The following is a 71,600-nucleotide window of genomic DNA, read 5'->3' on the forward strand; positions in this document are numbered from 1 at the left end:
TTGTGGTCCGTCCCTTCTCCAGACCCCACACACAGCGGGAGCTTAGTGCACCGGACCTTTAGTGTTTGGTATGAAACTGAAATTCCAAATTTTCAGAGAACTCAATTACGGCATATCAGACACTGGAAAGTACACGGAGTAACGAAACAAGTGATACCACTCACTTTATGGTTCAGGGGTAGAACTATGAAACCCCAGAAATTATTCTTCAATGCTTAATGAAGAGCATGTAAATTTGAGATGTCCATTTGGAGTAGGAAGAGTCACCAAGGACAGAACGAGTGACATCTTTTCCCTTTATATCCATCATTTTCAGCTTTTTATTTTTTATTGGAACTTGGTGAAGGACCTATTCTGAGCTGATTATTAGAATTTTTCAAAAAAGAAATAACGCTAATAATTTCTATTTAGCGTTTTATGGGTCATTTCATCAATTGTGTTATGTTTATTTTTTCTTTATGTTTTGGGATAGATGGATACTACCACGTTATGCCTTTTATTGATCACAACTTTATGACCATCTAGGCTTTATTTACAGAAGAAATGATCTATGGCACTTACAGGTCATGCTTAACAGTTGAATGAAATCCTTTCAGGTAATTGCTATGTTGGATAGGATAAAGGACGAGAGTGAAAGAGAGTCAGGATCTGGAGCTAATGTGATGATGATGACTGGGGGACATAGATGAGCTTTTTGATGAGGATATTGTTTACACGGAGTAATTCTATGGAGTATCTAACCAACAGTGACTTGGATTACAATAAAATACATTTTACTGATGGTAAATCTCTCAGTCACTGAAATTCCATGGCCTTTAAGCTACTTCAATTTTGCCTCTGTATTCTTATTGAGTAATATCAGTTTAGCAGTAATAGATTTTTTTTTTTAATCAAGTAAAGTTCTTCTATAACTAGATTTTAAGCTATTATCAAGTGTATCATACCAATATAGCAGCTCATATTGCACCTTCTTCCTACTTTTTTATACGGATAAAATCAGAAAAGTTGTTCTTTTGAGAGTTTTCACTCACTATTACTTGATGTGGCACAAAGAAAATACTTCCATCATTTAGCATATCTCTCGATAATAATGACTGTCTATCTTCTGAATAGTGGAGATCCGGAAGGAGATACCTTGCTGGCTTTGAAAAATTCGAAATTTCTTGTCAAATAAAAAGGTTTCTTAAGCTTAAGCTCAAAGATTCTTTCAAGAATAAAGAATCCTGGCATCCACTTGCTATCAACAATACTAGAATTCGAAAAGTTTTTGATGTTATACATTGATGATATGGTGCAGTTTTTTGTAGGTTTTGAAGACAAAGTAGTCTAATATTGGGTGAAAACAAAGTAGTCTAATATTGGGGAAATCGAAACACGTTGTAGGTATGTGAATCATCAGAGGTGAAAATATGTTGTTCGCACTAATATTTAGGTAAATCTTATCTCTCGCTGATGATAAGCTCTCTCATCGAGTATGAAGAGCTTCAAGTATCATGACAATTATATATCACCTAATTATGGTTAAGTGATAGTTTTAACTATAATTAATTGATACGTAAGTATTACTTAATTATATGTCACTGTTGTTGGTGGGAGGTGGCAGGTATCGCGTGGAGTTAGTTGAGATGTGTGCAGCTGGCCCGAACACCACGTTTATAGAAAGAAAAAATTATAGTTAAGTCATAATTCTTATTTAAAAACGCATGATCTGCACCTATTTCTCTACACTAATAATAATCTTGCTTGAATCCGTAGCCATCAAGTTACATTTATTGTTTCACCCCACTGCCACAAAACTCATATATTTTTTTGTGTGTCAAACAATCAAGCACATCAAATTATTGGCTGAACCAAAATTTTTACTAAGAAATTTAAAATATAAAGAAGTAAATATATGAAGAAATTAAAAAATTATACACACACGTGTGTATCTTTGCAAGCTGGAAGTGTGATGCCACCTATGGTATTTGAGTACTTGTTTTCAAGAATTCAAAAGGTACGGATATTGCATTAGTATTGAGTGATTATTAAGCATAGAAGACATTTGGTATATGTTGACATTGTGGATTTAAAACTAAACAGGTTTGTTTTGATATAATATTGAGAGAAAACTTCCATCTTATCTGGATGACTCAAATAAATTACCGATGTACTTTTCATATGGAAGAGATTTTAAATGTTATTGATCTGCTTCCTTGTCACAGTGTTGGGTATAAGTATTGTAAAGGGGTATACGTGGAACGGACAAGTCCATTTTCTAGCTGTTTGTTTCTTTGGTTTTTCTTCCTTTATTTTGTGGCTATATATATATATATATAAAGATGTGATTTAGATTACTTCTTGCCATCAACTTCGGTGTATAATTTTTTCTTGATTGGAATGAAAAGGTGATCATACTTTCACTTATTTTTTAATTTCAGGTTTGGTGATTCATTTATTTTGGTATTTCACATGTTATTTGTGCAGGTTTTGATAGGTGTAATTGAAGTCATATCCAGAAAGAATAAAAAAGCTATTGGTGCAACATTAGTTGATGCTGCCTAAAAGATTTGCAGAAGCATGAAACATTCAGTTTTCCTTAGCTAATCAATAAATTATATACTAACTCTGTAAATAGTTGATGTCAGTTGTGTTTAAATCTATGGAAGTGGCTACTCCCTTATTAAGTGATTTTTTTTTTTTTTTGTATGAATCTGTGTTCTATTATAAAATTCTAATCGTAGCGGATTGATTTGTAATGCACTAACTTTCGATGAACGCTATATTGTTTAATTTATTCTACTTTAAGACCAACAATATCAGGCATACGCCCGTGGTGTATATATATGTTGATGATTATGGGACCAATAAAAGTGACATGTGTAATTTGAGTCAAATTTAGGTAGCTGGCCTAGTCATCGACTTTCTTTTGATAAGTATAGCTTAGACTAGATAGACCTTTGCGATATGTCTTTTCAAGCTTTGAGTAAATGGATCTGCTCTTCAATTAAACCCCTCCATTGATAAGGACATACTTGTCCTATTTTCTTTGACAACTAAGTTTAAAGATTATTTTTTGTTCCACTTCCATGTAATTTAAACCTCTCCATAGATAATCTATGATGAAAACTGGTTTACGTTTTCCTGTAAATTCTTAAAGGATATATGATTAGGTTTTAGGAGTTATTTTCATTTTTGTAATTACTACGTCCCGTAATCCATCAAATACCAAATGGAACAAAAGAGTATTCCTTAATTCCACACATTCTTTGGATTTTCCTTTTCTCTAACAATTATATGACATTACAACAATAATTATAAATATGCATCAGTCTTAAACAAATAATCGGCTATATGAATCCTTATTATTTCATTTAAGTTTCACTTATGTCATCACATAACTAATTAAAGCATATTCAAGTAGTATGTATGTATGTGTGTGTGAGTGTATATAGTATCTTATTTCTGCATTGTACCTATCTTTAGTTAAGCCTGTATTGATTCTATGAATTTTTTGTCTTTCGAGACAACTCTCTTCCATGTGATTTTAGGCCTACCTCTTCCTTTTTTAATTATACAACTTCAACCATCATATTTTCGCACCTATGAACGGCTGCATATGTAGGTCGACACAAGACATGATCAAACAATCTCATGTGATCTTCTCCCATTTTATCCTAAATGTTGCTGTCATTTTGATCTAATCTTAGATGACCTCACATCTATCTTAGCATTTGTATCTCTGCAACACTTATATTATGGATATACTGGACTTTAACGCCCCAAAATTTACTGCCATATACCATTACTGGTCTTCTAATTGCTCTGTAAAACTTACATTTGACTTTCGTAGGCATAATTCTATCACATAATACCCTGGTAGTACTTCTACATTTCAAGTATCTGATTTTAATTCATCGACGATTAACATTTTCATTTATAATTTCAACATTCCTTTAAATGACGAGCTTATAATATTTAAATTGCTTACATTGTAGGATTCCAATCCGGTCTAGTCTTATTTCAACTTCGCTCTTCTTATGCCGACAAAATTTACAGTGCATGTATTTAAGTCTTGCTTATCTTAAAATCCTTACTAGATCTCTAAACTTCATTTTGTGTGAGCTTACTCATTTATATTGCCGGACCCAAACTTGAATAAAGGAGATGATTGCAATAGGATTAGCAGCCAACATAAAACATTTCAATTCATCATGAATCATCATAATTCATGACATTAGATATTTCAATTCACATATTTTACTATTCTCCTTTCATCATGTGAACTCAATAAAAATGTAACATCTCATATAACTTTAACTCTCATATAGAAAAAGATCGAATCGTGGAAAGAATCTAGAAGCTAACTTGTATTACTCTTTATTCAATCACTGTTCAAAATACCATCACCTTGTCATACCTCTTAGTTGAATAGTTAAGAATTAAGATAATTTACTATTTGTCAATGAACAAATGGAAAACAAATATGATCTCTAAGGGGTCGTTTGGTAGAAGGTATAAGCTGGGATATTTCAGCACTAATTTTTATATTATGTTTGGTATATGGTATAAAATAATCCCAATAGATGCGATAAACTAGTCCCGAAATTATAATTTCGGAATAATTTTGACTATCTACCAAACGACTCCTAACTTTATGGATTTCATATTAGTGCTAGGGTAATCATAGCTTCCTAGGTATCATCAGTAGGTTGGATTCATAAATTCAAGAATTACCAAATCAAATGTCAAATCGCAATATCATGTAGGAATACAGACAAAATATACAACTATTGAGATGCTGGTTTCAATTGAACTAAAGTAGCTATAACCATATATGGCTTAAAACAAAAAGGATCCTTCAAGTATGTGACCATTTCTCTGCCTATTTAATTTACATATATTGAGTACATTGTAACCTGTTAGTTGTCAGCACTTAATAATGAATCAACTGACCCCAAAAAATAAAAGGCTAATCAAAAAGAAAAAGAAAAGTTGTCCGAGTTGTATCCTTATACGTTGCTATGATGTCCTTCTCAGTTTATGTAATCTTCTTCTTCTTCTTCAATAATATTGAATTTAAAAGAGATTGTTAAGTAAGTCTCGTAACTTTATTTTTACCTACGTAGAAAGCACCTAATCTTCTTCTTCTTCTTCTTCTTGAGAAACTAATTTTAGTAATAATATTTAACTCATTATTATTAATTTAAAATTTTGATTTGACCATATAATTATATGTTCGTTTGTTTGGTGAGTGTCATGTCATATTTTCAGTACAAAATATAAGAATTCAAGTGAGGTTTGCTTTTTAGTTAATTTAGCCTAAGTTGGACAGGGGCGGACCCATGTGTAAAGTTTGGGTGCTCCGGCACCCATTAAACTTAATCACGGAGTGTATAGTTGTATAGAAAATATAAAGGAAACAGATATAAATAGTTAATAGAGCACCCCCGAACTCAAAATTCCTGGGTCCAGCACCCCCGAACTCAAAATTCCTGGGTCCAGCACTCCCGAACTCAAAATCCTGGGTCCGCCTCTGAAGTTGGATGACTTTTATGTAACAAAAAATTGAAAAGTGATTTTTATGTGATAAACTTTAATCTGGATGACTTTTACGTAACAAACAATAGAGAACCGTTTTTTAGTCATAAACTTTAAGTTGGATGACTTTTATGTTATAAATAACAGAAAAGTGACTTTTGTGGATAAACTCAAAATTGAATGACATTGGTTAGGATAGTTTTGTGTAATTAATACAAGTATACTTAAATAAACTAGGACGATGAGAAAAAAAAAAGAATAGCTAGCGTAAAATTTATTGATTATCTTTTGCAGGTCGGTGTGTATAAATTTTTTTATGTTGAAGGAAAATAAAATAGTTGAAACTGTTTCTTCGTATAAACATTTAATTGTGAAAATTACTATGAAATCAGAAAATTTTACGGCGACGGGGGACTTGATTTTTCAGATAAGTTTTATATTTTACTTTTGAGATCAACTTCAATTTATATAAAATAAATAACAAATATTCTTAAAACTAAAAGATCTTATTATGATATAATTTTGTTTATCAACTATTTTCAACACTTTTATATTTGTAAATGACAATAAATAAACTTAATCTTTAGTATTACATTATCTTAGTCGTAACATGTTTCGCCATATGAGAAAAGAAGAAAAATATATATGCCGATAACATAATTTTCAAAGAAGTTAAGTGATTGAGGTTGAAATGTAATTATAGACAATATTACCTAATATATTTTGTGATGATTGAGGTTGATAGGAAATAACGTGCAAAACACATTTACTATAATGCATTTCATAGTATCTGACGCAAGATATCTTCGTGTAAAGCACGAACATAAAGACTAGTATATATAAACATTCATTATTTCTTTATTTTACTTTTTAGCAATTATAAAACATACAAACTCTATGCGATCAAGATATATATCATCCAATGCGAAGTCAGAAGCTACACTAGGAATGTTCAAGATTTAATAAATATGTATTAAAAGTAATTTTTAATTTATACACATATTATGATTCATTCAACTAACCGCCTTTCACTCCGTGTGACTCTGGTTCCATCTACATAAATAAGCAAAGTTGAATTCCTCCTAAATATTTTTCTGCTTGTTATTTTTGTTAAGGGATACTCAAAAAAAAAAAAAAAAAAAAAAAGAGAACTTTTTTAAATGCATTGATTCTGTGAATGTCTTATCTTGTGAACATGTCACAATAATGATAAAGGAGACATGCTTAAAAAACAAGAAAGTCATCAGATGTATAAATCAACTCTATCTTGCCGATGCATTATCGTATATTTGAACTGTTGTCCTAATTAATTATCCTTCTATATTAAGAAACTACACTTTGCACAATTATTTATCGTAAAGCACGTGACTGGTTAGTATTAGTGAAAGCTTTTAATGTTAATTATTCATTTAGAACTTATTACATCTTGCTTTAGGATAAGAAAATGGACTAACCACGTGACCTGGATAAGATCTTGAAAAATTACAAGAAAAAAGGTCATTATCTCATATCTGAAGTGTTACTAACTTGCATTATAGTGTTGAGAATTGATTCAATTTTAAAGAAAGACGATCAAAGAGTTGTGGTTGACTAGAAAGTATTAATAGATCATTACTAAAAGATCTCGGTCTAAAGCTCTGAAAAATAGAATCGTCTTTAATATTTAAAGAGGGAGACTGGTATTTTTATTTATACAAAATAGCTTATAACTAGATTATACATTATGATTATACTTAATTAATTGTAGTTGGACATTTGTTTAGTAAATTTTCATTGTAATGAATATCTGAGTTATAAATAAGTCACTTCTTGAATCATCAAATATTCCCATCATTAGTTGAGTACTAGTAAATTAAAGGACAAACTTAATCTTCCTGATAATAGAAATATAAAATGAAAATTTTAAGGATTCTATTTGATTTAGCTTATTTTACTGAGATTGTACATTTGATCAAATCGCCTTGAGGTCGTAATATCTTTAGTTATTATCATGAAAGTTGTACTTCATAAAAAATTGACCAGTCATCGTGTAGTGCATTCCTATCAAAATTATCACAAAACATTAGATTATTGGAACCAGACAGATGTGTCCGAAATATGTTTTATAAAAATAAGTTTATGATACGTTCAGAAATCAGAATAGAATAATATTCTAATGATAGCAATCTGTTATGAAATATTTTTAAATTTAAACTTGTTCCTTTCTATTTGTCCTGATTCATTACAATAATCGTAATCTCGATAAGAAGGTTTGTGAATGGCTCTCAACCAGCGGCGGAGCCACAGCCCAACAAGCCTGTTCAACCGAATATCCTTACCTAAAAAATTATACCACATAGATATATCAATTATTACGTATTACAGATATATATTATATATTGAACACCTTTAATATATAGATTATATAAATTCGAACGCCCTTAATAAAATTTCTAGCCCCGCCACTGCTGTTAACCGAAATAATTTACAAATATTTGACCACATTTATTTTTCTTCAATAATATATTAATTAAAAAGAACGTGGCAAGAGACATACCTATAAATTTTGAAGGTAAATGAAAAAAGAGAATTTTTCGAGAATAAAAAAAGGAAAAACTGAAAGAGGTAGCAGCTCTTTAATTACGAAAAGTGTTGGCCATGCTAAAGTGGGAGTGGGCCCAGATTAGGTTTTGGCGGCACATTTTTGGATTAGTTAGAACCGTTAATTTGGGCTGGGCCTTAGAGTAATTAAATGGGCCTTCTATCTTCATTCCAACTTGTCGTTTGCCGCAAGCGATGCAGAGAATAGGCGAAGCAAGCATTGGATAAGGGCCTACTTGCCTACTACTATATAATATAATATTGGGGACCACAAACACTCACATGTTTCACCCTTCATATGTGCCCCCAATTTCAAAACGGAAAAGGGCCAAAATTATCTCTGAACTTTGAAAAATAGTTTATTCATACCCTTCGTTATATTTTAGGGTCAATTATACCCTTACAGTTATACTATGGGGTCAATTATACCCTTACAGTTATACTATGGGGTCAATTATACCCTTATGTCTAACTGCTGCCACGTGGCATCATCTCAGCCCTTCAAAATTATTTTACCCTCAAATAATTTTTTACCCACTAAAATAACTCAAAACGACCCGAAATTTTTTTTTCAGCAAAAATAATACGGATAATTTTTTCAGAAAAAAATATAAAAATAATTTCGTATTATTTTTGCTGAAAAAAAAAATTCGGGTCGTTTTGAGTTATTTTAGTGAGTAAAAAATTATTTGAGGGTAAAATAATTTTGAAGGGCTGAGATGATGCCACGTGGCAGCAGTTAGACATAAGAGTATAATTGACCCCATAGTATAACTGTAAGGGTATAATTGGCCCTAAAGTATAACGAAGGGTATGAATGAACTATTTTTCAAAGTTCAGGGGTAATTTTGGCCCTTTTCCGATTTCAAAATTGCCCACAAACTTTTTCTTGTTTTTAAGTATTTATTTATATTATAAAAAAGTAAAATTTAGAGTTGTAGTGGAATTATTCTTAATAAAGGAAGTTCAATCATTGTCTTCGATTGATTCCATTTACACTAGTATCACTCCGAAAAAATCACTAATTTTTGGAAAATGTTAGGTTGCTATTCTCACAGTATTTAGATTGAATTAGTGAAACAAGAAAAATAGTAATGTTTTTATACAAAAAAAATTAAGAGATTTCCCACCTTTTTAATGGAATTTTATCTCTCACCATGCGTTTTTCTAGTAAACTGGTTTGGTGGAAATGAGATGGAAAAATCATATTTTATAACACAAATTTTTCACTGATTCGCGATGGAAAGCCTATGTTTCTAGTGGTGTATCACTTCCCAATCAATGAGTATTGTGATTATCTCGAAGCATGGTTTTTGGCTAACAATAATTTTTTTTTTTTAATGTAGCCAAGTTATGACCTAGTGGACTACGAAGTAGGTTAAGAAGTATGCGATCTCAAATTCATTTCCCGACATAAATAAGAAATACATGGTTATCACTCTCAAAGATTTCTTACTACAATAATTTGTACCGACAAGTAAGAATGTAAGATAACTAATGGATAATACTCGTGTAACAATATTTACCTAAGTGCAACATACGTCTTTTTATTTGTTTTGAAGTTAATTATATTGATAAGGCATTCTAAACTCCGTACGTATTATTGGGTTCGCTCGAAGACCGAATCATTCTCTGTTATTAACTTGAAGTTGTCGATGTCGTAATCTTGACAAAAAAAAAATCAGAAAGAATAGGAATGAAGTTAATTTCAGTGTTATTAAATTTACAAGTCCTTTCGGATTTCGAAGTTGTCGATGTCGTAATCTTGACCAAAAAAAAAAATCAGAAAGAATAGGAATGAAGTTAATTTTAGTGTCATTAAATTTACAAGTCCTTTCGGATTTCGTATTTTTAATTTAATATCTTGGTAGGTGAATTTGTCAAACCCAAATTGATTAAGTTTGAAATGTTGTATATCAACATGGTAATTGATTAAGTACCTAACAGCGTTTATAATTTTTTTATTGTATTGTATGGCCGGGCCCATATGAGTATGTATGTGTTGACCTGCTTCTGTTGTTGCTGATGGTAGTAGCTTTTAATTATTAGCCAACATATTTTTACTTCATCAATTTATGAAAAAGATGTTGTTGAGAAAAAGAAACATTTTGGTGCCAGTTGCAATTGGATTAATTACTCTTGTTATATTTAGTATATCACGTTAAATGCTTTTGCTTTCTCCATGGATGATGTACTCAGAAGTGCATTAAAAGTATAAACAATAACGTATAGGCGTCAACCAAATGATCTTATCATTTTCTTTCGAGAAAAGATTGTTTTATTAGGTAAATTAATATAATACTTGTATATTTTTTTATCATGTATTACGTATAAGCCTCAACCAGGAGAAATCAAGGATTTGAAAATATTTGTGACCTTAAATAATAGTTGTTGACTTAGTGCAATTGATGAAAGGAATCTGTTACATGATTAGCATTTTCGTATTCTTATACGTCTTTTGCATATCGTCTCAAATATAAATGTGTCTCTATCTTGAAATTATATGTGGCTTTTCAAACAAAAATTCCGAATAAGAATATGATGTTTTGAAATAAGGATTTTGGTTGTATTAGTTTGGTGTAGTTAACATCAATTATATTTCCTCCTTCTCCCTATAACTGCATTCATCAAGTAATTGAATGATCCATTTTATTCTTGCTGTATTCTTGTATAAGAATAAATGGAAATTAGAATACCGTCAAAGCTTGTAGTGTGTAAGTATTCCTCAATCAAATGTTTTGAGCTCGTGCTTTGGGAAAGGAGTTTGTCTAATTTGGAAAGCGCTATACCTTTAAAGTGAGATTTTCCAACACAAATTTAAATTAATCGAGTCTCAAAACAGATGCTCGATCGGCACCGAATCAAAAACAAAAAAACAATAGGTGAAAAGTAACTGGTTCTCATACAGTAACATTGGAACTCAAAGCTACATAATAATATTATTATTATCAAGAATACCAATTAATCACTAACATCTTTCGAGACATGATACACTTAATATCTTTCTATTAATACCTTGCCTATAAGATAGCGAAATGTTTTCGTAATCTAATACAAGTGTTCTTTTAAGAGACAATACAATGGCCGAGATAAGATAATAATGACATAGTTGTAGAGTATACTCCCTCCGGATTAAAAAAAAAAAGAGTTCACTTAGCCATTTGCGCTCTTGAAGAAAATACTAACTTCTAGACAAAAATAAGTAATTTGACTAAACTACCCCTAATTAAATAGGCATTGGGATTTGATCATATAACACTTAATAGGGGCAAATATGAAAAAACAAAGTTAATTCTTGCTTGATTTGTTAAGTGAACTCTTTTTTTTATCTAAAAAAAAAAGGCTAAGTGAACTCTTTTTTTGATCCGGAGGGAATAATAATTAAGGAGCACAAGGCAGTAGCAAACATCAACTTAGGAGTCTAATTATTATTTTTTCAAACAGTGATATTCGAGTCAACTTGCGCGCACCTCAATTATTTCATCATGTATATGCTACTTCATACCAACACATCCATCGAATAACTTTGTGCACTAAAACTTATGCACATTGAACAAATCACCTAATGTCTTTTATGTCTACTGCGACTTGAACCCAAATCTCTAAGTTTACACTCACTTTATTAACCATTAGCTTAAGAATTTGTTGACATCAGGTAGTATAACATTATTGCCTAATTTGGATATCTTGAATAACTTAGGTGCCTATGCTAACATTTACCCAAACATTTTGGTCCAAGAAGAAATATTTGAGTTTGGATATGGCAAATTGGCAATGACCAAAGCCAAGCCCAATGGCCAAGTAGTAAATGTAAACACTTATGATTGTATAAAAATAAACCAATAATAATAAAATAATAAAAAAATCCCATTATCCAACCTTTTAAATTTGCTTCTGCTTTAACCCCACTTTGGGTCCTGTCTTCTGCCAAAAAACCAGACACCAATACAGTCATCTTTATAGACCGCCATCATCAAAACAAAAAAACTGCAAAAACACAACTATACAATCTCCGAACAGATCACAAATCTTGAAAAAAAGAAAAAATTGAACTTTTGAGTGGTAAAAAAAAAAAAAGTTCCATTTTTTTCTCTCTTATGTTAAATGCATCAGAAGAATCTTGAAGTTCAGATTGGTCATCAAGAACACAGTGACCTTTCTTCCAAATTCAATCAAAAACAATACCAAATCCAAAACCAAACAACCCCAAAAGAAAATTTTCCAAAATATAATCTTGAAATCAAGATCCCATCACCAGATTCTTCAACCAATCAGATTCACTTTAGAGATGAACCAATTTGCCAAAATCAATCACCTGGAAAAACCCTTTTGTCAACACCTCATAAAAGACCAATAATGTCTCAAAGTTCCAATCTTTATCACTCTAATAATAACCAACAACAAAATTCCCATTTTAAAGTTCCAATCTTGAAGTCAAACACTTCATCAAATCAGTCTTTTTTATGTCCTTGTTCTATACCTGTTTTGTTAGCTACAAAAAGAATCACTCTTAGGCTACTTCATCACTCTTGTCATGCTTCTTGGATTAGAGTCCATTTAAAGCTTTTTATATTACTTTCTTTACCTTCTCTTTACTTGTTAACTTCAACTAATTACTTGGGTTCTTTACTTTACTTTCTGTTTATTATTGCTCTAGTTTCTTTTCTTGTTATTTCACTTTGTGTTGCTCTTCCTTGTGTTCCTTCTATCCGTATATTTCTTGCTAGAACTTTGTCTATTAATCTTCATTCATCACCAACTGCTTCAAAATCTAGACCTTCAGTTGTTTGGTCAATAGGGTCAAAGCCTAAACCAGAAAGAAAGCCGATTTCGGGTTGTTGGGTGCAAGTTTACAGTAATGGTGATGTTTATGAGGGTGAATTTCATAAAGGGAAATGTTCAGGAAGTGGGGTTTATTACTATAGATTGAATGGGAGGTATGAAGGTGATTGGATAGATGGGAAATATGATGGATATGGGGTGGAAACGTGGTCCAAAGGGAGCCGATATCGGGGGCAATATAGGCAAGGATTAAGACATGGAGTTGGGATGTATAGGTCTTATACAGGGGATTTATATGGTGGAGAATGGTGTAATGGACAGTGTCATGGATATGGGGTTCATACTTGTGAAGATGGAAGCAGTTATACAGGGGAGTTTAAGTGGGGTGTTAAACATGGATTAGGCCATTATCATTTCAGGTAAACCACTTGGGCATTTGTAACTGTTTCTTTTTGGACTGCTAGTTATTAACTTGGACTGCTAGTTAGAGCTATGCAGGTTATAATACATAATTGACTCATAACTTATACATGTTTTAGTTATGTGGAATTGTAAAATGATAACTGAACATTATACTTGGTGTGCTGAATTTTATACAAAACAACTAAAAAGCTACCAAACATGGTATTAACTAAGCTAGTTTTAAGACATGCATAATTCCCTTTCTAACCAGCAACCAAGCAACCCCTTGATGTATATTTGAGTTTTAAGTTGAGCTTCTGTGTTTGTGTGAATTTTCAATGGCTGAGGCTTACCATTTTCACTTGTTTTTTCTCAAAATCTTCGTTATATGTGCCTGGACTTCATTTGCCTTGTCCTTTATCATGTTAGATTAGATGTCTTTTTGTTTTTTTCGTTGTTGCATCTAGAATTCATGTACGTTCCAAGAGCTACATGGTTGGCTCAATTGGTACAAGTTTTGTTGGGATAGTTCCATATTTTCTACATGCAAAACAGGAAACCATAAATTTGTATCAATTATGTCTTTGTCTTAGTGTCGGCCTACTTGCTTATCGGTGCTATAGGGTATATACCAACGATCCTAGGTATAATGAACGTTCAAGTTTGCACATACATTATGGACCATGAAGCATTAATTATTATACGTCTGAGAACAGGCAACGTTCAAGTTTAAGATATTCTCTAGGATTATCTTTCTGGGTTTTGAAATGGTTTGTCAGTGCATTCTTCCTTCATTTCAACTCCGAGATAAGAGTAAGTTCTCCATGGGATTAGCTAAATTTTAATACTTCTCTTTGAAGACTATATAGATATGATCTTGCATTGTTTAAGCTGAAAGGGACCGGACCAATCCCACCCGCTCTTGCTTTTGATTTTTTTTTTTTCTGTTTTCTATTGAGCTGAGTTGCTCCCTTTTTTTTGGGGGGGGGGGGGGGGGGGGTTGGGGAAGGAGTCTACTTTCAGGACCCTTTCGCGGAGTGCACATGAGGAGCATGGAATTCCATGTTTCTTCTGTTGTCATTTCATACCTTCTTTTCTCATGTATTATTCAAATGAATTAACACACACTATCACGCAATTGGATAGATGCTTGCTTAGATAGGTTGGGCTCTTCTCTATATATAACGAGCATAAACAAAGATGACCGAATGGCAGCCTGTGGCATTATATTATGAGGGGAAGCCAAGTTGTTGTCCCATGTTCATCTTTAAGGCTGACTTGGATACTTGAATTAGGACAGACATAAAAGGATATTATATTGTTGTATGTGTGTTCCTTCTGGATTCTAGACCCCACATTCAGAACAATGCCCAAAATCTGATTCCACATCGGTAAACTTCTGACATGCTATATACACTCTGCCTTCATATCCTTTATTTCAAACATGGAGTAAGACAGCTATTATTACTCTTGAATATAAAGCTTTTTTATCAGCTATATGAAAGATTGCTGATTGAGGGTTTAAAACTTTTATATTTTTATACTGGAAGGAGAAAGCTCGTTTTCTTATGCTGACCTACTGAATGCCACTGAATCAGTATCTGTAATTTCCTCTTGAGTACGAATTCTTACTGTGAGTGATAATTATCTTGATAAATGCAGAGAATGATACCAAAAATGATAAGCTATCAACTTTCTAGTGATCTGTCTTACTCTTCTATTTCTTTTCCTTTAGTTCTCTTTTCTTGGAAGAATATCGGTGCATGTGTATTGACTCATCAGTCTGTTGATTTGCATGACTATGCAGAAATGGGGATACATATGCTGGAGAGTATTTTGCGGATAAGATGCATGGTTTTGGAGTATACCGCTTTGGAAATGGACATTGCTATGAAGGAGCCTGGCATGAGGGAAAGAGGCAAGGATTTGGCATTTACACTTTCAGAAATGGGGAAACTCAGTCCGGTCACTGGCAGAATGGGATACTTAATGTTTCAACTAGTCTTGGCACCCTTCCGGGATCTCCTTCCGCAGTTGACCATTCTAAAGTGCTTCATGCAGTCCAGGTAATAGTCTTGTTTCCTCGTCATAGTAGAATGTTGTAGGGACATTGAAGAAAATGCGTAAGCGGCTTAAAGAAGTACTGATTTCGTCATTTGGTTGTTCACAATTGGAAATCTAGTTTTAACTTCTGTTGAAAGAGCTGTGGCAAACTGTCTTTAAAGATAGTTGACAGCTCTTACAAGGTGGTCTTTTCTCATTTCCCGGTTTTCAAGAAACCAGGCTGCAAATATAGTTCGAAAATCTGGCTCCTCCCATTGCTCTCTCGTTTCAACAGTTCCTGTATTTTCTTTTTGAGATAATTATAGTGCAATGCTTTCTGGTGATCTGATTTACAAAATAGCCGCCAAATGTATAGGTTGTGTATGTTAAATATAAATATACATATAATCAGTGTACATGTTATGTATATTTTGGCTAGCGCCTGTAATTAATTTAGGCTGATGGGCCAGAAATGATAAAAGCCCTTTCTTTTTTACCCGTGTTTCTGGAGAGGAACACCTGGTGGAAAATTCTGATCCTCTTTGAAGCTCACTAATGCATTTTCAGCAGTTAAAAAAGGAAAATTTAGCTATGTACCTAGTGTGAATTTTCTCAACCTCAATGTGCTCATAAATTTTCTTCCTTTTTCTTAGGAAGCAAGACAAACTGCTGAGAAAGCCATTAATGTGACGAAGGTGGACGATAGAGCAAAACGAGCTGTTGCTGCTGCCAACAGGTCCGCCACTGCAGCAAGAGTCGCAGCTGTGAAAGCCGTCCAAAACCAAATCCATCAGAACGAAGACAGTTGCCATTCACCATTATCAGTTGTGTAAACCCCTCGGTTATCAGAGGCTATGCTTTTGCACTCCCTCATCGGTCTTGTTTTTAGATACAGAGACCGAGACTACTGGGACCTACTTGGAACCACAACAGGCAACGAGCTGATTGAGGAGCAAGTTTATCGCGTCCCTTTTCATTAGGCCTTACTAATATGCATATATGATGCACCCTCGTATAGGAGTGCAAATACAACATGCAGATGTAAGTAGGTGTTTTTATCTTTTCTTTTTTTTGTTGCTCTCTCCAGTAAGTGTAGATAGTTTTTGCTATGTTTTGTGTTTTGCCATAAGAGAATGGCCAAGTTACTGCATGTTTACTAAGCTTGTATCCCAAAGAGGGATCACCTTTGTTATGTTGTATGAAGTAATAGTAACTAAAGATATGCTGTATCAACAGATGACTTTATAAATGTCACTTCAGAAGCGTATCCGTCATTTTAAGTCGACCTACTCCTTCAATAGGAGCTACATTCAGATAATCAACTAGCCAAAGTAGTGTTCAGTAGCTGGGAATATTCCCATCTTTTACTTTGGTTTTTGTTATGATCTTTCATGGTACACGTACTGGATAAACTAAGGCAAATGAGAAAAAGTCTGTGTGTTTTAAAAAAATTGACAGGGTAAGGGGAAAATAAGCTTCAGCGACTTAACCAAAATATCTCAAATATAATTAATTTATATTAGATTACAAGATTTAAAAATATACTCTCTTTGTTAACTTTTATTTGTTTATAATTTGCATTCCACCTAAGAAATAATAAATGAAATACATAATTTTACCATAATAACTATATTAATTGGTGTATAGCTTCGCTTGGAAAATGAGTAATCAATATTAGGTGTATAAGAAGGAAAAAAATATAGTACCCAGTTAAACATCATAACATAAATTGAAAGGGAGGAATACTATGATGAAAAAAAAATCTAAAATTCCTTGAAAATAATTATTCTTGCCACGCAGTTTATTTGATGTAAGAGAAGCACAACAACTGGATGGAAAACCCTCGTCTTGACTACTTCCATTTTGACTCCTAAACCGTCCTCTCAGAAACATTCACAAGTTGTGCGTGAGGATTTGTCTACGTTTGACAAATATAATTTGTGAAACCAAAATCTTTAACTTGTTAAACCAAAACAGCCCTCACACAAACAAATAAAGTGATTTGCAAAGTAAACTATAGTGCTACCGATTACGTCAAATTTCGAATCGCATCTAAGCCTTTCTGTAAGCTTCATATGTAAAATACGTAGTTGAAACTAATTCGAAAGCATAAAGTAAAGGCAACAAAATGCATCAGTGAATAATTGTCTGAATAAAACAGTATTCCCAAGTATACTAATGGTTAATTGAGCTGGTTCAAGACGTCATGTCTGATCTCAGAACATAAGTAGACACATAAGTACTCAAAATTGAAAAACATGTTGAATCTCAGAGAATAAGCGGACACATCATAAGCTGCCGCAGAAGGATGCGGTTGCTCTAACTCTCGGTTTGCTCCCTCAGTCTTCGGATTGTACTCCTAACTGTAACAGCACTTGCAGTGCTATTGAATAGAAAGTAGGGATTAGTTACTAACACAAAAAAAGGGAAAATAACAGAAGTTGAAAAGAGAGTAATTACTTCAATGTGTAAGCACCGCCAGCTTTGACTTTGCCACAATCTTTGCAACCCCAAATTCCCACTGCTTTCCTCTTTACTGCATACTGCTCAACAAGTACATATATGGTGAGAATCTTAAACTTGAGACCTCTTTACAGTGAGCAGAAATCCAAACTTGCAGCCAAGAAAACTATCATATCACAGAGCTTCTGGCTTATTAAATGTACCAGATCCATACCTTTCCACAAAACTCACAGAAGTACTTGCTATGCTGGCTAACCTCCATCTTCTTAATCTGCTTACGCAGACTGGCACCATAACGGGTACCTAAGGGTAGGAGGAAATAGTCAGGATAATAGATTTGTCAGACCAAAAAAAAAAAAAAACCTTTAATAGTTTTATGCACCTGTAACAGATGAAAAGGGCCAATTAAATAAGTAAATGCAAAAATCAAAGATATAGTTGCCTTGGATGAAAATTATGGTATATATTAACCAAAAACCCCATTAGAGTGATGACCTAGGGAGAGAATACAGCTACCTGAAATGACCTTAACAAAAAGAGCTGACTCAAGCCCATGAGTTAGTACAGTGTTATCGACAAGATGTAAGTTTCAAAAATTATAAAGGTATCAGGTGGCAAAACCATCAAAATCTCAATGAACATTCAGCCTGACCCACAATCCAACGTACCCATTCACTTTAAACACGTTTAATCCAGCATAAAGTAGAATATGCTTGATTTCTAGTAACAAACAAGCAGCTCCAACTTAGGGACTTAAACATCTATTGAATAAAAATACTAATCCATTTTGACAAGAAACATCTCAGCAAGACTTCAAAGGGATGCATGGATTTTGTGATCAAATTCTAAGCTAATATTTGACGCCCATATATACTATTACAAGCCTATAAACTGCAGAGTTCTCATGTCTATCCACTGCATTATCTCCTATTATTATCATTTTTTTTATTAAGCTTGAATAGATTTTTAAAATATCATTCCATTTTAATTTTCCTGTGATCCATACAGCTAAAAATTAAAGCAAAGAAAATAGCTTATTAACAGGGACCTACAGTGTGCAGGCAAAAACACCTTATAAGATATCATAATTATCTTTGATTTGATGGAATCCAGGCTGACTTGCCGATGTAGCAATAAACAAATTTAAGGAGCTATAGAATGAAACAAAGTCCTCAGTTCCTATCCAAGCAAAGAGTGATTGAGAAATTAAACCACTGTATCAAATTTAGTAGTTAAATTACCAGAAAGCACCTTGTGCCAAAAAAAAAAAAGTACCAAAGCATATCCTCATTACAACAAAATATGAGGTGTTAAAAATGAGCTATAATACTTACCATACTTGCCAACGATTCCAGCCTTCTTGGTCCTCTTAGTCTGCAGCAAAAATATAAATATTTCACATTAAAACTCGCCGCAACTTTTACTCAAGTTCAGATGCACATCGTAGCATCTACACCAACTCATCTCACTAGAACAGATTTCCCTATCCTAAAGTACACTAAACAACTCTACCTTTTCATAAACCTCCATACAAATATGAGAATTGTAACCTCGCCAACAAGAAGACTTACTACCTCTAAGGCACATATTATCTCCAAAACACCACCCACCCACCCCCCCCAAAAAAAAAAATCCTATACCAACAGCAACTATGAATAAGTCCCAATTAAGTGGGGGTCGGCTATATGAATCACTCGCTTCTTCATTTAAGCTCATCATCATACGTCTACCCTAATACTATGTGAGATAAAAATGTTACACCAAAATAAAACATGTCTGTTGTGCAAATTAGTGTTTGCAAGTACCACTATCTCAATACATTCTCCTGAGCATTCAATTTAGACATATAATTAGCATTTGCTTTTCCAGGTCAACAAAATATTATTTTTAATAGAGCATTTATAATACCCATTCAACTTAAAAAAAATGCAATCTTTGGCATTCTCCAATAACATTCAATAAACCTAATGAATGGCTATAACAAACTATAACCCAAAAAAGAATCACATAATACCATCAACCCTTTTCATCATCAATCAAAAGCAAAAAGAAAAAAGAAAAACATAAAGGAAACAGCTTCATTTAACCAAAAAAAAAGACAGCTTTTTTGACACTTGAAGAGATAAGTATCTGTAATTAAACTAACACTTAGATTTAACAAGTTATGCATAATGCACATGGAAAAAAAAAAGTGGGGGGGGGGGGGGGGTTACCATTTTGAGTGTTGATGGAGGATTTGGAGCGGCTACTTGTGAAAGGTGATAAAGCAAGAAAACTCTAGGGTTTTTTTGCTACTCTATTCTGTAGACTCTATAATTAGTTGCCTTGGACAAGATTCGGCCCATTGTTTGTCATGTTCGGGTTGACCCGAACCTTTATTCCAGGTTGGGCCTATCATCACTTTTTACACTTTTTTGTGCGGATTTGCACTGCTCTTTAATTTTTGGCCCTCAAAATGCTGCTTTTTAATTTTTACCTATATGAGGTTTGGGGATTGAACCAGCTCAGTTAAAAAAAAAAAAAATCACAAGGAGGAGTTTAGTAGCAAAATTAGGTCTATTTGAGAAAAAGTTAGGTTTTAAGGCAGAATTTTCCCAAATTTCAATTGAGTAAAAAAATAAAAATAAAATTGCCTTACTGCAAAACTCTAGCTTTTGCCTTATGCGTGGAGACAAAACTCTGCCTTAAGATAGAGTTTGTCTTATGCCAGAAGGCAAAACTCTGCCTTAAATAGAGCTTGTAGTCAAACTCTACCTGATAAGGCAGAGTAAACTCTGCCTTGCGAATCCAAACTCTACCTTGCGATATTTTTTTTAAAATTTTTTATTGAGCGGGGATTCGAACCCGGAACCAAGGGAAAAAATTAAAGACCACCCCCGAATAAGGGTAATCGTGCAAATTTCCCCACTTTTTACTGGTTCATGAGCAATTTGCACTATTGTCCTAGTTCGAGGGTGGTCTTTAATTTTTGGCCCTCAAATTGCTGATCGTTAATTTTTGTTCTTTGCCTAAAATATCTCGAGTTTCTGGGTTCGAACCCCAGTTCAGTCGAAAAAAAAATCGCAAGGCATAGTTTCGTTGCCAAATTATGCCTATTCGGTGTAGAATTCTAGCGGAGTAAAAAAAAAAAAAAAAATCCTAAGGCAAAAGAAAAAAAATTGCCTTAAGGCAGACTTTCCACGAAGCCTGGCCTTGCGATTTTTTTTTTTGGGACTGAATGGGTGTTTGAACCCAGAACCTAGGGGTATTTTTCGACCACTTTTTTAATCGAAAGGTAAACATTAAAGACCAGCAACTTGAGGGGGAAAATTAAAGGCCAGCGCCTTTGAAGGGAAATCTGTGCAAAAAAATGCAGGTTCATTCCCACAACTGTCCCCATTTCAGAGTGGTTTTTGACTTCTGTCCTTCAGCACTTTTCGCGCGGAATATGTTTAGATTTCGCTCGGCATATGTACCATAATATGGAAAAGGGTCAAATATACCCCTGTACTATGAGAAAAAGGTTTAAATATATCTCTTGTTATACCTTTAGTTCAAATATACCCCTGCCGTTATACTATTGGTTCAAATATACCCCTCCTCCTTTGAGGTTGTCTAAGGTGGACATCAATCTTATGTGGCATTGACATTTGATGAAGTGGATGTCACGTAACATGCTACCTCCGCGCTTCTAACCCATTTTACCCATCCCTTCTATTTATTATTCCACCACTAAAACCGGAAGTATATCGAGGGGTATATTTAAATCGGACACGGCAAAACTTTCAACACTCAACATAATCTAAAAAATATTACTCAACTTATATTGCATAACTTAATTCCTACGAAACTTGTGCCGAACGAGGCTAAAGTTCAGTTTTTGAAGATGAACGTTACAGAACTTATGCAGAACGAAATAGATTTGAATATTTTCATTAAATGAGAAGCAGAGACGAGTATTAAAGACAGTAGATATGAGGGGCCCAAATTAAAGACAAGTGCGTTTAAATGGAAATCCGTGCAAAAACTTCTAATTTGGAGTTAAAGTCTCGGGTGAACTAGGTGTTTTAGATCCTATATTCATAATAACATAAATTTGAGGTGAGAATGTTTATTAATTAACTATAGTTAAGTAATAAATCATTGATGTAAAAACACATACTAATAGACATTTATTGAGTTGGGGTAAACACAGCATGTGAATAAGATTTTTCCATAGCCATGAGCTTTATAACAGTATCAAAGCACATGATAGGCGACTCGACCGAAGCAAATTTTTGAAACTTATCTATTAAGAGTTTTGTTTATATTTTTTGTACATGTTTTTACTAGTTAAACTGTTAAACACAAACTCCTCTTAGAAATAAAAAGTTTTATATCAAATTTTTTACAAACTTCATTCTAGTCAAAATTTATTGCTCAATGGTCATATGATGTATATTTCTGCTCCATGCTCCATTTAGGTATTTTCTGGACAGAAGAGACAACAATTGAGTATAGTAATAACATACACTGGATATACACCTATGTTTACATAGTGATAACATACACTTGACATACACCTATCTAATGAAATTAGATAAAGATGGTGTCCGCACCAGCTTAGGTACACCTCTTATCTTTCATTTGCTACTTGCTATCTCCCACCGGCTCAACATATAAAAATATCAAATTGATTAGTAAATTCTAGCCATGTGGTGGAAACTGCATGTTTTATGACCATTATATAGGTTTATATCTGCCCAGGTTCAAAAGCAAAATAAAAAGGAAGGTGGTTTCATTGAATTTAATTCAGAAGTGAGGTTGTCAGTTATGGAGAAAGGAATTATACTAATCTTTTTTTTTATAACCGTGGTGTTCGGGCAGGCTTGCATGCACCTTGATTAATCTCATGAGGTACCTGCTACCTCCCATCAGCACACGGGCACCCGGTAATTCTGTCCATCAAGACTTGAACATATATAAAAAAATCACCTAGGACATTATACCATCTTCAAAAACACTTAGAGGAGCCCAGTAAGCCAAACTGTATATGCACCACAAAGTTGATATCAATAGTCACGTATACACGCCTAAGCATTACACAAAATATTCTGCATATTCAGTTGTCCTGCTTCTGCATTTGTTCTTAGGTAAAATAATGATTAACCACGTCGAAAACAAGGTTATTGTGGCCACCTAATGAGAAAAATGGTTCATTTGGACAGCACGGGCGGTCTAAAATCTTCCAACTGTGTGCTGGAGGCACTGCAGATATCTCGCAAGGCTGATTCTCCCTTCTCTAATCTTATAAGGTCAAATGTACTTTCAAGAACTTCATATCCCAATCCAGTTTGCAGAAGATGACCAGGCTCCTCACCACCATGTCGTATAAGGCCTCCTGTTTCTTTCAGAGAGATCACATTTTCACTAATTAATCTACCGAAAATGTGACCAAGAAATACAGCTGCTTTTGGAGCATCAGTAACTTCATCCTCCAGAGTCGCTAAAACTGATTCAAACCTGCTAAGAGAAAGACAATTATAAGAAAAGACTCGGAAGATAGTAGAAAAGAAATTGGTGGCTTACCCCTCAATGAGCTGTTTGGTATCCAGTACCACCTTGGACTTCGTAAGACTGATAAGAAGCCGAGTTAGAAGATCCCGGTCTCTTTCTTTCCTCTGAAATGAGTCATTTACCCAAATCGATAACATCATTGGAAGGAAGCTTGGTGAGTTCAACTCTCCAATGCGTAGAACAACTTCGTCCTCATCAACTGCACTGGAACCAGAAAATAACACGCATTATAGCTGTAAAACGAAAATCAAAAGTAGGAAATCCCCGAAAGGATCTTCTCTCACGTAGTCAAACAGAATGAAAGAATAATGCCACATATATTATGTAAACGTAGTTAATAGTTTCCTTTGCTATAAGTTTCCTTAACAAAGTCGGCACCCTGAATGTGAAGCTACAATCATAGAAGTACTTTCCTTACTAGAATAATTTTCACGTTACAGATATGTACAAACAAATACTCTATCACATTAATTACATTGGGGCAGATAGTCTATAGAAGTTTTCATATCTTAAGAACTTAAACTTCGTAATTAATTAACTGGTCATATCATTTCCTTCAGATGGTTCTATTACACTCTTGCTATGATGCAGATTCCCCAAAAAGTCCTCAAGTTATATTCTTTCTTTACATTTTATGATCAGTAATGCACTGGCAACTTGTCTCTTTTTCAACGCAGCTTCTTTTACGGATCCACCGTAAAGGAAAGAATTAGTAACTAGGGTATAGACAAATTAAACAATGGAAGAGAGAAATTTTACCTGTAAAATTCATGAATAGCTGCAATTAGGGGTGTTCATGGTTCGGTTTGGGTCGGTTATTGATTAAAACCATAACCAAACCAATTTAGTCGGTTTTTAAATGTCTAAAACCATAACCAAACCAAATAAAATAATAACCACCGGTTTGGTTATTGTCGGTTTGGTTGGATTTATCGATTTATGACTAGCAGCCATGAGACTTATCAGTAAAACATTAAAAAGTTGAAAAAGACATGTCTTTTTTTTTTGTTCAAACGATAACTTTTATTTATCATTTAAGGTGAAACATACATCATAGAAATATTTTCACTATTAGTGATAGTGTCATACTCAAGTTATCCAAAGTTGCTAAACTATTACATATAGAGCTAAAAACTAACTAAGTAGTGGCTGCACCATTTTTGTCATCTTAATACACATACCTGGAAATAAAGTAGAGCATAGGAGCTTTTAGTTGTTGTTACAAACATACATATTAATTAAACATAAAGACTACCTAAAATTAAAATGAAAAAATATATGAAATAAAAAAACTTTGTGTAATGATCCCAAACTTTGGGGCAATACTTGCATTTTGTCCTCAATTCTCCCATTTTATTAAAAACACTTTGTGTAATGATCCCAAACTTCAGATGTTTTTCTATCATTATCCCCAGGGCTAGGGTCTCGACTACAAAGAGTTGTTCTTTTCTGCCTTTTAGGAGGATTACCCACGGAAGAAGTATTAGGGCATGCCTTTTAGGAGGATTACCCACGGAAGAAGTATTAGGGCATTACCATGTGCTTGAGTTACAGCAAATGCTGATGTTACTGAAGTATCTTCTGTAGGAACCTCCAAATCTACAACCTTTGTCCTTTTCACATGAAAAATATTAGAAGTGTAGGACCCATTCAGACAAGAAAAAAGAAAGGTATAAATTCGGGAAAAAAAGAAGAAACTACCTAAAATCAAATGGCTGACAAAGAAAGGCTAAAAATTTAAGTTAAAGACATTAGACTCTAACGTGAGCTTCTGTTAGTAGGTTTACATTTAACACTTAAAGAGTTAAAAGACTTAAAGACATGGGCTTGGACATATTCTTAAAAACATGGGCCTTAAACAATCATGTGAAATAAGTAGACCAAAAATCAAATTAATGATTAAAAGGTATGAAATATTTATAATTATTTATGAAAAACTAATATTATACATATAAATAATTATAAAATTTATGTATATAATTTATCGGTTTGGTTCGGTTATTTATTCGGTTATTTTTTAATATAACCATAATCAAACCAAATATTATCGGTTTTTAAAATTTAAAACCAAACAAACCAAACCAAACCAAATTTCGGTTTTTTTATTCGGTTTGGTTTTGGTTTTAACCAAAACCGTGAATAGCCCTAGCTGTAATCGACATTTCATCAAGAGGTCGCTGTGGCGAGGCAGCTGATGATATCCTACTCTCATGGGGATGTTTAGCTTCCAACCTGCAATCCTGGCTTCCAGATCCACGATTTTGTGATGGCATTCCACGAAATGGAGTCATCTGAGGAGCTGGCGAAGAAAACATGGATGGCCGAAGACCTAAATCTGCAGGCTGCCCTTTTCTAGCAGAAGAAACAGTGCTTGAACCACGAGTGGACCGACTGACCTGAGCTCGACGTTCTTGAACAGCATCCCTTCGCACTTCCTCGATCTTTTTGGGGCCTTCTACTTTTCTTCTTTGCTGCCACATATTTTTTCTCAAATCAATAATATCCATTAACATAAACCTCACCCTAGTAGACAAATCTGTATTGTTAGCCATTGTCATCATCATATCAAAATAGGCGTCCATGTAATCCTTCGCCTTGGAATGGTCGATCATTTCTCCTATAGTGCTCATAAGCTTGCATAGAGACTCAATATCTTCCTCATCTGGAGTCCGGTACTGCCCCAGCAATTTCTGGATGCACTCATGCATTATCCTCTCTGTAAGCATCTTCTTCTTGTATAATTCCCCAATCAGTCTTATGTTACCTAACATCCTTCTTCGTGCTTGTAACCTCTTCTCCTCTCTCTTTCCCTCTGACAGCTTCACCTCTCCATCCTCTTCCATACTGTCAGCTTCTGCTTCTTCTCTTTCACCTCTCTCAAACTCCTCCTGGCATTTATCAAGGAGAAGTCTCTTGAAAGTTATTTTCTGATTGTCCTCCACAAAATCAGGAAGTTCCCCGGCTAGATGATGACAAAAATTTGCATACATCTCACAAAATGTTGGCTCCATTAGAGCTTTGTCAAATATCTGTGAAATGACACCAGCAAGAATGGTAGCACTGTCAATATTAACCTCCTTTACTTGCTCAAACAACTTCTCAAAATTTTGTGGAGTTAGCTTGTTGAGGATAGCTTTCAAGTGTCTACGTTTTGCCTCTTCTGCATCAGTCACTTTGCGTATCTCATATTTCTTGTCAGCTTTGTGCATAACTTGCAGTGGATGAGAAGGACTTGAACCTTTTCGAGAGCCAGAAACCCGCTGCCAGCGGTTGGCATCGGACAGAATATGTTGTACTCCTCCCTGAGAGGCTAATGGTAGCATTGTTCCTGCAGGAAACACAGATACATATTGGCTAGGTGGCTGTCCTTGTAGATTCCTCATATTTTTGTGGTTTCCTCTTCCTGGACGAGCACCGTTAGCGTTTCCCCCTTGGTTGATATCAGTATGTTGCTCATTGGTCCACCTGCCATCATCCACCATTCCAGTAGGACGGTTCTCAGACCAAGACGAGCTGCCTTGTCTGCTATTAGTTTGTCCAGGACAGGGGTTTGGACCATGCTTGTTAAAATCCACCCCTTTTGAATTAGGACTTAAAAGGGCCTCCACCATATGCCATGGAACTTCAAAATTAGCAGGGAGATCAGCGAAATGAGAAGAAAGGGTAAGAAGGAAATCTCTTGAGTATCTCTTTTTGCCTGTAGTGACACTTCCACCATTTGGATGCCTAAGATTATCATTAATGATCTTATTGTCACCAGAAGTTTCCAACTTTGGAGTTGACATAGCAGCATCTTCCCAGTTGTTTTGTTCACCTGTACTCTTTTTATCTTCATTTGCTGAAAAATCTTCATTAGAACTTGATGATATCTTCCTTGCTGTGAGACTGGAACAGCTCTCAACACTTTCTGAAGAAACAGAAGACTGTAGTTTCTCCTTGGGTCCCCCTTAAATGCCATATAAAGATCAGACGTATCCCCAGCTGCATCAGCTTTCTGAAGAATTTCTCCTCTTTTTCTTTCCCCGGGAGTTTGCATTTTTCACCTTATTCATAGGTTTATCCTTTGGACTTGATCCTTGAACGCGACGATATTCAGTTTTTGTTTCGTCAGACACTTTTCCACAAATTTTGGTATATGATGGAGATGATGGTGAAATATGAAAAAAATATCATTTTCAGATCTCTTATATGTTTTTTTCCGATCTCTGATGTAAAAAATAAAGATATCTCATAAAAAGATCATAAAACTAAAAAAAATAATATAAAAGGCCAAAAATCTATTTCTCACCTAAGTAAGAACATAACCTAAATAAGTGAGATCATCTAAGTGGAGTAGTGGATATAGCAAATCATACATGATGACTTCAAGAATTTACTAAAAATTAAGCGTATTGCACCCATACTAAAGAGAAACTAAAATGACTTGTCACAATTTTGAAAAGTCTAATTTTTGCAATGATTTTCTTATAATAGCCAACCAACCGAACCATTGACAAAGCCTAGTCAAACACAAGGGGACATATAATGAGGACATATAAAAACAAGAGAAAGAAACAAAACACATGAACAATAACATTGAGAACCAAAATCACATCACACTACCATCAAATATAAACAGTGTTGCACTAGTTTAAGAGTGTTTGAACAAAACCTCCTACAGAACTAACAAAAAAACATGAGCTTAAATTTTCTAGGCAGCAACCTTTTGCTTCTTTGGCACCCGATAGGCACCAACCACACAGGCGTGGTCCCTTTCAAAAGGTTCAAGAGTAACTTGTTCAATTGGTTTAAACTGCTCTGCTTGTAGCTTCTTCACTTCCTGAGCAAATACAGCCTCCGCTGGCACTGTTGAGTCAATACAGTTTGCCTATAAAAATAGAGGGAACTGTGTAAGCAAAGATAATGAATAAATAACAATCAACAGAGCAGAAATTCCGGTGCACTCAAATTCCCCATAAAAGGAAACATGTGGAACTTTCAACAATCTCTTTACATTGGCATAACATGATTAGAGCAGTGGCTACAAACCTTGATTGATATAACAAAGTGACCTCCAGCTTTCAAGAAGTAAGATGCATTTAGAGCTAAAATTCTTGCCTGTGAACAAAAGAGGTTATTTAAACATTCGAATAGAATTATACACCACATACTGCTGTGCTGCAGGACAAGAATGGAGACTCAAATAGGGTTGGCCACAGGCAAACATCTCCTTTTTAGGCCAAATCTCTGCAATGTGGCTTATGTAGAGCCATAAAGACGAGATATACAAAGTTACTCTTCATGATATGGAAAAGACAATAGGCTGAAGAAGAAAAAAGTCAAAACACATGAAAAGTAAACCATATTTTCATTAGAAGCAATACAGTTCACAAGATCAGAAGAGGTCCTTGTGTCAAAAGAAGTATTGACATATTGTACTGTTTCATCTTATTCAAAGAAGAAACATAGAATGAAAAACAAAATTGAAAGCAAATAAAGGTAGAGTAGGAAGTTAATAACTAAACTTAAAACCAATAAATAAGACAAGCATCAGAAACTCGGTTTTTGCATCACCCGTGAGTCTTGAAGGGGAATCCGAGTAACTCATCATCTGCTTTTCAGTTCAATATAGAACTGAAGGAAAAGAAAATTCATAGATAAAGCACTTTTGAAAAGTTTAAAGTCTAGTGAACAAAAAAATGAACATCTAAAGTTTGGGTAAGAAATTAAAAGACGTTAGACTATATATTTGGGTAAAGAAATCAGCCACAAAAGCAAAGGTTACTTGAAGAAAACAAAGGACAGAAAAAAAAAATCGAAAGTGCAAGAATGAACCAAACCATAAAATTCTTTTCCTTAAAAGAAAAGACAACAGTAATTCAATGTCAAGTCAATGAAATATAAATCTACAGCAAATGACCAACAAAATACTATTCCATATCTATGGCCATAAAAAGTCAGACCTGATCAGGCTGAGCAACATCAGAAAATATCACATCGACCATTCCAACCAGCATTCTGTATTTAGCTGGGTGTCTAGCATCCTCAATAATGGGAATAACATTAGTACGTTTCTTAGCCATGTTCACCAAGTCCCTCCCACTTCTATGAGAAAATTCAACAGCATATACCACCCCATCCTGCAAAAGAAATAAGTTCTAATAAAAAACCAGCACATCCCTCAACACAAAATAGGAATCAATTCATAGGCCATAGATCCTTACAGGACCAACAAGGTCTGAGACATGAGACACTGTTGTTCCCGAAGCAGCACCAAGGTAAAGGACACGAGCGCCTGGTTTCTGGAACAGATTACAAATGGAAAGAAGAATGTTATTATTGAAATAAAGGGACCCTTTTTCAAGCTAATTAGTTGACAAGAGACAAACTTACAATCCAGATATCATCAACTCCTCCAAGAATTGCAGCTGCTAACTTAGAACGGAAAGGATTCCACACTCTGTATTCAATCTTTGTTCCATCTTCATTCTAAGAATATAATAAGCAAACACAGAAATCAATATCTTGTACATAATGTAAATATTAAACTGGTAAGTTCTGGCATACACAGGTGGTTTTTATTTTACGGATATATTGAAGCTGATTAAATTCTGAAATGATTAAATAATCAGAACAGAAATATATGGTAGGTTATGCAGATTATGCATACAAGACTGGCCAAGTAGGAGACAAGTAACTACAATAACAATCAAATCATTATACTAATTTGCAAGTTCTTGTAAATTGAGAACAAGTAAGAACATAACGCACCATTCCGGAACTACATACTTCAATTTGATAGCATAAACGGCAATTGACTAACATTTAAATAGATTGAGACAAATCACAACTTATGGTCATAATCCACTTCATAATCAATTTTCTAGCACTAAGCTATGCACATCCCAAAAAAAATCAACTTTCCAAGCATTTACTAATAGTCACACAAAGTTATGTACATCACACCAAAGTAAAAAAAATAATTACTCAACATCCAAATTTCTAAGCACCAAGTTATGCACATTCCAGAAAGATTCAACGTTGCAAACATTTGCTAAGAGTCATATAAAGCTATGTACACACAACATACAGCACAACAAAAAAAAAACAGTTACTTAAAGGAAAGGAAAGGGTTATAACCTGAACAGAGATTCTCTTCTCATTGTAAACAGCTTCACCAGGTACCAAATTCTTAGTACAAAGAGCATCCTCCTTACCCTTAGCAATAAACACACCTCCATGTCTATGAGGCTCCACCACAACCCTACTACCACCCTTCATTCCTCCACGTCCTCTTCCTCCGCCTCTTCCACCTCTGTCTCCTCTGCCTCCTCTTCCACCACCACGCTTCATCCCACTTCCTCCACTGCCGAATCCCCCTCTGCCACCGCTGAAACCACCTCGACCGCCACGTCCTCCTCTTCCTCCTCCATCTCCTCTACCACCCCTGAATCCACCACCACCACCACCACCACGACCTGCAAAACCAGTGAACCAAACCACATATTAGAACATAAACAACAACAACACCACCAACTACTACAACATACCCAGTGTGATTCCACAAGTGGGGTTTGGGGCGGGTGGGGTGCAGTGGCGGGGACAGGATTGTTTATTAAGGGGTTCAAAAAAATAAAGAATTAAACACACAAGGGGTTCAACATGTATATATTTATAATTTTAACCTTGTATATACAGTGTAATTTTTCGCCTTGACCCTTACTGGCTACACAGATAAACACACAGCTCAAGAAAAGCGTTTTCAAGAATAGGTTTAACAAATACACTACTATTACTACTTAGGGAACTTATATACACTCTGCTTTATTGAACCCATTTCATACAATCAGGCAGTAGAAGTAATTACGGTGAACAAAGTCATAAACCATGTATTACAACAGACAGAAACGACTACTACTACTAGTAAGCAAACTTATATCCGATAAGTAATTGCATACAACAAGAAATGCATACCTCTAGTTGGTGCAACCATGGCTGCTGTTGTAAGCAACTTTGTCAGCTGTAGTGAGAAAGTTGAGCAGACAAGTGATTTTAATGCTGAGTAGCGTTGTAAGTCCAGCACACTTTATACAGTGCTATAATCAGGGTTTAGGGTTTTGCGAGGTGCTACTTGGGGTGCTGAGTTGGGTATAAGCTTCATAATGGGCTGAAACTTGCATTTTAATTTTTGGCCCTCAAATTGGTGGTCTTTAATTTTTATCCTTCGCTTAATACCCGAGGTTCTGAGCTCGAAGTCAAGCTCAGTAAAAAAAAAGAAGGAATTTCGCAAGACAGAGGTGTGAATTCACAAAGTAGAATTTTGCTGGGCAAAATTTTGCATGCTTAAGACAGAGTTTAGTCCAAAACGTAGAGTTAGAAAAACTCTCCCTTAAGATAGAGTTTTGAAAAAATCTACCTTGCGATTTTTTTTTAATTTTTGACTGAGCAGGAGTTTGAACCCGAAACCACGGGATTCTAACGAAGGACAAAAATTAAAGACTACCAATTTAATGAGCAAAAATTAAAGACCACCCCAAAATAAGGACATTGCTGAGATTGCCCCTCTTTTTTCTGTGTAAGGAAATTAATCAAATTAATATGCTTTCATAGTGGGCCAATCCTAAGGCCGTCTAACGGACGATTCCTTAATGGGATACATTTTTTTTGTGCAGATTGCCATTCAAAAGCACTGGTCTTTAATTTTTGTCCCTCAAACTGGTGGTCTTTAATTTTAGTCCTTCACCTAATACCTGAAGATTCTAGGTTGAACAACAGCTCAGTAAAAAAAAAAAAAAAAAAAAAAAGGAATTTCGCAAGGTAGAGTTATAGGCCTAACTTTGCTACAAAACTCTGTCTTGCGATTTATTTTTTTTACCGAGCCAGAGTTCAAACCCCAAACCACATGGTATTAGGCGAAGGCCAAAAATTAAAACCACCAATTTGAGGGGCAAAAATTAAAGACCACCAAAATAAGCGCATTCCTGTGAATTGCCCAATAGGATGAGAGGGACCGGGACCTTAGCGGGTCGAGATTAGCGGGTCCGTCTGATCCCACTAACTAAGGGGATGGGATGGGTCAGATCCCTTGGTGCGGTTTTCAAATTTTTTTAAAATTGTATTAATTGAAATCACTAAAATTTTTATAAGAAGATGATAGTGTGATTTAACACGACATAAATTTAGTAAATGAACACAAATTTAAAATAAACATCAAACTTAAATTGATAACATTGTAAATTCAAGACATACAAACATGTTTTTTCTAAATTAACATTCACTGGACATACACCTATCTAATGAAAGTAGATAAAAATGGTGTCCGCACCAGCTTAGGTACACCTCTTATCTTTCATTTGCTACTTGCTATCTCCCACCGGCTCAACATATAAAAATATCAAATTGATTAGTAAATTCTAGCTATGTGGTCGAAACTGCATGTTTTATGACCATTATATAGGTTTATATCTGCCCAGGTTCAAAAGCAAAACAAAAAGGAAGGTGGTTTCATTGAATTTAATTCAGAAGTGAGCGTGGTTGTCAGTTATGGAGAAAGGAATTATACTAATCTTTTTTTTTTATATAATAACCGTGGTGTTTGGGCAGGCTTGCATGCACCTTGATTAATCCCATGAGGTACCTGCTACCTGCCATCAGCACACAGGTACCCGGTAATTTTGTCCATCAAGACTTGGACATATATAAAAAAATCACCTAGGACATTATACCATCTTCAAAAACACTTAAAAGAGCCCAGTAAGCCAAACTGTATATGCACCACAAAGTTGATATCAATGGTCACTAGGCCTGTGCACGAATCGGTTCGGTTCGGTTTTGGCCATCATCGAGTTGAAATTTCGAATTTCGACTTTCTAAAATTCTCAACCAAACTCGATCCATTCTAGGTTCAATTTGATTCCTTTTTTATTATTTCGGTTCGGTTACACAAATCGATTTGTTCGATTTATTCGAAAGTTTAACAAGCAACTATTTCATTTCAGTTTTAGAGTAAACATAACAAAAAATAATGAGATCCTAAACTTGCAGCCTTATAACCAAGACATTAACCAAGAAAAACCGATAAACTTGCAAGAATAATAGCATATAAATAGCAAAACAAGAGTTTGACAACTTGTGCAAGCATACAAATCCGCCAACACCACATTACATATACCAAATTAGTCATATTAATCGGCATATAAATTCGATTTGTTCGGATCGGTTCAGTTGATAATTGAAGCAAACCGTATCCGAACCGTTAAACCGTAATATTTTACAATTGCATTTGTAAATCGAAATCGAAATGTATTATCCAAATTAAATTATCCGAATTATTTCGAATCGGTTCGGAAATTCGAATTGAACCGATTTGTGCACAGACCTAATGGTCACGTATACACGCCTAAGCATTACACCAAATATTCTGCATATTAAGTTGTCCTGCTTCTGCATTTGTTCTTAGGTAAAATAATGATTCACCACGTCGAAAACAAAAGGTTATTGTGGCCGCCTAATGAGAAATATGGTTCATTTGGACAGCACGGGCGGTCTAAAATCTTCCAACTGTGTGCTGGAGGCACTGCAGATATCTCGCAAGGCTGATTCTCCCTTCTCTGATCTTATAAGGTCAAATGTACTTTCGAGAACTTCATATCCCAATCCAGTTTGCAGAAGATGACCAGGCTCCTCACCACCATGTCGTATAAGACCTCCTGTTTCTTTCAGAGAGATCACATTTTCACTAATTAATCTACCGAAAATGTGACCAAGAAATACAGCTGCTTTTGGAGCATCAGTAACTTCATCCTCCAGAGTCGCTAAAACTGATTCAAACCTGCTAAGAGAAAGACAATTATAAGAAAAGACTCGGAAGATAGTAGAAAAGAAATTGGTGGCTTACCCCTCAATGAGCTGTTTGGTATCCAGTACCACCTTGGACTTCGTAAGACTGATAAGAAGCCGAGTAAGAAGATCCCGGTCTCTTTCTTTCCTCTGAAATGAGTCATTTACCCAAATCGATAACATCATTGGAAGGAAGCTTGGTGAGTTCAACTCTCCAATGCGTAGAACAACTTCGTCCTCATCAACTGCACTGGAACCAGAAAATAACACGCATTATAGCTGTAAAACGAAAATTAAAAGTAGGAAATCCCCGAAAGGATCTTCTCTCACGTAGTCAAACAGAATGAAAGAATAATGCCACATATATTATGTAAACGTAGTTAATAGTTTCCTTTGCTATAAGTTTCCTTAACAAAGTCGGCACCCTGAATGTGAAGCTACAATCATAGAAGTACTTTCCTTACTAGAATAATTTTCACGTTACAGATATGTACAAACAAATACTCTATCACATTAATTACATTGGGGCTGATAGTCTATAGAAGTTTTCATATCTTAAGAACTTAAACTTCGTAATTAATTAACTGGTCATATCATTTCCTTCAGATGGTTCTATTACACTCTTGCTATGATGCAGATTCCCCAAAAAGTCCTCAAGTTATATTCTTTCTTTACATTGTATGATCAGTAATGCACTGGCAACTTGTCTCTTTTTCGACGCAGCTTCTTTTACGGATTCACCGTAAAGGAAAGAATTAGTAACTAGGGTATAGACAAATTAAACAATGGAAGAGAGAAATTTTACCTGTAAAATTCATGAATAGCTGCAATCGACATTTCACCAAGTCGTTCTTCAGACAATACCATTCCTGGTGAATTTGGCGCAGCAGAGGGTCGATCCGGATGAGCTGAGGCTGGCGGTTCCGCAGATCTCCCAAAAGGACGATTTATATTTGTTACTTCTCTTTCTGCATAATGTGTGTGCTCATGTTGATTTGGTCGAGCATAAGCAGTAGGCTTCACCACTGTCCCTGGAGCATATTTGGCTATTGATTCTTGTCTTGAGTTGTATGGTGACCACCCAGAACCAGCATGTACATCTGCCACAGGACCACCAGAATGCATTGGTGGGCCCCTGAAACATGTTCCCCTTCCGGGGCCTCCTCCCCGGGGACCAAGGCTCATTGTTTTATCATCAAGAGGTCGCTGTGGCGAGGCAGCTGATGATATCCTACTCTCATGGGGATGTTTAGCTTCCAACCTGCAATCCTGGCTTCCAGATCCACGATTTTGTGATGGCATTCCACGAAATGGAGTCATCTGAGGAGCTGGCGAAGAAAACATGGATGGCCGAAGACCTAAATCTGCAGGCTGCCCTCTTCTAGCAGAAGAAACAGTGCTTGAACCACGAGTGGACCGACGACGTTCTTGAACAGCATCCCTTCGCACTTCCTCGATCTTTTTGGGGCCTTCTACTTTTCTTCTTTGCTGCCACTTATTTTTTCTCAAATCAATAATATCCATTAACATAAACCTCACCCTAGTAGACAAATCTGTATTGTTAGCCATTGTCATCATCATATCAAAATAGGCGTCCATGTAATCCTTCGCCTTGGAATGGTCGATCATTTCTCCTATAGTGCTCATAAGCTTGCAAAGAGACTCAATATCTTCCTCATCTGGAGTCTGGTACTGCCCCAGCAATTTCTGGATGCACTCATGCATTATCCTCTCTGTAAGCATCTTCTTCTTGTATAATTCCCCAATCAGTCTTATGTTACCTAACATCCTTCTTCGTGCTTGTAACCTCTTCTCCTCTCTCTTTCCCTCTGACAGCTTCACCTCTCCATCCTCTTCCATACTGTCAGCTTCTGCTTCTTCTCTTTCACCTCTCTCAAACTCCTCCTGGCATTTATCAAGGAGAAGTCTCTTGAAAGTTATTTTCTGATTGTCCTCCACAAAATCAGGAAGTTCCCCGGCTAGATGATGACAAAAATTTGCATACATCTCACAAAATGTTGGCTCCATTAGAGCTTTGTCAAATATCTGTGAAATGACACCAGCAAGAGTGGTAGCACTATCAATATTAACCTCCTTTACTTGCTCAAACAACTTCTCAAAATTTTGTGGAGTTAGCTTGTTGAGGATAGCTTTCAAGTGTCTACGTTTTGCCTCTTCTGCATCAGTCACTTTGCGTATCTCATATTTCTTGTCAGCTTTGTGCATAACTTGCAGTGGATGAGAAGGACTTGAACCTTTTCGAGAGCCAGAAACCCGCTGCCAGCGGTTGGCATCGGACCGAATATGTTGTACTCCTCCCTGAGAGGCTAATGGCAGCATCGTTCCTGCAGGAAACACAGATACATATTGGCTAGGTGGCTGTCCTTGTAGATTCCTCATATTTTTGTGGTTTCCTCTTCCTGGACGAGCACCGTTAGCGTTTCCCCCTTGGTTGATATCAGTATGTTGCTCATTGGTCCACCTGCCATCATCCACCATTCCAGTAGGACGGTTCTCAGACCAAGAAGAGCTGCCTTGTCTGCTATTAGTTTGTCCAGGACAGGGGTTTGGACCATGCTTGTTAAAATCCACCCCTTTTGAATTAGGACTTAAAAGGGCCTCCACCATATGCCATGGAACTTCAAAATTAGCAGGGAGATCAGCGAAATGAGAAGAAAGGGTAAGAAGGAAATCTCTTGAGTATCTCTTTTTGCCTGTAGTGACACTTCCACCATTTGGATGCCTAAGATTATCATTAATGATCTTATTGTCACCAGAAGTTTCCAACTTTGGAGTTGACATAGCAGCATCTTCCCAGTTGTTTGGTTCACCTGTACTCTTTTTATCTTCATTTGCTGAAAAATCTTCATTAGAACTTGATGATATCTTCCTTGCTGTGAGACTGGAACAGCTCTCAACACTTTCTGAAGAAACAGAAGACTGTAGTTTTTCCTTGGGTCCCTTAAATGCCATATAAAGATCAGACGTATCCCCAGCTGCATCAGCTTTCTGAAGAATTTCTCTTCTCTTTTTCTTTCCCCTGGAGTTTGCACTTTTCACCTTATTCGTAGGTTTATCCTTTGGACTTGATCCTTGAACGCGACGATATTCAGTTTTTGTTTCGTCAGACACTTTTCCCCAAATTTTGGTATATGATGGAGATGATGGTGAAGTATGAATATGAGAATCCTCATGATGACCCACATTGTTAGTTTCACAGCCACCTGCGCTTGATACTTGATCCGGTATATCCCTATCAGATGGAGTAGTTGTAAATTGTCCTTTTCTAATGCCCTTACCAGCAATCACATTCCCTTGATTAGTTGTCACTCTAAAATGTTCCGATGCATCATGAATGCTAGTGTCTGAATTACGCAGGGATGCTCCAGAACAAATGGAAGCATCACTAAGCGTCTCTGATAATGCGGAAGTTGCTTGGGTTTCTATAGTTTCAGCATTTTGACCTTCTGAAATACAGTTTACTGAATTTGGTGTAGGATTCGATATGGACGTGAAATTTCCTTCCTGATTCAGAGAATGACAAAGTTATGAGAATGCTTAAGTCATTTTTAAATACTCAGAAAAATCAGTGATCTCCCCTTGTCAGAAAGTAAGCCCTATGGGTAGTTTGAGTCTTTGAGAAAGACCAGAGATGTGAACACATGTGGAAGCTGCACCATCATAAAAGTAAACATACCTCTTGTAGCTGTTGAGGATGCAATTGGCTTTTCATTGGAAGGTTCTTCAACTCGGTCTCAACATAATCGACTCCTCGAACATGGTTAATAGCACTACCAGAAGGAGGTATATCAACAGAAACTAGTGATTTGTCTGGTGAAGCAAAAAGTATTGGCTTGGAGGCAGATTCTGACACCTCAATCGAGGTTTCTGGGAGAATCTTTAGTTCCTCTTCATTAGAGCTAACTCTCAAAGGTGGTTGGCGTGCTTTTTCTATTTCTGTTGTCTTCTTGGCAAATGAAGATGTCAAAAGCTCTCTTCTAACCGAGCCAGGAGCTTGGTTAATGGCCAACTGAACTGAAGCTGGAGAAATAGAAATCCCATGCATACATTTAAAGTTGCAGCTAGGAAAAGCATATAAATATTTAAAGCACATTCACCAACAAAAGTTAGTAATCTTGCCTACCTGGAGAGCTATATCCTAGTCCTGGAGCACAGGGAGCCACAAAGGAGTTTGTTATAGGAACCGGAGGAGCATTTTGTAAGAAAATAGGATTTGGGGGCACATGTGGAAAAAAGTTCATAGGACGAGATGGACCATAAGGCATAGGCTGTGATGGTAAGCCCCCAACATGATGTATTGCCAAGCCAGATGAACGACCATCCAACTTCATGTCAACCTTCTCATCTAGTTTCAACTCTTCATGAGTTTCAGGATGAGTAATTTTAACAGATCTGCGAGGATTAACCTTCCTAACATGCTGCCCAAACTGAGGTGGAATCCCAACTCCCATGCTGCCAAACGGAGAGCTCATCTGATGACCAAATTTAGGAGGGAAGTTCATCATCTGTCCCTGCTGCATTGCTCCCTGAAGCTGCATAGGGTGAGGTTGGAGACCAGGGACAAATGGGGGATGCCTGACTTGGTTGGGATTTCCAACAGGTAGTGGCATTGGCATCGGGAACGAAGAACAGGGAATCCCTTGATGTTGAACCTGTGGTCCAGGCATTCCGAACTGCACAGGACCGTGTGGCGGCAGAAAAGGAGGATTGACTGGAACCCCGGGATAAGGGAGAGAAGATAACTTCTGCATGCTACTAACAGCATGAGCAGCTGAAACCTGAATGGGTAGATCTCTTTCAGGAGAATACTGAGGATCAGGATTTTTATTCATCGGCTTCCCAGTGTCCTCCCTAAACTGTGGCTGATGTGGAGCAGAAGAAGGCAAAAGATGCTGTGGTCTAAAAGGACTAGATCGTGCCTGCAAAACAGAATGTTTCCTTTGAAAAGATGATAAAGAGTTAACCTAAAGTACAAATCAGAGCATCATTTCGGCAACTGAAAGAGCTAGAAAGTTAAACCACCCACTAGTATTACTTCAAATGTTGTCCTTGAAACAAATAGTGAAAAGTTAACAGTTACCAATAAGAAAGACAGCTAGACCATGACAATCCCCACAGCCAGCTCTCTCTATTACTGTGGAGATACATGCCCAAATTCTGAGTACAGGTTTTTCAATCAACCACATGCGACATTGAAAAAAAAGTTTAATTTGGCGCAAATGTATTACTCGAGGCTTGATCTTGATCTATTCACTCAGAATACCTCGCTAAAATCTTGGATAATGACTTATTTGAGGAGCTGTTCAAGTTTCTCCATGCTATATTATCTAGTTTGTGTGAACAAGTAGTGATTTTGGTTCATTGAAATAGTTAGTCAATTCCAATCTGAAGTAGTATCTGCAGAGAATACAAATCATAAAGAATCACTAGACAGCTTTACTACCTGCATGCGCTTCTGCTCATCCATGTTGGGGGGTGCTGAGTTGGTTCTTTGAGGAAGCTGAAGTTAAGAGCAAAATTTCAGTAAGTTAAATTTAATCCTTCTTGTTAAAGAATAATGATAATCCCATAAAGCAAATGGAGTATATGAATGACATGTTGTGTGGTACCTGCATCCCATTCACAAAACCTGGGGTAAAGCTTCCAAACTGAAGAGATACTTTCTTAGAAGTGTCATCTGCCAGATACATAGTTCATAGAAGCACAAGTAAATGAAATAGTTCATAGAAGCACAAGTAAATGAAACAGCATTGGAAATCCTCAAAATTTTAGCAATACAGAACAAGTAATGCAGATACGCAAGTCCATTTATGTGGGTCAAATTATGTAGAGGATATAAACATATATGTCCACCGTTCAATTCATTCCCATTTTTTCTTTTGTTTCGACACCCTTGAGCATGACAACTACAGACAGACAAGGATGTATCAAGAGAAAATGGTATTGGGATATTGTTTAATGTCTAATCACTATGAATGTTCCTGACAGCAAGAATACCTTTCTTGGGGGTCTGGGGAGCTGATGGATCCAAATCTGTAGATGCATGTTGAGGAGAAAGAGCACCAGAAACAATTTGGTTATCTTCGTATGTGACTCTATCTGATATAGGAGCATTTGAAGAGCCTGAAAACTCATAGAATGTGTGACATATTGAGAAAAAATAGCATCATATCACCTATTTATTCTTTCCATTGAATTAGTGAAATAACCAATGACACACCAGATGAGAAGTATGATGCTTGAGGAAGTAAGGAAAAGAAAACAAGTACTACTTGTACAAGAACTACATAAAGAAAGATATGAGAAGAACTGCCCATGCAGACACCAGTCTACCCTTTCCCAAAATCTGAGTTTAAGAATTCCTCTCCTTTAAGGAATTGTAAAAGAATTTCCAATTTTCAACTTACCGAAGCTTATGTACCAAAACCGCCACTATAATAGATCTAGTACAAGATGCCTTATCATGACGTATTTGTGTATTTCTTAATTCAAAACCATAATTCAAATGAGCTACAATTAGTTTTCTAAATATGAATAGCAGGCCATATAACCTATTTGTAGTAATCTACTTTTTACTTCTTAAGTTCAAGACAAACTTGAACTGAAAAATGTAGTATCCTTTCAAAGTGTTAAAATCAAAAACTGAGAAGCAAGCAGGAGTTGCAGCATAGTTTAGAGGCAAATCAGAACAAACAAACAAATGAACAAACAAAAAGAGAACCCAAAGAAGAACAAGAAGAGAAAAAAGGTATGCCTGTTTGATCAACACATTAAGACCACAAAAGCAGTAGTTCAGAACGAATATATGCATTCTATATTCCATTACAATTTCAACTTTCTAAGTTAATATTTCTCTAGTCAGCAAGCATTGAGATTTCAATTTTTAGGTATTGAAGGGGGAAAATGCTGTTCTGTTTTCAGATTTGAGATAAACTCCTTAAAGCTTCAGTAGTATCACATGTAAAATAATATATCCTCCCATTTCAGAATTCCCGCAATAGATCCGTGTGCAGTTGCTACAGGCAGATTTTAAGAATCTAGATTGAGATTCTTTACCCTCTGCTAGACCAATGAAGCTTTTCGTGATCATTTCACCTATTAACCTACAGATTCTCAGAACAGTTTGGACCTTAAATATCAATGATTTAGCGGAATTACTACAAAAATGTATGTTTTTCACTAACTCATCTAGCAAATCCAAAATGATTGAGCTGATTTAGAACTCTAAAAACTCTGCTGACATCTACGGTAACAAACAAACAAAAAGTTAAGAAACTCAATTTGCATGGATTTCATAGAAGGAGATGAAGGGAAACCGCTGTGAAATCTAAAGGAGTACTTATTTTTGCAGTAACCAGAATGCTATGCAAATAGACTAGAAAGAATTTTGCTCGTTGTTGATGCAAGCGCAATTAAGCAGAGGAATTATAATCGAGGAATTTTGGAGAGTTTTATGAACCAGATAAATAGTGAATGGTTAGAGGAAATTTAAAAAACCTGATCCTGAGGTTTTGGCAGGGGCATCATTTTGCACAGCAACAAACTCCTGATCAGCAACAGCATCAGTTGCTTTCAATGGACCTGTTTCTCCATCAGACTTCTTGAAGCTAATACAAAGAAATCATTATAAATATCAAATTACATTAAACCAAAAAAAGTTCCTCAATGTAGAATTGTGTCTAGGAGGACACAAAGAAGATGCATGCAACAGTCTAAAAATTCAGACGCATGCAGTGTGCAGTTGATGATTACTTGATATGAAAATCCTCAAAAATGAAATAGCTCAGTAAGAACATTATATCAATAACCTCATGATACAAAGTAACGTTCTACTCACACAACTCAGAAGTAGTTCAAAATCAATGCGGTCAACTCGTTCTTTCAATGTAGCGAGGCATAATGGAACAATTATGAGACTACTGGTAGTTATGGGATAATATTTTGCAGTGAATTATGAATTTGGATGAGGGATCCCGATAACTTGCACAGGAAACTATCAAGTTTCCAATGCAAATGGCAAGAAAAATCAACTTAACTGATCTCCTACTTCCTATAGGAGATTAATTCAGGTTTAGTCTACACTTATTGCTGTATTTCCTTTTCTGGCGGAGCAAACAAACTATCTAAACTATTACCCAACTAGAGTCAAACTTTTTTTGTACCAGTACTCTCATTTATCATATTCATAAAACCCAAAGCCTTGTTTGTTTGACAAACATGCATAAGTACAACAACGTTAAAAGCCTCAATTCCAAACTAGTTGAAGCCAATTGCGCGAATCATCAACATGACATTCTGTTCTATTTCAGTATGTTTCATTCTACAATAATATAACAATCCCTCTGTCCCATTAATACTATTCGAAGAGCCAAACACATTTTCTTTGACCGTGATTTTTCCATAAACATTTTGAATTATCAGCTATTATCAGTTTTAATACTTCTTTCGTAATTAAGAAATGTTTAAATGTACTCCCTCCGTCCCAAAATAATCACTTTTATCTTTTCAGGAGTCAATTTGACTAATTTTAGAAACTAAATCGGATTAGATCAACTCAAAAATTTTAAATAAAAATTTAGATATTTCAAAACTATACAAAAACGACTAAGTGGCAATTTTCTCATATCAACATGATGAAAAAATACATTTTAAAATATTAGTCAAAGCTCACATAGTCTGAATCTCGACAAGCAAAAAGTATCAGATAATATGGGACGGAGGAAGTATTTCAAAAAAATCAAAAAATGTGAGTCCTAATTCACACTGAAAATTTGGTAGTTTGACCCTCGTACCTGAACCCACCACATATAATGCAACCGAATGAGTACAAGTAATTAGTGAAAAATCCATACATCATATAAATTTTATTTCAACAATTAGTTAATTTGACCCTCGTACTCTGAAACCTACCACATAAATTAGTACAAAAAAAAAAAAAAAAAGAAAGAATGATACCTTAGCGTGGTGGGAGAAGAGGAAGGAGGAGGTAGAACAGAACTACCACCACCTTTTACCTTTTGATACTGTGCTGAAGTTGAACCACGACCACCAACTCTACTATTTCTCCTATTATTATTATTATTATTATTATTATTACTATTGTTATAGTGACTCTGTGATGTTTCACTTTTCTTGGAATCACCCCTTCGCTGCATGTAACATATATTGACTCAACACCCTTTTACACTTTTCTTCTTCAATCTCCAGATCACATGCACACTTTAAAGGGAAACAATTAGTTTATCATGAAACAAAGAAATGTTGTGTACGTAATGTCTAATGAATCCATGCATTATTATCTAACTAGATTTTGATTTTGCATGTGTAATGGTGAAAACAGATCATAGAGGGGCGGTGTGTGTGTGTGTGTGTGTGTTTTACTTGGTTATGCAATGTTACGGAACTGGAGAAAAAGAAAGTGGAAAAAGAAAAAAAGGAAGAAAAAAGTAGAAGAAAAATGTTAAAATGAAATGATTTTGGATCATGGTATTGACTCTTTCTTTCTTTCTTTCTTTTTCCTTTTTATCTGCTTGTTTATGAAATTGATTTTTTATATTGTGATTTAACTGTATAAAACCAGTTTAAAAAGGAGTAACTATTTGAGCTATACATTCGGAGACTCTTTCAAACTCTTTTTCCTAATTTTGGGATCACGGAGTTCTTCTATTCAGATCAACCAAATAATAATTTACTTCTTTGCTTTAGATTGTTGTAAATTATTTCCTTAATTTGGTCATGTTTGTAACTCAAAAAACTGCCATATTTTTTAAATCATTAGTGAGGAACTAATCGTATCTCCAACCTAATATAGGAGGAGTAAATTTGTTTACACCAAACCATATGAATTCTCATAGTTAAGTGAGTTAATAAGGATGAAAATATGTTTTAAGTAACCATGATTAAGTAATAAAAGTTAATTACCAAACACATATCTTGTATTTATTGATGTGGTATGAACACTGCGTACTAGTAAGTTTTTACCAACAGAAGAGGTTTTGCCCGTTTTTCCCCTTTATTATTTTCCCTTCTAGTATGATCAAATTACAAACCCAACTAATTGATTAGTCAATGGGATGACATGTGAAAGAATACAAGTATCTGGCACTACTCGGTATAAATTGAAAGTTAATGTTGAGGCGTTATGACTTATGATCACAGTTAAATAAAGTATTCGCTTAATTATTTTGAAAATAAATTATCAAAACCATAAAATAGAGCCCGTTTGGATGGGCGTATGGCTTTTGACTTGTAAGCTAAAAGCCATAAGTTAGAACTTATGGGTTTGGCTTATTTTTGTTGATTTGGCTTAAATTAATTTTACGCAAACACTATAAAAGTGCTTAAAAGCTATTTTGGCTTAAAAGCACCTAAAACAAGCCAATCCAAAGAGGCTCATATAATGCAAGGTATATATAAATAGGCATGAAGCCAAAATACTATCCACAACCTGAAACATATATACAAAGAGCTTGAACCAAATACAGTTGTTTTTGGATATGCTTCTCAGATAAAGGAGCAAGAGATTTTTCACAGCTATGAAACAAAAGTTGACTAGCAAAACAATGTTTTTACAGTTACAAGAACACCCTGTGTGGGTGATGAAAACTCGTATCTGCAACTAGATTAACCAGGTGAGAATCTGCACATTCTTGAATTTTTTACTTTTTTACCAAAACGGATCAAAGTGCCTGAAACCAGAAGGAAAGGAATAAGAAAAAGATAAAAAAGTTTAGAAAAATACTTCTTAATGTCTAAAAACACACCGTTCCTAATGTTTTAATTCGGTATAAACAACTCATTTGCAATGTAGTAGTATCAAATGAAACTATAGTAGTAGTAATAATTTGGTTTAGTGTGTTCTCCAGTTCATAACAGTACTACAAATTAACTGGTTTGCTTATCAATAAAGGCAAGGCAATAGTTACTAATGAAGTTTCCGGATGTCCTGGTAACGAGGAAATAATTACAGTAGTTCTTGTGAATACAGCATTTAGCATCTTCAGAAAAAAAATGCTTACTGATGTCTGATAGTGTACCTGTCAGGAAGCACCTCACAGAAGGATGACGGCTTCATTTTAGGCCCATAAAAAGCTCCAAATGATCTGATAAAAATGAGATAAAGGATTTGAGCCATTTTTCAGGGACATGCAGTTAACAAAATACACTAAACAGGTTCCCAAAACTAACCTAACTGCTCGGTTTTGAAGGGTGGTTACATGTTGTAGGAACCACACGGGATGCATGAGATAATTTTTCAAACATATGACGGAGGCTCTCATGCTGAACCATAGCATCTAGTATGGTATCCTCTGACACAGCATTCATCTTGCCAGTGTTCACTTCATTCCTAGACAAGAGTATATCCGAATGATACTTTTTTCTTGTCTGCTGTTCGATCTTGTCAACCTCCCATTTTGATGTCACCGGACAGTAAACATGCACAAATTTAGTCTGACCATTCCTGTAGGCTCGACTGATGGCTTGCTGTTCTACTGAGGGATTCCAGAGAACATCAAGCAAAACCACTCTTGAGGCACCTATAAGACTAATTCCTTCAGAGCAGGCTTTTATTGATGCAAGAAGGACTTTCACATCACCCTTAGGGTCATTAAGAGAGTTTATCGATATCTGCCGCTGCTTTACATCCAGTTTCCCATCCATATAGAGAATCTCTCGGCCTAATGTCCAGCCAAAGAGAGAATGGAGTTGCTCCTTTATCAGGTTTAGAGGATCAAGTAGCTGGCTAAATATTATAACCCTCTCCTTCAAGCCACCACAGAGCCTGATTAGTTCAACAACAAATTTCATTTTTACTCCAATATTTGGATCCAGGCGACATTCTTTTTCTTTTAGCTGACTTTCTAAGTCACAGAACTCATTCTTCTTCGCCACTAATGATGGATGAACAGATATCAGAGACATCAGATTTTGTTCGTAAAAGGAGCCTGGATGCTCTGGAATTCTCTTAAGCAACTCCTTCTGCAGATCTGTGGGCTTCAAGTGTATCACAGTGTCCCTTATACCCGGAAGGCTGTCCTTCTTTACGTTTTCACTACATTTATGGACTAGTGGTGCAATCATATCCCTAAGCTCTTCCAGTGCTCGGACATTCTTGTCAATGCAACTGCTTAGAGATGTCCATTTCTGCTCAAACTCTGCAGCAAACTTTGGACTAACAACGCAGAAGGTGTTGTACAACTCTTTGATGTTATTCTGGAAGGGAGTTCCAGACAGAATTATACGCTTCTCCGTTTCAACTTTGTTCAAAGCTTTCCACACCAGGCTTTGCTCATTCCGAGCAGTGTGCCCTTCTTCAAGTACCAGAAGACCAGGTAACTTTAGAAGTATTTCTCTGATCTCTTTGGCATAAGGAAAGTCTCCATATTCTCTCGTGAGGATCTTGAACAAGTCATAGCTGATTCCCAAAACACTCGTACTTTTAGCCCAGGATCTCAGCTTCACCATACGTATATGGTGTGAGTTTTTTCTTCCGGTACGGGATAAACAGCGGAAGAGACGAACAGTAGAGTAATCTTCCTTGAAAGAGAAATCCTTGCTGTTCAAGTTGTGGAAGGGAATGTCTGCCTCCCATTTCTGGAACTCGGCTTCCCAGTTAGGAAGCAAATTGGACGGAACTATGATTACAGGTCGAGACTTTGGAAACTGTTTCAAATATGCCTGAAGGAATACTATGGTCAGACGGGTTTTCCCGGTGCCAGGTGGATGTGAGATTATGCATCCTCCCCTACTACCCGACAGAGGTTCTCTCAGCTTCTCTAGAGTTATATCTCCAGCAATGTTTTTCCACATGAATTCAAAGCCTCCACGTTGATGAGGATACATTGTCGCTTTGGCACTCAGGGGAACTAAATCCCACACAGTACCTTCCCCATAAATAGCAGGATCGTGGACAGTGGAAGAGTCATAAAACCTGAAGCCATCAACATCCAAGAGCGATGGTGACTCTCCAAAATACTTCCTTTCATGCCTCCCTCGGTTTCTCTGAGCCTGCGGACGACAGAAGTTCAAGACAAACTTACGAGTGAATAAAAAAATTGGAGAACAAAGATCATAAAATCAAATATAAGGATGGCAAAAAGAACATGTAACCAGGGCTATCAAGAATAAATATAATTTTATGGACTAAGAAACCTCACAAACTAATTGACTGAACTAATTACATTTACTGCTGTAAATTTTTAGCATGTCCATTCGTTAGAAAGAGAAAACATTAGACCGTAGCAAACTGTCAAAAGTTCCACATACAAGAACTTAATACAAATCTTTGAAGCATAGAGCGAGCTTCATTGCCCTTATTCTTATCATGCACTATGTCAAGCACACTTCAGTTCTTAAGTATCCTAACCGCTAAAAAACATCAGTACCTCCAGCTTGGCATGGCAAAGCTATAGAAAAAACTACCATGAATTTAGATTTAGTAGAACATGTGTGGATCTGGACAAAATAAAAAATTTAGCATGCATAAGTAGAGCAAAGAGTACTACATACAGTCATTAAGATAAAAGATGGAATCTATTAAAGTAATAACAACAGATCTTGTAAATTGTGTTCCTAATTGAAAAGAAAGGTGATTGACAGGACAAAACTCATATACTTACAAAAGTAGGGAAGATGTACTTGCTCTCCAAATGCACATGTGAACAAATTTTACAGATGAGTCCAATTTCTTCATCTAGAACAAGATGGTGGTTCCCCATCTGACAGTCACCTGTTTCTTCACTCTGCATCTGTAAAACAGATGAATCTGTAAAACCAATATGTGATTGCGAGATACACATGTCCATTGCAGCAAAAAGGTGTTCAATTTCCTTTTCCCATTCTTCTTTCTCCGGTGGTTGAGGTTCCTCATCTTCAAACCGGAACTTTAAAGGAAGCGTTTTTTTGACAGGAACCTGTTCCTTCTCTTCTGAAGAAGTAAGTTTAATGTGATCATCATCAGTTATTATAGAATCAACAACAAACTTCAGAAATTCAGAATCTTTAAGAATCCTATTCCGAGTCCTTCTATGCTTTTTAACAGCATCCTTTTGAACAGCATTTTGCACCGAGTGATCAGCCTTGCAGTCCTCTTCAGACACGGATTTAGGCTCCTCCTCATCACTAAGAAGAATTGGGCTACTACAATCCCCACGGTTTAGCTTCTTCTTTCTGGGCTTAGAAAGTGAGCGTGAACGAAGAGAATATGTTCGGCCTTTGTTGTACTTTTCACCTTCAACAGCAAGCTGAGGTACTACCCCAACATTTGACTCCTTTCTTTCTTCATTGTTTTGTTGCTCTGCAGGACAGCTCACAACATCATCTAAATCATCTCTTATATCATCAGATTGGCTAGAACTTGATGATTCCTTCACCCAGAAATCCTTGTCTTCTGGGTCATCATTATCATCATCACTTGAAGCTTCAGATTCCAACTCAGAACATTCAGTTGTATCACTAAACCTAATGACATCAGTCGGCTCCTCTGATTCCTGCCGCCCCTCACTAGGCCCCGCTGTCCTACACATGCTGGAGGTAGATGAAACAACCTCATCTGCTGCTGCATTCAAAATGGGACTCCGCAATCCAACAGAGCCCACATTGGACCAAGATCCTGAACCTGATCCAGTATTTACACCTGAGCCTGCAACAGCCTCCTCAGCAACATCAGGATCACTCTCCTCCTCCTCTGAATCATCATCATCAGAATCAGAATCAGAATCAGAATCAGAATCAGAATCAGAACTAGAATCAGAACTAGAATCAGATTTTTCATCGATGAGACGCCGTTTAGTGATGGACTCACAAGTTCCTGGACTGAACTTTCTACCATCTTCTGAAGATTCTTCCATTTTTCTCTTCCCATTGTCCACCCTTTTCTTTAATTCGTCCATATTTCTTACCATTTTATTACCTCCATAAGCAGTGTTTTCTTTAGGAAGTGTTACAGCTACACTAGAAGATTCTTTTATATCACCAGAAGCTGTATTCTCTTCTTCCACTCTTTTTCTTTTCCTCCCACAACTAACATCCTCTCCAATATTCACAGAAGAAGTACCAGAAGACTGACTAGGATTACCACTTTGACTCAACCTATTCCTCTCGTTAATCAACTCCTTCCAATAATCAATAAGTTGGTGTCTAGTCCTCATCTTCAAAACCTGAGTCAAAATACACAATTTCTTGATCAAAAAAATGCACAACCATCAACACACTATAAAGAAAGAAAACAAAAAACAGAAACTAACCCCACCCAAAAAACAACAACAGAAAAAAAAAAACCATAACAGAACAGTAACATGCATATACGTATCTTAATTCTTAAACACATTCATCAAAATCACAACAACAAAAAAATCACATACTGAACTCTTCCAATAGTTTTTTACAAACTACAAAAATACTCACCTGAATGAAGAAAACTATTCTGAAAAGAGACTCGCCGGAAAATCAAGAAGTGATTGATAGCTTTGAATTCTTGAAACTTAAGTGTTGTAAAAACAGAGAAACGGAGACTGATCAAAATATAGTCAAATAGACTTAAGAAAATTTTGAACGTATTACACTAATATAGAATGAGATAGAGAAAGAGCAAAAAAGAAAAGGTGACTGAAACAAGCCTTTTGTGGAAGAAAACTTTGCGTGAGACAGTGGGAGAGAGAGGGGGGGTGGGGTGGGTTGGGAGGGGGGGTTAACAGAGAAAAGAGAGGGAAAATATACTATATGTATATATTTTGTGTATATATGCAGCAGGGTTAAATATTGAAACGGAATATTATTTAAGGTAAGTAAGTATAAGAGAAACAAGAAAGGGATTGGCTTATAATACCCTTTTGGTTCTTTTGTTCATTATGGTACATTTATTATTGTTACAGCTGTAAAAAAGAATTACTACTACTAATAATAACGGGGGTGGGGTGAATTTATTAACAAGCTCCAAAATAAATTTTCCAATTACTGTAGACTCTAATCATTTTTGGTAGGTTATAGACCACTGATCCGAAAGGTTTTCGGTTTGTTTGCAATCTAGGGAAAAGTAAATTAACAACGAAACTTATCTTAATAAGAAAAAGATTAGTGTGAGACACTACTGTGACCAAAATGTCATAATTCAAAATATAATATTACAAAAGATAATGCCCCTTTTGTCTCAATTTAGGTAGAACCATATAAAAAAAAGACTTTTTTGAATTTTTTTTTTGTCAAAAACAAGTCTTAGATATTTATGTGGCTTTAAATCATCTCATAAAGTTAAATTATTTTAAAATATAAAAAGTTGACATTCTTTTTTGAACAAACTAAAAAAAAAGCATGACATAAATTGGGACAGAGGGAATAGGCACTTTGAGTTTTTGAGTTATTGATAAATTTTAAGTTTAATATTTGTGATATAGGAGTATGACTTAGAATATTTAGTATTTCATTAATTAAAAGACGTTTTTTTAGAAAATATGTTATATTTAGATTACTTGTAGAAGTATGTTACTGTTAAATATTGAAGTAACAACACAAGCTTAATACTATAACATATGGGTAATTAAATGATGAAGCGCTTAAGATTTCTTAAAATTCACAAAAAAAAAAAAAAAAAAAAGAATCAGACATGCATATAGATTAAATATGCTTAATCAGATATCATAAGAGCTAAAACTAGAATTTACTAATAATTGAGGGACTAAATATTACTATCAACACTATTACAAATATTCTCTTACTCAATTATAAATTATGTGGAAGGAAAAAAGAAAAATAGTACGAGTATTTTCTTTGTTTTAAGTTCGATTTGGGAATTGTAAGTTCAATGAATTCTAAAGACACGTCAAGTTTTTCTACAATTGTATACAATATTTCCTCATGGGTTGGCCTGGTGGTAATTGGCTTGAGCTTTGGGGTGCTCCCTTTCAAGGTCTCAAGTTCGAAACTCACTGGGTGCAAACAATTTCTGAGGGTCATCGGACTAGGGTAAAACCCTGAATTACCCGTGGTGCACTTGCAGGAAACTCCTTGCCGAGGGCCTGTGCACCCCCGGGATTAGTCGGGGCTCAAAGAGACCCGGACACCCGGTGCTTAATCAAAAAATAAAAATAAAAATTGTATACAATATTTCCCTTTCCTACGTCTTGTTTAAGTCTTATTGGTCATATGCATAAAGTTTAAAAACAGAGTCTATTAATACCACTTTCAGATATGAATGCATAGTATAGAGAAAAAAAATCTTCATAGCCTTAAAATGGATAAATTTTCTGTGCATTTTGTGACAGACCTGAATCTTTCTTTAGCTTCACACGAATGAGGATGATGTGAAGTGTGAACAATTGAGTCCCTAACCCTTTTTTGTTTTATTTACTTTTCATTACATGTACACATCAAAAAGAATGTACTACGAGTAATATATAATTTAACTTATAATAGTTATAGCACAATTTATTTAATGATCAAGTTTTATCTTATTTTTATACTCAGATTATGCATAAAAAGGTAAGTACTCTAGTACATGCAATTTTTTTTTTTTTTTTTGCATATTGTGTACGCAGACAAATACATAAAAGATATTTATACGAAATTGTATGAAAGGCACAGGAATAGTTATTTGATACTTATTACAAATATTTCCACTTAATTAAACAGAGAAAAATTATCCAAAATCTATTAAATTGGATTTTGGAAAAATCTATGAAGCTTTAACTCTTAAATTTTGAATTTATGAGGAATGGGGAAACATCACACAGAGATATGCAAAGCCCCTTGGATTTTAAATTTCAATTACATGTCTAATCACGTGATTAAAGTGTCATCAGTGAGAAATGACATCAGATGATGTAGGTGATGTGTTACGACATGATAATAGACGGTTGGTATGATTTGGAAGAGTACTAAAATAACAAAATAGCAATAAATCGTTAAATGGATGTTGAAAATTAACCCTATGTTCGGATGGTTGTTTCCAGTGGTTCATTAATGTACAGTATGATATCGTACAGTATGATGTTGTATTGTATTGTACTATATTAATGAACACCATGTTTGGATAGATTGTATCGTTTGTTGTGGTTTAATAACATTTGTATTGTTTGGTTTGACGGTATGGTATTATATAATAACTTATAAGTTTATTAAAATATTCTTAACTCTTAATTAGAAATTAATATATATATATATATATATATTAATGAAACTCAGGTAAAGAAAAAAATAAGAACTTTAAAAAATAAGTAGGTAGTGGGTGGGGGAGGTGTGACTTGGGTGGTTGTGGGATGAGATAATGGGTGGGGGTGGTGGAGGGGTGGGTGTTGTGAGGTGGGTGCTATGAGATGAGGGTGGGGTTAGGCGGTGGTGAGAGGTAGTGGGTGGTGGTTGGGGTGGTGGGGGTGAGTGGTATGGTGGGGTAGGGAGGATGGTGGAGGGTGGGGTATAATGGAGAAATGAAATATATAACCACGGAAAAATCACCAAATAGGTAGTTTAAAAAATTAGGACTTTTCATGGTTATATAACTATGGAATGAACCACGGGTTTACAACACCATACCACATAATTTTAAGAACAATGGAAACAAACATGGTTTCACAGAAAACTATACATTAATGAACCACGGGAAACCACCATCCAAACAGGGGGTAAAAGGAACTTACAAACTTGTTCATGATAAGCTCATGTCTTCATCGCGAGAGGGTATTAAAAGGACCAGACAAGTTACAATACACAAATCACACGGGAATCACGGAAAAGTGAAAAGCTTAATTGGGCAGGTAAATGGGCCTCGCAATGGCAAGCCCATCACAAGGCCAGACCCGGCCGAAACCTCTTTTGTCTACAAATATATACCAAACGACCCTTTAATCTTCAGCACTAGGCCCTGTCCATTGAATCTCTTCTCTCTCTCTCTTGGCGCCATCAAGCCAAAATTGGCAAAGATTCGGGCCTTAAGGGCTCTCGTCAAGAGCAAATCACAAAGGATCCCTACCTATAAATAAGATAGAGATGCGACAGACTAGATATTTTATAGAAAGAGAAGGCGGAAGCATCAAATGGTGAAGAGATCAAAGATAGAAACGGATGAAAGAATTTAGAGTTAGCTCATGGGATTTTGAACATTGAAGGAGGTTTGGATCAAGAAGGCAAGAGAATCAACCCTACTAATTGAGGTATGTTGTTTATGATGATCTAGAGTAATTGACTCCTTTGTGCTAAACCCTAACCCTAATCTTAAAACTTCTACATTTTCTTAGAAATCATAACTCTCGTCCAAAATCTATCAAAGTGATGAAAGTTAGAGTTGAACTATGAAGGAGGTTTTGATCAAAGAAGCCAAGAATCAATCCTACTAATTGAGGTATGTTGTTTATGATGATTTAGAGTAATTGACTCATTTATGCTAAGCCCTAGCCCTAATCTTAAAACTTCTACATCTTCGGACCCTAATTTTCTCACCCCGCACCAACCTCAGAAACAACAATTAGCCCAAAAGAATTACTCATCAAGAAATGAATAAGATATGAAATAATGTGTGACTAGATACACACATTGAAATTGACTTCTGAATCGATTGTTAAATTATAACATCCATTATATGTTATATTAATATGCACACCATCCGCGCATCTTAATATATGTTTGAACATGTAATTGACTATTTTGTGTGTTTGTCTGAATACATCATAAATTCCAAATTGAGGAGTTAATATTTCATGGATTATCATAAATTCCAAATTGAGGAGCTAATATTTCATGGATTCTTCAAATCTATTTTATATATTTGTAATAATTTTTCTAAAACATTTACTTAAGCAAATATGTTTGTCATAAGTGTCAATTAGCTACTACCCGGCTTATTAAGGTTTCATTTGTTTTTATTAAGATTAAGACGTCTAAATCTGGATACACATCTGAATATTAAAATGTGCATTAAGATTTAGATGTTTGAGTCTGAAGACACGTCTAAATTATTGAGATGTTATATTAACGAATACTAATAATTAAAACTATTTATTTTTTTTACATCTAAATTTATAAAATTTGTATTTATTTAAATTTAATAAATATAAATTCAATAATTTACTAATTAATCTAATATTATGTATCAACAAAATATTTTAAAGAATTTACATGGTGGGGTTGGTGGTGGTGATGGCTAGCGGTGGTGGTTGTAGTTGGAATGATGTTGGTTAACTGTGGGGTGTAGGTAGTAGCTAGTGGTGATGTTGGTTGGTAAAAGAAGTTGACAGTGGCGGTTGATAGTCATGTGAGAGTTTTTTTCTGGTTAAAGTTTAATTTATTCATTGATACTTAGCATATATTACATAAGAGTAGATAATCCTAAGATTACCACTAAATTAAAAGTCAAAAACTTTTTTCCTAGTATATTTAAGTCAGGCCCTGAAAAATCTAAGGAGTATTAACTCTTCATTTTGAATTAATTTACGATGTTCAAGATAAGAATGCACAAAATACTCAAATACATATGTGCATCTTAATAGGCCAGGTAAGTAGCCAATTGACACTTGACAAATATATACACTTAAGTGAATGTTAAAAAGGATTATTACAAATATGTAAAATAGATTTGAAGAATCCATGAAGTATTAACTCTTCAATTTGAAATTTATGATATTCAGATAAGACACAAAATAGTCAAGTACATGTTCAAACATATATTAAGATGCACGAATGGTGTGGATTTTAATATGACGTATGTGTTATAATTTAGCGGTGAATTCAGAATTTAATTAGTGCGTTCATCTTTTAAAAAAATGAATTTTGAAGTCATTATATTTTTAAATTTATGAATTCATAGCTACTATTTATCACTCCTATAATTTTTAGTGAATTTTTTTCTATTTATACTACGCGTCTAAAGTATTGAATTTAAATGAACCCGATTTAGTTACGCGGCATGACTGCATCGGGCTCTATATATGTGTCGATCTATATACATGTACACAAATACATTATTACTTTTCAATGAAAGATTTCTCTTTTCTTCATCTTCTGTCTGTTAAAACTGATTGGTCAAATGAGAATCTCATTATTAGTGAGTGTCACATGTAAACTGGAAAAATATAAAAGAAAAGGAAGTGTCTCACATGTACAAAAACTATAGTGGCACATTAGTCTTTTAATTTCGGTTTCAGATATTCATACATTAAAGCAAATTTTCACAGCCTAAAGTGGATATATTTTTTAGGCATTTGGTGCTGAATTCGTTAGGGTGTGTTTGGAAATCATTTTGAGTTTATTTGGTTGTATAATTATGAAGATAGTAATTACACAATCTAGTGTAATGTTACATAATATGGAACCCACTTATTGAGTTTACATTAGATATGTTGTCAATAAATATTATTGTTGTAACGGAATGTTGTTATTGAATATTGTTGTTGTTGTAATTCATGTGTCATCTTTGGTTTGACCATGGTAATGACACAATCAGATATTTTATATTTTAAATAAAAATTAATTATAAATAAAAAAGTTAGTTGAATATGTAAATAAACTTTAATGTTTGACAAACTTATATGTGTATATAAAATAAAAAATATGTCTTATTATAAAATATTTAAAATACATATTTCTAAGAAAATATATATTAAATAATCATAAATTAGAAATTAATATTGTAAGAAATAACGGATATTTCAACTCATGTGAATATACTAAGAAATTGCAGTTTTATTAATAAAAATAGATATGAATCTAAAACTATATTTTAGGATAAATACGTATACCCATAACTAGAAAATAAATCTAATAAATGATAATTATTTTTAATCCGCGTTTCTCGTATATTTGAGATGAAAGATAAAGAGTGTAAAAATTAATAAATTTAATAAAAAAAGAGAAAGAGTGTAAACAAATAATATATTTAATAAACAGAGAGAAATTTGAAATTAAGTAGAATTCTCGTGGCTCGAACGAGAGCAAGAGCGGCAGGTATTCTCAAAAAAACAAAGAAATATATTTAATAAAAGAAACAGAGAAATTTGAAATTAAGCAAGGAATTCCCGCGACTAGAACGAGAGCAAGAGCGGCAGGTATTCTCAAAAAAGAAAGAAACATATGTAATAAAAAGAGAAAATTTTGAAATTAACCGCGGCTCGAACGAGAGCAAGAGCGGCAGGTATTCTAAAAAAAGAAAGAAATATAATTAATAAAAAGAGAAAAATTTGAAATTAACCGCGGCTCGAACGAGAGCAAGAGCGGCAGGTATTCTAAAAAAGAAAGAAATATATATTTAATTAAAAAAAGAGAAATTTGAAATTAAGCAAGGAATTCCCGCCCCTCGAACGAGAGCAAGAGCGACATGTATTCTCAAAAAAGAAAGGAACGAAGAAAGGCTAATTAACACACATTCTCACTTCTCCTTAAGAACGGGAGAGCGTAATTATTTCACTCAATTACACCTAATTCCGATCAAATAAACAATCTAAAATCATTCCGATCAAAAGAATGAGGATTATGTATCCCCATTATACATAAAATTAATCCTTGAAAACACCAATGAACCATAGCTTATCAGATTCTAAAACGTACCATTTAATCATCGTACATGATTAATGCTCACAACACAAAAATTAAACAAAAATGGAGAAACAAAGAAAAAAAAGAAAAGAAAAAAAAGTGATAAAGAAGACAAACAGGTCCACCCAATTTGGGTCCACATAAACAAGAATCATATAATCAATCAATGATAAACAGAGAAAGAAAAAAAGACCAAAAAAAAAAAAAAGAAGAAGAGGATAAAAGTGTTTTTTTTCCTTACCGATAAATGAATGAAGCCCGGTGAAGTGTTTCCCGCCGGCGATGATTCTCACGGCGGAGATTCCAATCGGAAAGAGAGTTGTTAACAGAGAGCCACTGGAGTGTGTTTTTTTTTCACTGAGAAAATATGAGAGTGTATGAAGAAGAAGAACATATAATAATGAACATATATATAGTGAAATGAAAATGAAAAAATAATAAATTTACCTTTTAATCAATGAGAGGCAAATGGTTTCGTCTCTGATTTTATATTACCTATGACTATGAAAATTAAATACACTAACACAATGTTGAAACATTTTCTGGTTTTTTTAAGGGATTAGTACAGTTTCACTTGTGATACTTCTCCGTCTGTTTCAATTTACGTGATACTGTACGGATTTTCAGCGTCGAATAAAAAAAAAATTACCGCGATTTATTTGTAAGTTATTTAAATATTTTTATATTGTCAATTATTGTGGTTTATAGTATTCTTTATGTTATTTATAAATATGTAAATTGTGTGATACAGTACAGATTTTCAGTGTCGAACAAGGAAAAATATTGTTGTGATTTATTTGTATGTTCTTTAAATATTTAATATTGTTAATTATTGTAGTTTCTAAATATGTAAATTATTTTTTAAAAAAAATTAAAGATTGTATGCCTGAATTCATGGTCAAGATAAAGAAGTTTGACTCTCGAAATTCAAACTCTATCACGTAAATTGGAAAATAGAGAGTATTCCAAGTTAAACTATACTATACTAATACGTAAAAAACCAGAAAATGTTTTAATATTGTGTTAGTGTATTTAATTTTCATAGTCTTAGGTATAAACCATTTATTATATTTTTTCTGTCCCTGTTCACTATTTATGTCCTCCTTTTGACATCCCTTTGTTAAGTAGGCATTTGGTCAAACCATGGTTTTAAATCAGCGTTTAGATATGTGTTTGAAATCATAGTTTGAAATCATGTTTTCAACTTTTTAAAATATAAAATTTAATCCAGAAGTTTATATTTTATAAAAAAAAGATCCATAAGTTGGTAGCTATTTTTAACAATTACCCCCATCAATTATTTACCAATCTCATTAACTTTCACTAAATTTTATTTATGTCTACCAACCTTTTAATTTTGTAAAAAAAATACCAATAGTTTAATTTTATTTATTGAACTAAAATTTGAACAATTGATGTTGTATTTTTAGAAAGGTCTTCTAATACTAATGTTGAGCAGGTTGTTATGAATTAGCGTATTAATTTTGTTATGAGCTATGTCTTGCTCATTTGGTAAAATTGTATAAGAATTGAGAATGTTTTGATAATTTTCACAGCTTGTGGAATTTTTATGTCTATAAGAGAAAATACTCCTTAAAATTACCTCATTCCATGTCCAAGCATGATTTCAAATCAGGTTTCAAACCATGTCCAAACGGGGCCTTGAGGATGGTTTATGTGATAGACCTTTGTCTTTTATTTGTAAATGAGATTAATGATATTTTCAAATTAATTACTTAGTGATGGCTCACGTCTGGCATATTAATTTTTGTTTAATAAATATTTATGTTGGCTAAATTCCTATTGGATAATGGGGAGGTCAATTTTTCGCTAACTATAGACATGATGGCAAATGGATAGTAAATGACTTTTACTTTTTGTACTGGATAATTCTTATTTCAATGATTTTTGTAATCTCATTTTGAAAGGAAAGGACAAAAGTCTGTCACATGAACCATCCTTAACAAAGAGGTGTCAAAATTAAAATTGATGTCAAAAAGAGGACATAAATAGTGAACAGGGACTGAAAAATATAATAAATGTTCCTAAATGTACTTTTTATAATGAGGCAAATGGTCTTGTCTCCGATTTTATACCTAAGACTATGAAATTAAATACACTAAATACAATGTTAAAAACATTTTATGGTTTATTTACGGATTAGTAATTTAGTATAGTTTCACTTGTGATACTACAACATCTATTTCAATTTATGTGATACAGTACGAATTTTTAGCGTCGAATAAGAAAAAATTTTACCGCGATTTATTTACATGTTCACTAAATATTGTTAAATTGTTAATTATTGTGTTTTATAGTACTTAAAGATTGTTATGTTCGAATTCACGGTCAAAATAAAAAAAATTGACTCTCGAAGTTCGAACTATATCACGTAAATTGGGAAATAGGGAATATCACAAGTTACTCTATACTAATATGTAAAAAATCAGAAAATGTTTTAACATTGTGTTAATGTATTTAATTTTCATAGACTTAGGTATAAATCAGAGACGAAACCATTTGCCTCTCATTATAAAGGAACCCATTATAAAAGGTACATTTAGGAACATTTATTATTTTTCCGTCCCTATTCACTATTTATGGCCTTCTTTAGACATCAATTTTTATTTTGACATCTCAATTTTTATTTTGACATCTCTTTGTTAAGGATGGTTCATGTGATAGACCTTTGTCTTATTTTTTTAAAATGAGATTATAAAAATCTTTGAAATAAGAATTATCTAGTGCAAAAAGTAAAGCTCATTTCCTACTCATTTTCCATCATGTCAATAGTTGGAAGGTAGCGCAAAATTGACCTCCCATTACCCAATAGGAATTTAGCCAACATAAATATTTATTAAACAAAATTAATATGTCAGACTTGAGCCATCACTAAGGAATTAATTTGATAATATCATTAATCTCATTTAAAAAGAAAAAGACAAAGGTCCATCGCATGAACCATCCTTGACAAACAGATGTCAAAATTAAAATTGATGTCAAAAGGTGGACATAAATAGTGAACAGGGACAGACAAATATAATAAATGTACAGTACTTTTTATAATGAGGCAAAATGGTATTTTCTTGGTTAAAGAGGCAAATGGTTTCGTCTGTGATTTTATACCTAAGACTATGAAAATTAAATACACTAACACAATGTTAAAACATTTTCTGTTTTTTCACGGAAATACACTAACACAATGTTAAAACATTTTTCTGGTGTTTTATATATTAGTATAGTTTCACTTGTGATCCTCCATCTATTCCAATTTATGTGATACAATACAGATTTGCAGCGACGAATAAGAAAATATTTGATCACGATTTATTCGTATGCTCTTTAAATATTTTAAACTGTTAATTAGTGTGACTTATAGTACTTTTTATATAGTATCTAAATATGTAAATTATTTTTCAAAAAAAAAAAACTTAAAGATTGTATATCCGAATGCACGGTGAAAATAAAGAAATTTGACTCTCGAAATTCAAAGTATACCACGTAAATTTGGATATAGGGGGTATCACAAGTTAAATTATACTAATACGAAAAAGAAAATATTTCTACATTGTGTTAGTGTATTTAATTTTACTAGTCTTAGGTATAAAAATAACACACAAGAATTCCATTTTGCTCATTATAAAAAGTGTATTTATTTTATTTTTCCACTTTTCTCTATTTTACTGAAAGTCTGAAAGTATAGCGTATGAAGAAGGACAAAAATAGAGAAAGATGGAAAAATAAAATAAATGCACCTTTTATAATGATCTAAATGGATTCGCCTATGATTTTTATACATAAGACTAGTAAAATTAAATACACTAGCGCAAATTTAAAACTTTTTTTGTACGTATTAGTATAGTTTAACTTGTGAGAGTCACTCCGTCTCAATTTATGTGATATAGTTCAGATTTCAATTGCCGGACACGAAAATTTAGAGTATTGTAAGTCGCAATAATTAACAATTTAAAATACTTAAAGGACATACGAATAAATCTCGGTCAAAGATTTTCTTGTTTGACTCTCGAAATCTGAATTGTGTCACATAAATTGAGACAGATGGAGTATCACAAGTTAAAGTATACTAATAAGTTAAAAATAGCTTTTACGTTGTGTTTAATTTTACTAGTCGTAGGCTTTAAAAAAGTCTTTTCGTTGTGTTTATGGCCAGTGGCAGAGCCAGGATTCATATTAAAGGGTGTCAAAAAATGTAGAAATATCGTGACGTAGGTTTGAAGCCATGATCTTAGAGATCTTTTGCAACCCCTTAACCGCTACGCTAAGCCTTCAACTTGTGTTAAGGAGTGTCAACACTAGTATACATACCTATAAAATTAAAATTTTACCTATATATACAATATAATTTTCCGGCAAAGGGTGTGCTTGACACCCCTCAAGCCAAGGTGGCTCCGCCCCTGCATATGGCTCATTATTTTATTTGTCCATCTTTCTGAGTGTTTGTGCTCCTTCTTCATACACTATACTTTCAGTAAAAATAACTGATTGTGTAAATAACTTTTACATCGGTATCACTTACCTTTTACACATCGGTATAGTTAAATTTGTGTTGATACGTCATTACCTTTCTTATTATGTTATCAACTAATGCTTTCTCGTGGGAGTATGTACGTAATTAACCCGTAAATAATTAATTGTGTAAATAATTTTCACAACCACGTCACTTTTTTTTTTCTTTTGAATTAATCTGGTGGGGTAGGTTTGGAAATAAAGTTGGATTTTAGGTAGTTTATGACATTTCTATAACATTGAGGGTGAAATTGCTGGTGATGGTTTCACTGGGGAAATAATGTGCATACATGTTTATTATTGGTCAGTGACTAACTAGAACTTTGTTTTGCTATTTAATGTACTTATACATTTTGTACTAGATAGTATTTATTTAATTTATATTCTTATTTCGGAAATCTTACCACCATGTAATCACATTAAAGTACAGCACACGTGCAAGATGTGTGCCTCCAACACGTAGGGAGAAATAAAAGTACTTTGGAGTTTATACCATTGTTTGCATATATATTGCCTTCTGTCTCTGTATATTCGGTTTCTACACGCTTCCTAAGAAAAATTAATTATAAAATAATTTAAAATTAAGTTTATTTATTTATAAAATATAAATTATATAATAATTTAATTAAATTAAGTTAATTTTATTTATTTATTGATCTCAATTTATTAGTTCAATATAATAATTTGTTTCTATATTTATTAAAATAACGATAAAGGTGAAATAATTATTTTATTTATTTTTATTCTCTAACTGATAAATATTCTAAATCAATTATTTTTAGTAATCATAACAACTAGAAAACGATCGGAGGGAGTAATATATAAACGTTTTAGTGGGCTTACATTTTGAATGAGTTATCTGCCAGGGTTAAGGATATTTTCAAATTAATTTCTAAGTAACTTCGCGCGTCTGGCATATTAATTTTTGCTTAACAAATATTTATTTTGGCTAAATCGTTATTGGGTAATGAGGAAGTCAATTTTGGGCGAACATCCAACTATTCACCTGATAGACAAGGCTAAAATGAGTTTTTACGCCTTTGAAAAAGAAAAAGACAAAGGCCAAATATATGAACCATCCTTAAAGTTGGCATCAATTTTTATTTTGACATTTCTATTACTTTCTCCGGCTCCTAATAGGTGTAGTATTTTATTTTGGTACAAAATAAGTGTTCACTTACATAATCAAGAAGAAATTAATTATTTCCTTCCAATTTATCTCTATTTAAATAAGTGAGTATTTATGTGATCAAGCCCTTAAACATACTAAGACCCTTCATCCACAAATTTAATTAAAAATAGTACTATCTAATTAATATAATTTCTGGATTACATGAATACTCATTTGTCTAAATAGGGATAAATTTAAAAGAAAGTAATTAGTTTTTTTCTTGATTATGTAAGTACACAATTATTTTTAACTAAAATAAAAAGGCTAAGTGTACACTTATTATGAGTCGGAGGAAATAATAGAGATGTCAAATAAAAATTGATGCCAACCTTTAACGATGGTTCATATATTTGAACTTTGTCTTTTCTTTTTAACGGTGTAAAACTCATTTATTGGCCCTTGTCTATCATGTGTGTTTACCCCGAAATCGGATAATCAATTGAATTTGTAAGCGGATATAGGATATGTGTTTAGGTCTTAATATATATATATATATATATATGAGATAGAGAAAATGTATATGTAAGAGTTCTTTAATGAAATGGCTAATGATGGCGGTTTGTTTATGAACACAAATACTTATGAACAGCGTAGTAGGCTTGATGGATTAAATATGCTAAAAACATGAACAAAGCGGTCGTGGCCGGATCAAGAATTGAAGGAAAGATTGTATATATGAGTTATTCTATTACAAGTGTTCTTGGAGAAATGTGGGAACCAACCCCCTTAAGGAAGGAGGACATGCCCTATTTATAGTGCCACCTTCTGGATCTCATACAAATGGAGACTAATAAAATAATCATGACAATGACAGCCCTGCACGGATTTGGTGGGATTAGACTGACGGCGCCGTCTGACACACGCATGGTAGGTAGTTGACTATGACAGCACGTCACTGGTGCGGGGCCCGCGGGCGACGGTTACGCGGACCAACAGCCACCCGGTCCAACGGCCATTCGGTCAAACGGATATTCGGTCAAACGGCCATTCGGGGCAACTGTCACAGACGCTCGGATCAGCAGACTTGGCCGTTTCGATGACGGAGAAGACAGACTCGTTTAGCCCCGGTACAGATGCCTTCTCCGGGTAGGACTGAACAGATCCGGTATGTTCTCGCTCCTTTTCCATCACCAATTTACCTTATCACCGTTCTGACTCATATCCGGTTTTCACCGTATACAGATAGCCCCTCCACTCCCCGGATCCCCGATCTATCGGAGTGACGGGGAGTGGATGAGTTCCTAAATCGGTGGCTCTCTCATCCCGACCTCACCTTCGTATTTTGGCAGGAACGAGCGCGTAACGCATGCCCCTTACCTGCCACGTGTCTCAACCCTGGTGGTCCGCTTCTGTCAACCGCCTTTTTCACGTCGTTTCGAGTCGCTTCAAATTAATGATGGGGCACGTGGCGCCATCCGATTGGCCGTCCTCGGGAGCCGTTCCTTCCCCAACATGCCTATATAAGGCCTTCTACCCCTTTATTTTGCCATTTTCACGTTTTTGCCTCCTCTTTAACCCTACTCCAATTCTGTGCTCTTCTTACTTCTTGCTCAACACACAGCCTAACTTCAGATCTGGTCTCCCTATTGATCTGTTGCTTCATATCGTGTGCACAGGAGTCAACCTCATCACTGCCGCTGTCGAGTATCCTTTGTTCGAGCGTTGCTGTTTCAATTTTGCCTTCTATTTGAACCACTAGTTCCTTCGTTCTTCTTAAATCCCTCTCTTCGACCTTCTTTCTTTCATATTTTCAGGATGTCCGAATCGACTTCCCATGATGCCCCATTGATATCGTTCTCGGGAGCCGAGCCTGCGTCCCCGGTTAAATTCGAGCCCACTGCATCGGATATCATATCGGCCAAGTTTAATTTCAACAAAGACCTTGAGGTCGAGAAGCCTTCCTCCGTTTCAGACAGGGGATACGACGTGAGGCGGTATCCCACATCCGTCACCGAGGAGAAGCTCGACACAGTCCGGGCCGATTGCGGGTGGGACACCCGTCCTGTTCGGGTCTTCGCTCCCGGACCTGATGAATCCGTTACCGACCACCGTGAAGGGTTTTTGTACGTTTACACATACCCCTTCACTCTCAGACTAAACCCTCCGGTGGATCCGGTCATTCTCGACATGTGCCGCACCTACGGGGTTACGCTGGCCCAAATTGGCCCGAATGTTTGGAGGGTCGTAGCGTGTCTCCGGTCATTGGCCAACAATGCCGAGAAGGAGTTCACACTAGCCCACCTCATACGCCTATACTCCCCGCGGATGTTCCGGAGTGGCGTAATGAAACTGGCCAAGCGCAGCCGGAATCTTTTTTTTGCGAAAATGGACGAAGACAGAGACCGGGGATGGTTGGAGCGATTTGTCCGGGTGAAGACCGAGGACATAATTCCGGCCGAGCATATGCCTTTCCCGGAGAAATGGAATAACAAGCGTAAGTTCCGAGCCCCGAATAATTGCTTTGGCATTGCTTTGTCAAATTTTGATTATTCCTTGAAATTCTTTACTTTTGCTAGCCAATGGGTACGTTCCTCCGGTCATCCGGGATTTGAACGACTGGGTCACAGTGCTTCTCGCCCAGCATCCCTATGAAGACCGGACATAGGCCCACTTGTCCCGTGGCCGATGGATTTCCCAAAATCACGATAACCCTCTATTCTTATCCTACCGTATTCTTTTTTTACTCGTTTCGCCCTCTGGTTTCTGCTAACCTTTCGTGTTTTCAGGTTTGCCTAAGGGCTCGGTAGCCCCCAGGTCGGAATCGGGGACCGCCCCATCAGCATTGGCGCCCGAATTTGACACAGCAGGCTCCTCCCGCGTCCTCTCCGAGGCCGCAAAAAGGAAGCGGCCCTCCGAGAAGGGGCAGACACCGAAAGGAAAGAAAGCAAGGAGCGTTGCCCGCCCCTCGAGGGAAGAGGCAGAGTTCGACATCATTGTTCGAAGAGTCGGCTCCGTTCCTACCGTGGCTTCAATACCGGAAGAGACGATCTACGTTCCGCCCCTTCCTTCCATTGGCGAAGGCCTCTTGGTTCCTGCTCCCCATCCAGGTGCGGAAGAAATACTTTCACCAGCTCCTCTTCGGTCGATTGACTTTGTCGATATTTCAGGTGAAACTTCTTCGGAAGATGCTCCCCTTCAAATGAAGAGGTCCGGGGAAGCGGTTGCTGTTGAAACCGAAAAAAGGACCGAACCAGTACCGGAGATCGAAGCCCCCACAGGCGCGCGTCCGCCTCCCGAGCACGAGCCCGCTACAACTGTGGAGCCCTCGGCCTTTGCCGAGTTTGTTGAGGCTGCTCCAAGTTCATCTGCCCCGGCTACGCGGGTGGATGTGTTCGACGATATGTTCTCGAGAACTCCCCCCGTGTCCTGTGAAGCAGCGGGATTTGGTCACCTTCATATCCCTCGAGCCACGAGGCCGGCTTATCAGGCCTCCGATTCCGGTGCCAGGGATAGCTTGGTGAACATTTTCCCAGCCCCGAGCGTGGAGCCAAGGAGAACCCGATCAGCAGTGGTCACCGTCCCCGAGGACTGCAGCTTCCTATCACGTCCGGTGGGCGTAGCGAGCTATTTGCGTCCCCTTGTATCAGATTCGGACAGACGCAAAATGACCGGGGTTACTTGGGAATGCCTTATTAACGAGGGTATGCACACGGGCAACCGGGTAAGATTCTTAGCCCCTCTTATACATTTCATTTTGAGAATGTCATCTTTTTCTTGCCTAAGTCTTTTGGTTTGTTTCATCTGCAGAGTGTGGTGCTGGTCAATGAGGCTTTCATCCGTGCCCGACATGAGATAGACGATCTTCGGGGCCAACTCGATGCTCAGGGCCGGGAGACAGAAAAATACCAACACCTTCTTCGGGAGAAGGAAGAAGAATTAAACCGGGCGGTCATGCTGGCCAACCTCCGCCCCGAGCTTGATGCGGTTAAGGACGAAAACCGTCGATTGAAGAGTGATCTGGCCGCCATGACTGATTACAATCGGAGCCTCGAGGCCGAGAAGATCAGCCTTTGCCGGGATAAAACCCAATTTTCTTTGCGGTTAGATGAACTCGAGACCACGGTTTCCCAACTTCGGGGAGAACTTGACTCGGTGAAGGCTGATGCTACGGGCTTGACCGAGAGGAACCGACAGCTTGAGTCCGAGGCTGCTTTGTTCAACGAGCGCAGCAGGGTACTCGAAGAGAAAGTCGAGGAGCGGGCTCGGTTATGTGAGGGCCTTAGAACTGAGCTTGAGGAGGCGATTAACGCTAATGATACCTTTAAGGCCGAGCTGGATGCGGCCAATCTTACGAGGGATGATTTTGAGAGGAACCGAGCTCATTTGGAAACCAAACTGGCCAAGGCTGAGGCCGATTTGGAGGAAGCTTGGAAAAGTGTGGAGGCGGCCGAGGCTCATACCGCTATTGTCGCTGAATATGAGAAATGGAAGTCTCGGCGTCTTACTCTCGAGCAAGCTGAGCTCGGCCTGGAGGATCTTCCGGCCCTGATACTTGAAGCTAAAGGAATGGAGAAGGAGGCTAACCTTGCCCTCGGGTCCGAGTCAGACGACTCCGAGCGGACCGAGTCCGAGCATTCATCCTCTTCTAGTCGTGCCGAGTAGCATAGGGCCAGTACTTTGGTATTTTTGTTTTCATAGTGCTTTGTTCTTCTTTTGATGTAAAGAATCTTTCGTTGTATAAATGAAAAGTGCATCTTTCTGCTTCCTCGTTTTGATTGTTTGTCCTTATTTTTGCTGTCTATTGCTGGTCCGTTTTGGGACGAGGTGACTCGTAGTCGTTGATTCATCCGTCAGTCCCGTTTGGGTCTTGGCCGATGTTTCGGTAGTTCCGTCGTCTCCGAATATCCGAGGAGCGTCTTATTAGAGCCGATATTTTCCTTGGGCTGTATTTTAGAACCGGTATCTTTTCAGCCTTGGCTAGCAAAGTTTTTGATGTGGCAGCCCCCCTTTGGGGAGTTTGTCAAATTTTGGCCAGTTGCCTTTGTCGAGTTTCGGCCTTATTAAAAGCTGCTAACTTTAGTAAATCTTGACAATTTTGATTTTGCAAAGCGTTTGTTCATATGAGAGTTTTGACTCTTTCTTCTTTTGCCGTAGCAAGTGTAAAAAAGGGACACGAATCACTATGATCGTTTGATCCTTACATCGAAAGTTGTGGCCGGTAACCGGTCCTTTGTTTCGCCGTAGCAAATATCGGATGGGACACGATTCATTATGATCGTTTGGTCCTTACATTGAAGGCTATGGCCGGTGGCCGGGCCTTTGTTTTGCCGTAGCAAATATCGGATGGGACACGATTCATTATGATCGTTTGGTCCTTACATTGAAGGCTATGGCCGGTGGCCGGGCCTTTGTTTTGTCGTCGCAAATGTTGAGTCTCCCCGTCTACTTTGATCAGTGTCTTCTTTGGTATGGGCATAGTATTCCCCCAGCACTGATCCGAGCTTTTTAGGTCGGGTGAGTGCTGTCATGTTCTTCTTGTTTGTTCAGTAACACGTTGTACTTGTTGCCTCATTAAAAACCTTGTCGGAAAACCCTTTTTGGGACAAAACCGCACCAAGGAAAAGAGTGCAACACGTGTTTTCAGACCTAAATTCTATTTTTCTCCTGTTCTCGACCCCCTGCAAAAGAGAAAAGTCAATGAGAGAGTCAATGAGAGAGTACGGGCCATACCTTAGCAGTAGTATCTCTTTAGATGGGCCACGTTCCAGTTGTTGCGCAGACGCTGCCCGTCCATTGATTCCAATTGGTACGATCCTTTGCCCGTTATACCGGTTACTTTGTACGGGCCCTCCCAGTTCGGACCCAGCTTTCCTTCGTTAGGGTTCTTGATGTGCAAGGTAACCTTTCGAAGCACCAAGTCCCCGACTTGGAAATGTCGAAAGTTCGCTCTTCGGTTGTAGTACCTTTCCATTCTCTGTTTTTGGGCCGCTATGCGGACAGACGCACTTTCGCGTAATTCATCTGTGAGATCGCGTTTCACGGCCATGGCTTCCTCGTTTGACTCCCCGGTGGTATACCTGAAACGGAGGGTCGGTTCACCGACTTCTACGGGGATAAGGGCTTCGGCCCCGTAAACCAACGAGAATGGAGTTTCCCCGGTGCTCGATTTGGATGTGGTTCTGTAGGCCCACAGCACTTCCGGCAACACGTCCCTCCAACGGTGCTTTGATGTTTCAAGTCTCTTCCTCAGATTTTGGATTATTATTTTGTTCGTGGACTCTGCCTGCCCGTTCGCACATGGGTGATACGGGGTTGATACGATTTTCTTGATCTTCAAGCCTTCGAAGAAACCGTTGACCTTGCTGCCTACGAACTGAGGGCCATTATCACAGGTTATCTCGGTAGGGATGCCGAATCGGCAGATGATGTGGTCCCATATGAAGTTGATGACTTCCTTTTCCCTGATTTTTTCAAAGGCCTGCGCCTCAACCCACTTAGAAAAATAGTCAGTCATAAACAAAATAAAACGGGCCTTACCTGGTGCCCGTGGTAACGGGCCCACAATGTCCATTCCCCACTTCATGAAAGGCCAGGGCGAGACCACTGAGTGCAGTAGCTCCCCGGGCTGGTGAATCATTGGGGCGTGTTTCTGGCATCCGTCACACTTTCGGACGAAATTCTTAGAAATTCTTAGAGTCCTCGTCCATCCGGTTCCAATAATAACCGGCCCGGATGATTTTTCGGACCAGAGCCTCGGCACCGGAGTGGTTGCCACAGGTTCCTTCGTGCACCTCTCTCATAACATATTCCGTTTCGCCGGGGCCCAAACATTTAGCCAGGGGGCCGAGAAAAGATCGTCGATACAAATGACCGTCTACTAAGCAAAATCGGGTTGCCTTTGTCCTTAACGACCGTGATTCCTTTGGGTCGTTTAGGAGCTTACCGTCACACAAGTAGTCAATGTACTTGTTGCGCCAATCCCAAGTTAGGCCCATCGCGTTTATCTCGGCGTGTCCGTTTTCTATGGCCGTGTTTGACAGGTGCACCGTTGTCCCGGGGTTGATTTCCTCCCTGTAGACCGAGGATCCTAAATTTGCCAAGGCATCGGCCTCGCTGTTTTGTTCCCTCAGTATGTGCTGCACGGTCCATTCTCTGAATTGGTGAAGTACCACTTGGGTCTTCTCGAGGTACCTCTGCATCCGTTCATCCTTGACCTCAAAAACGCCGTTCACCTGGTTTGCGACCAGGAACGAGTCGCATTGAGCTTCGATGACTTCGACTCCCATACTTCGAGCCAACTCCAAACCTGCAATCATAGCCTCATACTCGGCTTCATTGTTAGTCAATTTAGCATTTCTAATGGACTGTCGAACAACATCCCCGGCTGGACTTCTAAGGACGATTCCCAGCCCGGAACCTTTAAGGTTCGAGGCTCCGTCCGTGTGCAGGGTCCAGACGCCCGTACTTTATCCCGAGGTCAGCAAAAGTTCTTTTTCGACCTCGGGGACTATAGCTGGGGCGAAGTCTGCCACGAAATCGGCCAAGATTTGGGATTTGATGGCCGTTCGCGGTTTATATTCGATGTCGTAACCGCTGATTTCTACAACCCATTTTGTTAACCTACCGGACAACTCCGGTTTGTGCATGACGTTTTTTAAAGGGTAAGTGGTCACTACACATATAGGGTGACATTGAAAATAAGGTTTGAGTTTTCTGGAAGCGCTCACCAATGCTAATGCCAGTTTTTCCAGATGAGGGTACCGGGTTTCCGCATCCCCCAAAGTTCTACTTATATAATAGACAGGGAATTGCGTACCTGATTCTTCCTGGACCAAAATGCCACTCACCGCTACTTTGGAGACGGCTAGGTAGAGGAAAAGCGGCTCGTTGGGCTTCAGCGTGTGCAGCAACGGGGGGCTGGTCAGGTACCTTTTCAACTCCCGTAGAGCTTCTTGACACTCCGGTGTCCAAGCGAAGTCGTTCTTCTTCCTGAGCAAGGAGAAGAAACGGTGACTTTTGTCGGAGGACCTTGATATGAAGCGACTTAACGCCGCTATTCTTCCGGTGAGCCTTTGCACCCCTTTTATGTTGGTCACAACTTCGATGTCCTCGATGGCTTTGATCTTGTCCGGATTGATTTCAATTCCCCGGTTTGACACCATGAAACCCAGAAATTTACCGGACCTTACCCCGAAGGCACACTTCTCCGGGTTGAGCTTCATGCCATATCTGCGGAGCACATCGAAGGTTTCCTGCAAATGCTTTAAATGGTCCTCTGTTTCCAGGGACTTGACAACCATATCGTCAACATAAACTTCCATCGTTTTCCCTATTTGTTCTTCGAACATTTCATTAACTAGGCGTTGGTAAGTAGCACCGGCATTTTTTAATCCGAAAGGCATGACATTATAGCAGTAAGTCCCATATCGGGTAATGAAGGACGTTTTCTCTTGATCCTCCGGGTGCATCCGGATCTGGTTATACCCGGAGTAAGCGTCGAGAAAACTTAACATTTCATGTTCGGCCGTCGCATCGATCATTCTATCGATGTGAGGTAACGGAAATGAGTCCTTCGGGCATGCCTTGTTTAAGTCTTTATAATCGACACACATTCGAAATTTGTTACATGTTTTGGGCACCACCACCACATTAGCGAGCCAATCCGGATATTTTACCTCCCGGATGGAACCTATATTTAAAAGCTTTGTTACCTCGTCTTTGACGAAGGCGTGTTTTGGCTCCGCCATGGGCCTCCTTTTTTACTTCACCGGGGGAAACCTCCCGTCCAAGCTGAGTTTATGTGATGCTATCTCTGGTGATATACCTGTCATATCTATGTGCGACCACGCAAAGCAATCGGCATTAGCCTGAAGAAACTCAATTAATTTGCGCCTGAGCTCCGGGGTGAGCCCCGTGCCCAGGTATACCTTTCTGTTTGGTAAGAACTCGAACAGGATGATCTGCTCCAGCTCCTCCACGGTCGATTTGGTTGCGTCCGAGTCATCCGGCATGACAAAAGATCTGGGTACCCCAAAGTCATCCTCTTCATATACCGGATCTGACCCGGTATTCTTTGAATTCTATTGGGGGGCTTCCCCTCCGGTTACGCCCCTTTCTTCGTTTGCCGGCTCCCTGGACCGGGGCGTTGATTCCTCCACAGCGAACATTTCCTTTGCTGCGGGTTGCTCACCATGGATGGTTTTCACCCCCTCTAGAGTGGGGAATTTCAGCAACTGATGCAGCGTTGAAGGCACTGCCCTCATGCTATGTATCCAAGGTCTGC

At 36.4% G+C, this 71,600-nt stretch overlaps 7 protein-coding genes and 1 non-coding gene across 25 annotated transcripts in view; 2 read left to right on the forward strand and 6 right to left on the reverse strand.

Annotated features, from left to right (window-relative positions):
• The window catches only part of LOC132635203 (uncharacterized), a 6,885-nt gene extending 4,072 nt beyond the window's left edge, over positions 1-2,813 (forward strand). For 4 of the 17 annotated variants that reach the window (XM_060351491.1, XM_060351492.1, XM_060351490.1 and 1 more), the window contains one exon: positions 1-577. This exon is cut by the window's left edge and continues 1,012 nt beyond it. The gene's annotated coding sequence lies outside the window, so the exon portion shown is untranslated. The other 13 variants (XR_009580461.1, XR_009580462.1, XR_009580460.1 and 10 more) reach the window with 7 other exon arrangements.
• Positions 2,814-11,988: 9,175 nt separating this feature from the next.
• LOC132635204 (uncharacterized) lies at positions 11,989-16,594 on the forward strand. The gene is made up of 3 exons (XM_060351494.1): positions 11,989-13,301; positions 15,092-15,350; positions 15,981-16,594. Exons 1-3 carry the CDS (start codon positions 12,205-12,207, stop codon positions 16,158-16,160), a joined length of 1,536 nt encoding a protein of 511 aa, XP_060207477.1. The 5' UTR covers positions 11,989-12,204; the 3' UTR covers positions 16,161-16,594.
• An 848-nt stretch (positions 16,595-17,442) lies between these two features.
• On the reverse strand, positions 17,443-20,119 carry LOC132635205 (large ribosomal subunit protein eL43). Its single transcript, XM_060351495.1, has 5 exons — positions 20,004-20,119; positions 19,125-19,164; positions 18,005-18,093; positions 17,788-17,870; positions 17,443-17,710 (listed from the first exon to the last, which is right to left on the reverse strand). Exons 1-5 carry the CDS (start codon positions 20,004-20,006, stop codon positions 17,647-17,649), a joined length of 279 nt encoding a protein of 92 aa, XP_060207478.1. The 5' UTR covers positions 20,007-20,119; the 3' UTR covers positions 17,443-17,646.
• Positions 20,120-22,643: 2,524 nt separating this feature from the next.
• LOC132637158 (eukaryotic translation initiation factor 4G-like) lies at positions 22,644-27,763 on the reverse strand. Its single transcript, XM_060354296.1, is given in 6 exon segments — positions 22,644-23,271; positions 23,338-23,529; positions 24,085-24,112; positions 25,454-27,269; positions 27,272-27,332; positions 27,334-27,763. Coding segments are annotated over 6 exon segments (2,448 nt in total). The 5' UTR covers positions 27,378-27,763; the 3' UTR covers positions 22,644-22,964.
• Positions 27,764-27,900: 137 nt separating this feature from the next.
• Positions 27,901-31,423, reverse strand: LOC132635206 (rRNA 2'-O-methyltransferase fibrillarin 2-like). The gene is made up of 7 exons (XM_060351496.1): positions 31,279-31,423; positions 30,445-30,782; positions 29,698-29,793; positions 29,529-29,606; positions 29,268-29,444; positions 28,354-28,422; positions 27,901-28,192 (listed from the first exon to the last, which is right to left on the reverse strand). The coding sequence occupies exons 1-7, from the start codon at positions 31,295-31,297 to the stop codon at positions 28,016-28,018; spliced, it is 954 nt and encodes a 317-aa protein (XP_060207479.1). The 5' UTR covers positions 31,298-31,423; the 3' UTR covers positions 27,901-28,015.
• Positions 28,851-28,921, reverse strand: LOC132639003 (small nucleolar RNA snoR60). Its single transcript, XR_009582053.1, has one exon. It is a non-coding gene; the product is annotated as a small nucleolar RNA snoR60 (small nucleolar RNA).
• A 2,049-nt stretch (positions 31,424-33,472) lies between the features above and the next one.
• LOC132635207 (eukaryotic translation initiation factor 4G-like) lies at positions 33,473-45,271 on the reverse strand. Of its 2 annotated transcripts, XM_060351497.1 has the most exons (11): positions 45,201-45,271; positions 43,120-44,852; positions 41,662-41,771; positions 40,162-40,287; positions 39,774-39,841; positions 39,608-39,664; positions 38,288-39,083; positions 37,841-38,184; positions 34,949-37,668; positions 34,202-34,393; positions 33,473-34,135 (listed from the first exon to the last, which is right to left on the reverse strand). In XM_060351497.1, exons 2-11 carry the CDS (start codon positions 43,317-43,319, stop codon positions 33,829-33,831), a joined length of 4,920 nt encoding a protein of 1,639 aa, XP_060207480.1. In that variant the 5' UTR covers positions 43,320-44,852; positions 45,201-45,271; the 3' UTR covers positions 33,473-33,828. The 2 variants fall into 2 exon arrangements, with proteins under 2 accessions (XP_060207480.1, XP_060207481.1); XM_060351498.1 differs by lacking the exon at positions 33,473-34,135 and having other exon boundaries at positions 34,253-34,388.
• An 80-nt stretch (positions 45,272-45,351) lies between these two features.
• LOC132637159 (SNF2 domain-containing protein CLASSY 4-like) lies at positions 45,352-49,313 on the reverse strand. The gene is made up of 2 exons (XM_060354297.1): positions 47,784-49,313; positions 45,352-47,172 (listed from the first exon to the last, which is right to left on the reverse strand). Exons 1-2 carry the CDS (start codon positions 49,311-49,313, stop codon positions 45,352-45,354), a joined length of 3,351 nt encoding a protein of 1,116 aa, XP_060210280.1.
• Positions 49,314-71,600: the final 22,287 nt, after the last annotated feature.

This window comes from Lycium barbarum, chromosome 4 (genome assembly GCF_019175385.1).
Source record: "Lycium barbarum isolate Lr01 chromosome 4, ASM1917538v2, whole genome shotgun sequence".
Classification (NCBI taxonomy): domain Eukaryota; kingdom Viridiplantae; phylum Streptophyta; class Magnoliopsida; order Solanales; family Solanaceae; genus Lycium; species Lycium barbarum.

Coding starts and splice junctions, on each gene's coding strand:
- LOC132635204 (XM_060351494.1), top strand. CDS start 12,205: ATGCATCAGAAGAATCTTGAAGTTCAGATTGGTCATCAAGAACACAGT. Junction 13,302..15,091: donor TTAGGCCATTATCATTTCAG/GTAAACCACTTG, acceptor ATGACTATGCAG/AAATGGGGATACATATGCTG. Junction 15,351..15,980: donor AAGTGCTTCATGCAGTCCAG/GTAATAGTCTTG, acceptor CCTTTTTCTTAG/GAAGCAAGACAAACTGCTGA.
- LOC132637159 (XM_060354297.1), bottom strand. CDS start 49,313: ATGAGGACTAGACACCAACTTATTGATTATTGGAAGGAGTTGATTAAC. Junction 47,173..47,783: donor AGTACATCTTCCCTACTTTT/GTAAGTATATGA, acceptor TGTCGTCCGCAG/GCTCAGAGAAACCGAGGGAG.
- LOC132635206 (XM_060351496.1), bottom strand. Junction 29,607..29,697: donor GAGTTGATGATATCTGGATT/GTAAGTTTGTCT, acceptor AATCTGTTCCAG/AAACCAGGCGCTCGTGTCCT. Junction 28,423..29,267: donor ATGTTGCTCAGCCTGATCAG/GTCTGACTTTTT, acceptor TTTTGTTCACAG/GCAAGAATTTTAGCTCTAAA.
- LOC132635205 (XM_060351495.1), bottom strand. Junction 18,094..19,124: donor TGGAATCGTTGGCAAGTATG/GTAAGTATTATA, acceptor TCCTACCCTTAG/GTACCCGTTATGGTGCCAGT. Junction 17,871..18,004: donor TCTGTGAGTTTTGTGGAAAG/GTATGGATCTGG, acceptor CTTGTTGAGCAG/TATGCAGTAAAGAGGAAAGC.
- LOC132635207 (XM_060351497.1), bottom strand. CDS start 43,319: ATGCAGCGAAGGGGTGATTCCAAGAAAAGTGAAACATCACAGAGTCAC. Junction 39,842..40,161: donor TCCCCAGACCCCCAAGAAAG/GTATTCTTGCTG, acceptor TGTATCTGGCAG/ATGACACTTCTAAGAAAGTA. Junction 34,136..34,201: donor ACCAAACAGCTCATTGAGGG/GTAAGCCACCAA, acceptor TTCTCTTAGCAG/GTTTGAATCAGTTTTAGCGA.